General features: G+C 41.7%; 2 protein-coding genes, 1 long non-coding RNA gene and 2 other non-coding genes across 7 annotated transcripts; 1 reads left to right on the top strand and 4 right to left on the bottom strand.

Annotated features, from left to right (window-relative positions):
• Positions 1 to 15,750: 15,750 nt before the first annotated feature.
• On the bottom strand, positions 15,751 to 24,674 carry RASL11A (RAS like family 11 member A). The gene is made up of 4 exons (XM_019736610.2): positions 17,931 to 24,674; positions 17,490 to 17,546; positions 17,306 to 17,385; positions 15,751 to 16,443 (listed from the first exon to the last, which is right to left on the bottom strand). Exons 1-4 carry the CDS (start codon positions 18,037 to 18,039, stop codon positions 15,976 to 15,978), a joined length of 714 nt encoding a protein of 237 aa, XP_019592169.1. The 5' UTR covers positions 18,040 to 24,674; the 3' UTR covers positions 15,751 to 15,975.
• A 143-nt stretch (positions 24,675 to 24,817) lies between these two features.
• Positions 24,818 to 29,382, bottom strand: RPL21 (ribosomal protein L21). 2 transcript variants are annotated; one of them, XM_019736582.2, is made up of 6 exons: positions 29,113 to 29,382; positions 26,772 to 26,850; positions 26,429 to 26,490; positions 25,781 to 25,893; positions 25,200 to 25,350; positions 24,818 to 25,009 (listed from the first exon to the last, which is right to left on the bottom strand). In XM_019736582.2, the coding sequence occupies exons 2-6, from the start codon at positions 26,836 to 26,838 to the stop codon at positions 24,920 to 24,922; spliced, it is 483 nt and encodes a 160-aa protein (XP_019592141.1). In that variant the 5' UTR covers positions 26,839 to 26,850; positions 29,113 to 29,382; the 3' UTR covers positions 24,818 to 24,919. The 2 variants fall into 2 exon arrangements, with proteins under 2 accessions (XP_019592141.1, XP_019592140.1); XM_019736581.2 differs by having other exon boundaries at positions 28,836 to 29,121.
• LOC141571425 (small nucleolar RNA SNORA27) lies at positions 25,610 to 25,736 on the bottom strand. The gene has a single exon (XR_012496168.1). It is a non-coding gene; the product is annotated as a small nucleolar RNA SNORA27 (small nucleolar RNA).
• On the bottom strand, positions 26,007 to 26,077 carry LOC141571416 (small nucleolar RNA SNORD102). Its single transcript, XR_012496159.1, has one exon. It is a non-coding gene; the product is annotated as a small nucleolar RNA SNORD102 (small nucleolar RNA).
• A 24-nt stretch (positions 29,383 to 29,406) lies between the features above and the next one.
• Positions 29,407 to 65,964, top strand: LOC109449801 (uncharacterized). Of its 2 annotated transcripts, none has more exons than XR_012495596.1 (5): positions 29,407 to 29,483; positions 30,382 to 30,408; positions 45,763 to 45,860; positions 49,479 to 49,634; positions 51,222 to 65,964. It is a non-coding gene; the product is annotated as an uncharacterized LOC109449801 (long non-coding RNA). The 2 variants fall into 2 exon arrangements; XR_002137756.2 differs by having other exon boundaries at positions 29,440 to 29,645.
• Positions 65,965 to 71,603: the final 5,639 nt, after the last annotated feature.

Below are 71,603 nucleotides of genomic sequence, written 5' to 3'. Positions count from 1 at the left end.
TAAACACTTGGACATTTTGGAACTGCTTTCCCACCAGAGTAAAAAGAGGAACCCCATTCTGTAACTATATAAAAAATACGCTGACAGGGTTTACAATAAGATCCTTGGTTTGAATTCAAAGTCAAAATTTAGCCTCAGCAGATGTGTTTTTCTCACTAAACTCGCTAAACTATTTGACAAATGAATCCACATTATAGGGGTGTTGGGGTGGAGGGGTGGAGATTCAAATCAAGCATGGTCCGAATGTAATACATATGAAATAACTGGAAACTAGTGCAAGTGGTTACGTTGGGGTAGAGTGAGGGGAGGAGGAAGGAACTGCAAACAGGGTGGATGGAGACAGAAGGAAGTAAAGATTTTCACTTTATGTCTTTTTATGTTTTAAAAATTTTTATGATTCATATGAAAATATACATATCCCCAAAAATAAAACTTGAAAACTGTGCTACCTCAGGTACAGTAGCTCTTGCCTTCCATGCAGAAACTTCTGTGAAGGGTCCCAGTGAGCGAGGGAGAGTGACAGCCGGAAGCTGGTTGTGATGACCTGGGAGGAGGTGTCCCTGAGGTGGAAATGGCAGAACCCAGTACCTGCTGTGATGTGAGGGTCCACTAAACTACACCCTGCTTTCTTGGATGGCACTCATGACTGTTAGAATGTTCATGTGTTTATACCTAGATTGTGCATCGATTTTCACATGTGTTAATCTCTAATTCTGCAGCTGGACTGTGAACCAGGGCTGTCCCAGAACAAGAATAGAAATTTAGTGACAGTTATCAAGGTTGGAAAAGAATATATGGTTTCAAACTACTAATCCTACTCCAGGTTGAAAATAATAAGAAACTTGCAACATATAAAGCAGTATGTAAAGAGTGATTCAAGAATCACAAAAACCAGAATTTGGGATACTTTTGTGTTACTGGAATTTGAACACAGTTGTATTATTCAGGTGAATTCGTTCATAAGTTGACAGTTTTGCTTTTCAAAAATAAATTAACTGGAGAAAATACCTCTGGAAAGAGATACAAGGAACAAGTAAAAGGTTGTTGACTTCTGGAGAATGGGTCAGGTGGCTAGAAAGTCAGACCTAGGAGAGAGATGTAAGTTTCAGTTTGTATCAAAAGAGAACTAGGAAGAGGAATTATGTGTACTTGCAAAAAACAACAACCAAACAAACAAAGAATAAATGTTGCCAAAGAATGGCTGAAGTATCACTGACAGGTGATACTGCGACCATACCCTACGACTTGGCTATCGAGCCTTCCTTGACTTCCAGGACAGTGCACTCCTCGGCTCTCCCCCTACCTCTCTGATGTTCCTACTTGGCCCTGTCATGGGCCTCTCTTCTTTGCCCGCCCATTAACTCCCACAGCTCTTTCATCAACCCTGACTCCATCCTTGGTTGTCCTCCCTTTTGTGCTCCCACTGCACACCTCATTTTGGACAAATGCATTCACTGCCAAGTCTCTCCCCAAGCTTCAAAAAGTGTACCCAAGTGCCCCAATATCTCAGCTCATATGCCTGGCAGGCTACTCATTCACTATGTGCCAACCTCAGAATGCTTCTAAAAGCCAAGGGAAGACTTTTGGGGCCACAGGGAGGAAGCTCTCTCCATGAGGGGCTGTGCTGGGCCAGGCTTAAATGACTGGGTAGACACTAGCTCATGCATTAAATTAAGGCAGAATCGATGTGTCGTGTTCATCACTGTTCTCCCACAGCTTACATAGTGCCTAACACCTATCTATTTGTTGAGTAGAAGAAAGAGAAGGAGGAAGGGAGAGAAAGAGAGAGGATGGGAGGGAGCACAACATAGAAAGAACACAGAAAGAAACAACCTTGACTCGAAACTCAGCTATTTACTAAATGTATGACCTTGGGCAAATGACACAGCTTCCCTGCCTCTAAGCCTCAATGTCCTCATCTGTAAAAGGAAGCACCCACTCAAGGTTGTGAGGACTGAATGAGATAAGATATGTAAAATTCTCAGCATAGGGCCTTGACCCATCATGAGTGGCCCATAAATGTTATTGTTATTATTCCTGATGAGGGTCATATAGCTGGTAAAGACCAAGGGTTTGAAACACGCCTGTTTAATTCTACGTCCAAGCTCCCTCTCTCTGCTGTTGCTTCCACCGATGGACATTGGTTTCAAGGAAGCACTCAGGCATACCGCAGATTCCCACTTGCCTCCTAAGACCCCCGTCCCCAGCCACACAGAGCCTTGTACCTTCTGGTGAGTGCAAGTCTCTTCTGAAAACAACTGGTGCTCTACTAACAACTGTTTCTGTGAGCTTGAAAAAACCTCTCCAGCTGATTAACAGCCTCTGACACACAAAAAGAAGGAGCCGGCAGAACCATTAAGATGTACTCAGCCTGTTCTAAACCTCAAGGAAATCAGCCTGAATCACTGCCTATATCAGCTGAGCCTTTCAGCAGCGTTGGAAGATCCTGTTCTCAACAGCAGACCAGACTGCTCAGGGAGCAAAGAGGAAACCGGAAGCTCGGGCCACCAGCTGTCGCAAACCAAGCACCCATTGTGTTGGGAACACTATGCCACACCAGATGGTGGGACACAAGAACAGCCGATCCTTGTGGGAGGGATGATAGCCAGGGAATTCCAGTGCCTGATTCTGGTCACAGAGCACTCCCTCCTTCCCCAAGGCCCTGAAATTCTCTCTTCCCCTCCAACAAATAGAGCAGAGTGGCAAGTAGTAACCATGCTGGCCTGCATATGTCCCTGACCACAGGCACAAGAGGTGGTATGGCTTGGCAGCTAAGAGAATAGAATCTGGAGCCAGACAGTATAGGCGTGAATTCTGTCTGCCTCTTACCAGTCATGTGACCTTGGGCAAGTTATTGAACTTCTCTGCACCTTGGTCTTCTCATCTGTAAAAAGGGGGTGATAATAAGAGGACTTACCTTATACGGATGTGAAGTGTTAATTCATATAAAGCATTACTGCAAACAGTATCTAGTTCTATAGAACATATATGCATACTCCATGTAAATATAGCAAACATGTGATAGTGCTATAGTTGCTATCAAATTATGTCACCGGATAAGCCAATTTAATGCTGGTGACAGAGCAGGTGATGGCACAAAGTTCTTAATGTTTGCACAAGGCAGGATGATGGGGTGGAGAGAGCATAGGTGTGTAATTAAGAGAAGGCTCTGGTATCTGTTCTACCACATCCTATGTGTTTCAGACACAAACAGTCCTTTGGGCTGAACACATGCAGTCTTCTCATAAGGAAAGAATGTAGCCACCACATCCCCTTTGCATACCTTCATTCATTCTTTCAGCAGATATTTACTCAATACTTGTTCTAGGTCAAGTACTGTTAGACACTTGGATTATGTCAGAGAATAGACAGACCAAGATTCTACAGGACAGACAATAAGCAATGAACATATCAGTAAGTGAATTTTATAGCATGATAGAAGGTGAAAATGCTGTGGAAAACAAAATGTAAAGCAGAAGTGGGGATAGCAGGAATGCCCCGGGGGAAAAGTTTACACTGGTAAATACAGTGGTCTGGCTGGGCCTCACTGAGAAGGTGAGGTTCAAGAGTTAATAAAGGAGATTGCCAAGAAGAGCATTCAGGACAAGGGAACAGCTAAGGCCAAGGCTCTGAGCTACGAGTGTGTCTGGCATATGCCAGGAACAGCAAGGAGGACATGGACATGCATGGATGGAGAGGAGAGTAGCAAGAGACAAAGTCGGAGCCAGGCCTTCTTCACAAGATGACACCACAAGGCTGTGTTACAGCCTGGTGAGCTGGGGCTCACCTGAGCTTGGGCTTGGACTCTGCTTAATGGCTCTAGGGTTCTACACCTATGAGCTGCTGAAAGAGGGAGTGGCATGTGCTCACATGCCCCTCCTCCAGGCCTCATTCTATGGGACAGGACACCAGGTCTTTTCCTTTTGTCCTCAGCCCTGACTTACACTCACTGGACGGGAAAAGCTAACTTGGCTTCCTCAGACTATGAACTGAGAGCTATAATGTCTGTGCCCAGGGAGGCAGGAAAAGCAGTGGTGAGCACTGTGGTTGGCTCCTGCCCCCCAACATTCATTCCACCCCAGACGCTTGGTCAAATCAATGAGCACCGGCACCCCTTGACATTTAATATGGATGAAGGGATGGATATGTGTCCTCAGTTGGCCCAATCACACTGAGGAAACATACATTCCATGGTATGGGAAAGATTTTCACTCTTTCTTGATTGACATGAAGCCCCAATAACCTTGGGCCGCCATCTTGTAACCAAGAAGAGAACCAGCCTTAGAATGCAGTTGACATGAAGGACAGAGTGAAGGAATGGAAGGACCCTCTGGGCTTGCTATTATGTGAGATTATAAGTGCTTCTATTGTCAAAGGCAGCTGAAATCCAGTTTTTAGCCAACTGTGTGCTATTTGATACAAGGGGAGGATCATAAATTCTAGAGCTGGAAGACATTTTGGAGACCATCTAATCCAACATCCTCATCTGCAGGTGAGGAAACAGAGATCAGCCAGGTGGGGTGATTTGTCCACAGAAATGCAGTGACTGAGGGGCCATGCATAGCCTCCCCATGCTCTGCTGGAGCTATGACATGGATCAGTGAAGACGCAGTTCTCTGTCTAGCTAGACTGGAGACAGGACTGACACCCAGCTAAAGCCCGTGTCTATTAGCCACACCCAGGAAGGAGGGGGAGTGTCTCACACAACTCAAACACCTGAGGTAATACAAAAAAGTTAGTGATGAACATCCCATTTACTGGTATTGCTTTTCAGTTGACCAGCTAGAATTTACCAGGCGCTTTCCAGAGCCTCACCCTCTAGGAGTTGCTAAGGGTATTACAAAGAAGTGTAGACATAGTTCCTGATCTTCACAGGTGTGCGACTTGGGTTTGTACGACTCTTCACAGCTAACAGGGTGTTTTCACACTCAGGAGGTCTTCCAGATTATGCTCCTGAGGCATGGGAAGATAGAATGCCTGCTGCCGGTCTTACTGAGGAGATGGCACGCATGAGACTCTCCACAATAAACTTAATAGAAGTAGCATTAGTCTCCTTGGGCCACCATAACAAAGTACCACAGACTGAGGGGCTTAAACAACAGACATTTTCTGACAGTTCTAGAGGCCAGAAGTCTGAGATCAAGATTTTGTCAGGGTTAGTTTCTTCTGCGGCCTCTCTCCTTGGCTTGTAGATGGCTGTTTTCCCCATTTTCACACGGTCTTCCCTCTGTGTGTGTTTGTGTCCAACTTTCCTCTTCTTATAAGATTGGATTAGGACCCAGCCATATGATCTCATCTAACTTAATTACCTCCTTAGGACCCTATCTCCAAATAGTCACATTCTGAGGTGCTGGGGGTTAAGACTTCAACATATGAATCTGAGGAGGACACGATCCAACCTATAACAGAGAGTACATCATTTCTGGTGAACACATAGACACCACTGTAAGTGGCCAATATAATTACCCACAGCTATAGAAACTTAGCACAATGGTGGGCATGAGCCAGCGCAGCTTCCCTCAGCCCTCCAAAGCAGCATGGTGGCTCGTATTGGGGACTGGGGGATGGAGATAGGAGGGAGGCATGGCTGCTGGTGACTTGGACCACGTAAGGTAGGTCTTACTGGATCTGAGAAGCTTGGTTTTGCCCTCTGCCATAGTCATGTTACACTTGGACTCTCAAAGCTCTTCAGGAAGAACTTATGCAAACAACCTCTACACTTACTGCTTCCATTTAAAGGAATATTTACAAACATCAGACTTCTGGTTCCTGAACAAACTCAGCATCAGCAAGGCCACAGCCTTGTCCACATAAAACAGAAAACTCAAGGACAAGTGGCCTTACGTAGCATATCTTGGTCTCCAGTTTCCTAGCACAGACAGAATCACAGCAAGTGAAACTCAATTTAGTCCAACCTCTATCAACCATCAGCTGTCCTGTGGACCGGATGTCCACCAAGACCACTTAGGCTCAAATATTCTAATGACTCTAATCAATGTCACGAAGAACAAGAGAAGCAACAAATGTCTCGTTGTTGCCTTCTTTCATTCACTCACGCAACAAATATTGATCGAGCACCTACTATGAGCGGGGCACTCAGGGTGGAGGGGTGCGGACGTGAGAGGAGGCTGCATGGAGAAAGCAGCATTTGCGTTTCCCTTGCAGACGGGCTGAGATCTTGATGGGCAGAAAGAATTCCAGGTAGAAGGAACCCATGGATAATGGCCAGAAAACAGGAAAAACTAAGCATATTTAGGGTTGAAGTCAACCTTCAGAGATCAAGGAGAAGGGGCAGCAACACCAGAGGAAGGCAGATCATTCTTCCTTCTGGGGAAGGGTGGCAAGAGGAAGGAAACAGTGATGACGAACGTGTTCTGACTATAAACGGCACGTGTATTCTTCCACTTGGAATGTACTGTAGCTCTGGGTTCTGACCATTCCAGTGGGCGTTCAGCTTTGCATGTCAGTTGGGGAAAAATGACTTGACTGCCTATTTTTGAGCATCTAAATCTGTCACCAGTTGAATGATGTTGGTATACCACTCACAGGGTGAGTGTTATTGCTCATGCAGATACTTCCTGTCAAAGCAGGATGGCGGGGGAGCCAAGAGAAGCCTATGCTGGGGCCCCTGATTGGCCTCTGAGACCAGTTAGTGCCTATAGCAAGACCCCCCGCCAAGTGCCCCTGGAATAGAATCACAAGTGAACATGTTGGCTTCCTAAAGTATGCTGGGGGTGGGGACAATAGAGCAAAGCCTGTGCCGTCCTGAACTGTCCCTTCTATGGGGAGTTTGAGGAGACCGACGGGGTCCAGACAGCCAATCCTAACTATTCCAAGCTGAGTCATTTGAGTAAGCAAGGGCCTTCCCGTCCAAAGGTGTCAATCAAGAATTCCTTCTTGCTTGCTTATGGAATTCTGAGTTTTCAGTTCACCCAAGAAACGGTAAAGGAAAACTTGTTCTATGTGTAGTTTTCCTTTCGGAGTATGAGAAGAGGAATAGTCTGCTTTGTCCCAAAGGAATGCGTGAGGCACTACCTCATTAGAAAGATCTAGAAATGTTGTTCAGGTAGGTTGTACTCTTCTCGCCCTGAGTTATCTTCTGACTTGAGGGCATCTTCATATTTCCTTAATTCAACTTCCTCCTCCACCCAGCCCTCTGTTGGGGTTCCCTGCAAAGAACACTTCTTTTCTCCCCGTTCTTCCACACTGAAAGGGTCACCTTCCATACTTGTGTCTGCTTCATTCTAAACCCCAGGCCCCCTCTTTCCTGTGGGCTCTGCATTTGAGCCGTTCCTCCTGTACCCTCCACCTCCCGTCCATTCCCCCTGACGCTGCCCTGTCCCGGGGACTGTGGAGATGGCCGCAGGCTCCTGGAGTCCAGCTCGCTCTTGTGCTTCCTCAGCTCCCTCAGAGGGCTCCCGCCACCTGCAGAATGGAGCCATTCCCTTCTGGTCTTAGCAGGCCATCGGGCTCTTCACAATCCACTTGCTCACAGACTCGCCCCACCTCCCCTTGGACCCCTCTTGCTTGTACCCCACACACCAGCCAAACCAAAGGACCTGCTCCTTGAAGAAGGCTGTCACGTCAGCACTTGAAACTCTGTGCTCAGTCGCCTCCCTCGGGCTAGACGCTCCCACCTCCCTCCTCTGCTGAGAAGCTCCTCACTTGAGTTCCCTCCTTTTCTCTGATGCTTTCCTTAATCCCGCCTGACAGAAAGGCCAGAATCCCCTCACCGACCACCCACCCTGCTCCCAGAGCACATGCTCGTTGCTGTCACGTGGCTCCTGTCCAAGTTTGCCTAGTACTCTGTGATGTGGGTCTTTGCTTCTTGACTAAAGTGTGAGTTCCTTAGGGGCAACTGTTTACTTAAGCAGCCAGCAGAGCAGCTGGTTTGTAGTTTATGACAGCCTCTTGTCAAAACAGTAGTTGAGAGCAGGGGATCTGTAGCCAAGGCCTGGCCTGGGTCTCAGCTGTGCCTCTCCCCAACTTCGTGACCTGGGGCATGTTTCTCAGCTGCTGTGTGCCTCAGTCTGCACATCTGTACATTGGGGATAATAATACTACATACCTCACAGGATCATTGCCAGATAAAATGAGTTAACCCACAAAAATCTCTTTAGAACGGTGTCCAGCACATGCTTGCACTGGATGGATGTACTGTTACTCATAGGACCCACCTGGAATTGCTGTCTCAGGGTCTCTGGGAGTGGGCCCAGGAGTTTGCATTGTAAAGTACCCCCCAGATGATTCTACTGCACACTAGGTTTCGTGGACCACTCATGTAACCTAAATCTCTTGTTTTATAAATGAGGAACTTGAGGCCAAGTTGAAAAAGGAATCTCATAATCCACTATCTAGTCCACCTTTAATCATTCATGGACTTGAACAAGCTCAAGCAGGGCCAAACGAGTTTGATTTTCAGATGCCTTCCCCACTCAAGGGTCTTTTACCGCATGGGCAGTCCAGAGGGGACCAGAGCCCATGGAACTGGCACAGACAGGAAGCCCAGTTTGGGCCACTACACCCATTTCCTTTTACGCCAGCAGTGAGAGGACCAAAGCCCATAAATTGCCACTGCTTTCATTTCTCCCCATTCCAAGCTCCTCAAGTTCACAAATAAGGATGGCCTTGACCATCGGATGGTTCTTCAGTCTAACCACGTCCCTCTAAAGCAGAGGACCTTGCTGTGATTTGTGCTGGTCAAACATTCTTCTGGGTTTCTGCATGAGACAAACATTTGAATTCATAAATTGAGCAAATAAAGCAGATTGCTCTCCCTCATGCGGGTGGGACTCGTCCAGTCAGTTGAAGGACTGAATAGAACAGAAAGGCTGACCCTCCTCGTGTGAGGGAGCTCCTCCAGCCTGACTGCCTTGAGCTGGCACATTGGTCTCCTGCTGGCTTTGGAGTCCAGCAGCAACATCGGCTCTTCCTGGTCTCCAGCATACCAGCTTTTGGACTGGAACTGCACGTCGGCTCTTCTAGGTCCAACATGCCAACTGCAGATCGTGGGACTTCTCAGCCTCTGTAATCACATGAGCCAATTCTTTACAATAAATCTCTTCATATAGAAATATATCCTGTTGGTTTTATTTCTCTGGAGAACCATGATTGCTACACTGCAACACAATAGTGCATATTCAGTAATCATAGCTAGTTGTTAGTTTTATTATTATGCTACAAACAGTGTGACTAGCACACAGACCCCCGCCGATCACCCCTCAAACATTCCTGCAGCATCCTCATATTTTCCCCATCTGGGGAAATTCATTGGCCTTTCCTTTTCAACCCTGAACCTGTTCCCTGTCTCTTGCCCCTCCTAGTATACATGGACACACACACACATACACACACACATTGCCATCCTGGACCAGACTGAGTTGGGTGGGGATACACTTTTAGTTGCCACCCAAGATGCTTCTGGCATCTTTCCACTCGATAGTAAATCATTCACTCCCTCAGCCCTCCCCTCCCACCCCTGATATTCAGCCACTCTGCATCTCCCCCAACAAGGTGCTAAGCTCCTGCCTCCAGAAGAAAAGAATAGGCCTGAACCCCTGGGGCCTGAGTGCAGGCTGCTTCTCAGGACACTGGTCAGAGAAGAGGCTGAGGAGAGACAGCCAGTGGGAGGGTGTCCCTGGGGCACTCAGACTTTGATAATGCCCTTCACCCCCGTCTCCTGTCCACGGCCCCCAAACCCATCATAGCTTTCAAAGTGGTGACTCTGGGAAAGATGCCACCCTAGAGAAGGCTGTGGCTCTGCCAGGTGGTGCTGGGGAAGCTCCGGGAGGCCACCCCACCCCATACCCAGTCTCATCAGGAACAGCAGCAGGCCAAATGCAGAGGCTCCCAAATGCCCCCTTGTGTGGCGTTTCTGTTTCTCCCTGCAAGTCTGACTCCCCCAGGTCAACAGGAAGCAAGTCCAGACTGTGATCTTGCTCAAAATCTCCAAACATGAGACATCCTGCCTCAGTACTACGACTCAGGGAGTTCCTTCAAGGACGGATTTCTCCGCCATGGCTCAAATACGAGGTGTGATCAAAAAATACAGTGCATGTTTAAATAGACAAATTTATTACAGTAAAAGACACTTTGTCATTAATCCTCCTCAAAATACTCCCCCTTGCTTCGAACACACTTATCCCATTGTCCTTGCCACTTTCTGAAGCAGTTCTGGAAGTCCTCTATTGTGAGTATCTTTACTTCATCCTCCATAATGAACGTTTGGTGTCACACATCACTTCAGGTATACGGTAATTTCTGTCAAATAAAAACATTACGGTGTGTCCTCATCCACCTTATTCACCAGATATGGCACCGTGTGACTTCTGGTTCTTCCCCAGAGTCAAAATCATTCAGGACATCGAGGCAGCCACGACAGCGCAACTAAAGACACTCACGAAAGAGGACTTTCAGAACTGCTTCAGAAAGTGGCAAGAATGAGGGGATAAGAGTGTTTGAAGCGAGGGGGAGTATTTTGAGAGGGATTAATGGCAATGTGTCTTTTACTGTAATAATTTTTTTTAATTTAAACATTCACTGTATTTTTTTTATCACATCTTGTACATAGCAACAGTCTTCATTTTTCATAAGTTCCCCTAAAAGATGCTGGTGCAATACGCCTGGCCATGGGAACAGCCCTGAGCTGATGGGAATTCTTGTCCCTGAAGCCAGGCCTCCTGGTTCCCTGGATTATGTACGTTTCGGCCATTGGGTGACCTCTCTGAGCCTTGGTTTCCTAATCTGAAAGATGAGAGTGGTAATAGTTCAACCTCAAAGGACTATTGAGAAAAAGTGTCCGGTACATAGTGAAGGATCAGTAATGTTTGGTATCAATATTACTGAGGAAATAACTGCTCCCCTGCAAACTTTCTTTTTCCCAGATGTGAAATAGCAAAAGTCACATCTTTCAAAGCAACTACTATACCTTTTAGAGTATACAAGCAAGCTCAAAAAGCACTCTTTTTCCAAAAACCGCTTTATAGTTTACCAGTGTACCTTTAACAAAATAATAAGACAACTACAACACACTGAGCACCTCCTAGGTGTCAGGCTCTGCCAACAGTTCTGCCCAGTGGGTAGTATCACCTCCATTTTACGACAAGGAGACTTACAGTGCACCGTGCCCAAAGTCACACACCCATCCCTGGCAGTGTGGGGTTTGAACCTGATTTCACTCGGGAACCCATGCGATGTTGCCTCCTTAAAGCTCGTTAGTAACCATTCATGACTGAGAGCTCCAGAAACTTCTTTATTTTTCCAGAGTTAAAAGTCCAGGTCAGTCTTTCCAGGCAAAACCTGTTTATATAAGCAAGCCTTGCAGTTCACAAGGTTCTAACTTACATAGAGAATGACAGTAAGAAATGGCAGGAAATATTTCCCAAATGTAACTCATTAATCCTCAGCTGAACATAATGATGCTCAAAGGAAGTAATGCTTTACAACTTACAAAGCAAGAAACGTCATTTTCTTAGTAAGGGTGTGTCATGCAGGGCGACATGTGGGGTCTCTGCTCCCGCTCCCCACCTAAGAACACAGGACATGGTGAGGCCAAAAAGGAACACCCACGGAGCCATAGGTAGGGGAGTCATACCACTATATTCTCGCTGGCGGCTGGGTTGGAGACACAGGAAGCAGGAGCCACACTATCCGCAACCTGCCATAAATAACTATAAACCACTCTTGCTAGTTCAGCCACCATCTTCTTGCTAGCCCCCATTTGCTGCTGGCATAACCACGGCAATTAGTGGCCAATGGCTCACTGGTTACAGCTGACGGCCAACTAGCCACAGCGTATGGCCATCCAGTCACAGCTGATGGCCATTTACTACCTGAGCCAGCACCTTTCCACGTGAGGCCGAGAGCCTGGAAACTGCACTCGTGGCTCTGCCCCCACAGGGTGCTTTCACATTCTTGGGGTAGTTGCCTCCGCTCCCCACTCTTCTCTGATTTGCAGCCTCAACTAATTTTGTCAGCACCCTCAGATTAGGATCAGCGTCTTAGTTCACCTCTCACACCACAGAGCTGTGCCCTCAAGGCAGGGCCCCCAGAACTCCTAGACAAGGAATGCTATCTTGGTCACAACAACATAAAACACAAGGCTTTGCGTGAAGCAGGTTTTCTGTAAACGTGATTTGAAATCATGCAAATCACTATTATAGTGGTCTTTACAAAGAAGTGAGGGAATTTGAAAGCTACGATATCTGTTGTTTAAGCAGCCCTGCTCTGGAGAATGGCCATCTCCAACCGTTTGGCAGAGGGAACCCAGCATATGAGTATACAGCACTGGGCTCCTGTGCTCTACAAAAGTGACACCAGGGACTCCTGAATTTCTCTAGGGGTTCAGCTTAGCAAATAGTTTTGAGGATCCTGTTTTGTACCAGACGTTCTAACAGGTGCTGTGGAATTAAGAAGAATGAGACCCACCATGCCATAATGGAGCTGATTTCCCCCTGGACAGAGAAAATGCATGAGGGCTGACTATGTTTTTTTCTAGGATGGGAAAATTTCTACTCTGTACGCTGAGACCGGTTCTGTCATTGCAAAGGAATCATCTCTTACATCGATTAATTTGCCCTAGAGCCCTAGCAAGTTTAACAATGTTTGGAAAATAATCATCTGGGTTTTTTTCCCCTTTATCACATCTTTCTTATTGAGTGTCAAAGCCAGTTAAGACTAATTTTCACAAAGTCTCTCAAAATATTCCACCTTTTGGAGACAGACGAAGCGGTAAGAATAAATTATTAACCATACGAAATATCTTTGCAGTATAAATTTAAATTGGTAATTTTGCATTTTGCATACTGAGAAGTTGAAATTACAATACATACAAAGGAAAAAATGCTATTTGAGCCCCAAAGTCATGACTTAGGTATCCTCTTGTCTTTCCTATTTGCTCTTTGGTTCACTGCCGCCTTCCATGGCTATTTATTTTAATCTATTTCTTCAACAGATATTAATCAACTTTAGAACTTCTGTTGAGCCCTTGCCCTCAACATAAGCAAACAGATTTATTTTCTTCTGTCAGAATTGATTTCTTTTTCTCTTATTCACGTCTGCTTTTCATGAGTCGAGGGTGAAGACAGAATATTTGTAGGATGTACAATTTAGCCCTTGGATCCCGTCCACTTCCCCAGGACCACACTGATCTGCTCGTGAATGAGATCATTCTGCAGTTTTAGAGCTGAATGCGACCGAGCCTTGACCAGAAGAGGAGTGACCAATGGAGACCTGGGGATTTCAAAGATGGGGGAGTGGACATGAAGAGGGAGCAGGGATGCTGTAGCTCTACTTTCCTCACGAGCAAGGCGGACACAGCACTCTACTGATGACACTCAGAGGTAAGGCAAAACTACCAGGTGAAAAGGTGTAGACACTGGCCTCTTCACACCCACCCAAGTTTTCACTGTTCTGCCCAGTGTTTCAGGAATTCTGCCCCCACTGGCAACAGAATGACCCCATGTCTCCGACGGCCCTGCCCTCCTCATTCCCCAGGGGAAGGAAGATGGGCTCCGGGCACAGATTCCCCTATAAGGGCCTCCAAATGCTCAGATCCTCTTCGCCATACACACATCCAACAACTAACTTCCCGCCCTAATCGCCTCCTGATATTTCCCTGCCTTCCACTTCCGTCTCCACGGCTACTATCCCAGGAGCCTTCCAGATGTTTCCCAAGCACCTGACTCCCATGAGATCCCACTGCCATCAGCAGGAAGCCCCGGGAAGAGACAACAGGCTTGAGGTCCCTCTGAGACCAAGAAGCTGGGCCAGTTCTGGGGATCAAAGGATAGAGGAAGCTATGAGGCCCTGGAGGGCAGTTATCTGTGCAGCTGACGGGAAAACTACCGTGTGGAGCAGCCGGCCTGGGCCCCTAGATGCTGTCACTCCCTTTGGAAGTGCGCTGTGACTCATCTGACCCCTCTGGCCCACAGTGTAGTGCTCTCCTTTGGGAGAGCTTGAGGGTACTTCCTGTCCTCACTTGGAAATCCATCACAGGCAGCCTTGGGACATCTCTTGCATTGCTCTTTAGCAGTCACATTACCATTTAGCCTGTGTCCATGGGATATTTGATCTCTGCTCCTTTAAGGCAGAGGAGCCCTGGCGCTGGGTGGCAACCTGGGCGTGCTGGGACACGACCCAACCAAGAGGACCGGTTGTTCTTCTTGTGTCCACACCTGCAATGTTAAGATGAGTGGCAGGAAGCATGGATGGACAATGACAGAAAGAACTCTTGTTCTGAATGTATGCAAACGAGCAAGGAGAATCAGGCACTTTTTAAAAAAATCATGGAATCTAAAATAATATTTTTCCTTAGATATTTGGCCACTCCTTTAGACACAAATTTTCCAGTTTTCTTAACCTTTCATGCCATTTTGCATAGGTAGATGCCCCTCAACCACAGGGAAGAATGGTATGTCCCTCACAGGTCTGGACAGAGGTATCCTTGGAAGAAAGGGTAATGGTGTGTAATGGCCAGAAGCTGCATGTGTCACTTTCATCACTGCCAAGAATCTTTACTCAGAATATCTTCTGTCCTTGTTCTGCAGAAGTGACAATTTGTGTCATTGTAATCTCCCATCATTGTCCCTTGATACTAATAAATAATGCATTCACTCATTTATTCATCAAATATTTACTGAAAACCTACCGCTCCATGTGTAAGCACTGGGCTAGAAGCTTGGAACACGAAGCCATAAAATGCAGTTACTGCCCTCAAGCAGTGCTCCTTCCAAAGGAGGTGACGAATAGCTACATGACATGGTTGGGTTATAACACAAATGCTACAGGAATGGAGGAAAACTCAGAGAAGGCACCCAGAAGCTGAATGCAGCATGTGGCTTGGGTCTTGGGAGATTAGTTAGCCATCCTTTAGGTGGAGAAGAGAGAAACATATTCAAGGCAGAGGGAATAGTTCGTGCCAAGGCAGGGAGGCGTGAAAGAGCTTCGTATATACTGAGAAAGGCAGACTGTCTGTCAGGTGTGTGTGGGGGGGTTTTGGCAGAAGGTGATGATGAGGCTGGAGAGGTGGTAAAGATTAATTTGATGCCATGTCTCATTTATGTCTTATCCAGTAAATAAGGGGAAACCAGCTGCAATTTTTCAACCATGGAAATAAAATGGTTAGGGTTGGTTTTAGCAGTTGTTCTGGTATGAAGAGAGGTGTCATTCCAGAAGCCAAGACACCAGTCTGGCCTAGACTCTTGCTTGCCCGTCTAGGCAAGAGCTGCAAAGGACTAAAGTAAAGCAGAGTGATGCTTTAGAGAAAAATCAGAAAGAAAATTGACAGATCAGATACCCTACTGAATGTGACGCTCAGGGAGGCAGAGAAAAGGAGAATTTTCAGGCAACTCCTGCATGGTAAAGTGCGCTTACTGACATAAGGAATACAGGAAAAGGGTGTTTTGTTTCTTTTAATAAGGGTGGAGAGGATAAACTTCCATTCGCACCAATAAATAATTTTTTTATGTTCGTAATTGTTTAGCTCAGTGCGCAATGAACTCCTTCCCTAGAAAATCACATGATTTCAATTTCATGCCTGTGGCAAAGAGCTCTAATTAAAGACATCCTGCAGTTATTCAGATCTCTTTCCTCCCCCACATACTTTCTTTTCTCCCACCACAGATTCCCTCTACTTAAACCCCTCCCTCTGACACCAATCAGAGTTCAGACTGAGGGCAAACGTGGAGCTGTTCTGGGCTCTGGTGCAAGTATGATTTCTATAAAAAGACATTTAAGAAACAAGGCACAATGTTGCCTTTTTGCCTTTAATGGAAAAGTGGCTAACAGTTACAGTACAAAAAAAAATATTTTATTACAAAAACCAACTTCTAGGCGATCACTGAATTAACACACACACTTACAAACCAATAGTCTGTATAAAAATAAACTCTGAATGTATGATTAAAAAGGGAGACCCCCAGTCTTCTCAGCTGCACAAATGCATGATAGAAAGGAGCCAGTCTGTCGGAGATGGATTTACCCCAATGCAGAGGGGGCTTTGGCTTTGGGAGACAGAGCCTGCTTGAAACGCCTCTTCAGGTCTTGCATGTTGGGAGAACGCGGCCGAGGAATGATGGAGGCCCTTCTCCTCTCCCCACTGAGGCTGTGCAGCTTGCTCACTTCTTTGCAGAGATGCTGAAACACATCACAGACGTCCTGGTAGTTTTCACTGGTGGAAATTTCAAGGAATAGGCTGCCCAGCTCGTTGGCTAGGTGAATGCCGTCATCCGTTGGCACCTGCCGGGCATGCAGAAGGTCCCCCTTGTTGCCCACGATGATGACAGGGACCTTCGCATCAGGGTGGACCTTCCGGATATGCTGGTAAAGGGGGCGGATGGACAGGTAGCTGTCGTAGTCTGTGATGGAGTAGACCAGCAGAAAGCCCTCTGCCCACTGCACACATTTGGACAGGCAGTCGACCACCTGGGTGAGGTTATCTTGGACCTGAGAAAGCAAAGGGAGCCTGGATCAAGGAAGCCTTAGTGGAAGGACCCAAAATAACATCAGAGTAGCCCTTGAAAACCCTTTGAACAAGAAATCACTAAATATAGTTCTTAGATTCTGCCCAGCTTCTGCAGAAGGAGGCTTTTGATACAGAGAGATCAATGCTCAGGCTCGTTCCCTACCTGGATGATTCTATTAGTTGTCACCAGGGCATTACTTTGAACCCCCTTGCTTAGCCGGCAGTTGGTGATAAACAGTGGCTGACGGAAGAATGACTTCAGTGAGAACTTTAAATCAGAATGTCGCAATTTTTAGGGAACTAACTCAGAATAAACAAAACTTTGAAAATAAGCCAAGATAAATATCTGTTCCCAAAACCCATAAAAATATTTTTAGCATGTCCTTCTTGAGAATGTTACAGAAACAAATTCTTTCTTTCTGTTCTTCCACAAGACCTTTTCCTCCCTAGAAGGGAGAGCAATTAGTAACTTGTTAGTCAAGTTACATTCCTGACCAGTGGCCAAGAGATGGTCTGACTGCAATTGCTGACTGACTTGAGGGAAGAGCTTATAACAGAAGCGCTTTTGCAGTCCTTGCCGGAAGAGAAGACCCTCCATCCCACCCCACCAGTCTTGTTAAGGGTTCCATGGCCGAGCTCTGAAATAAGTGGGGAGACCCATCCAGTAGTGATGCCCTAACAGCTAGAAACGAAGCAAAGAGCACAGGAGGAAGCTGCCCAGCCTCCGCGCCCCTTTGGAGGGTTTCTAGCACCCCACTGACTGGCCGGGACAGCCCACTCCTCCATCTAAATGCACAGCAAGCGTGTTTAGACATGTCCCCGCCGGGTCTCGCCAGTCCTTACCTGGATTCCCCCGGGAGTGTCCTGGATCTGCAAGGAGAGCTGGTCTCCCTCGACAGAGACAAGCCGTGAATACAACTTGCCTGGAGAATGAAGGAGAGTGTGCGTTTAAATTCTTACAGTCTCAACGGAAAAAAGGAAATCGGAGCATGCAGCCACAAACGCGGGGACACGGAATTATTCTAACCTGTATTCGGTTCATAATCGCCAATGAATCTCTTGGTCAGGAAGCGCACGATCATTGCTGAAAAGGAAATAGGAAAATCAGCTGAAGGACTCGGACAAGACCGTCAAACACCGACCCTCTCGGGAACAAGGATGGAGGGATGGGCCGCGGCTCCGCAAAACCCAGCGGGCGGCCGTCGCAGCCTCCCGCGCCTTTGGTGGCCGGGAACTGCAGGCACTCGACCTGCCGCAGCGGCCGCCGTTCTCCAACAGGTGCCAACCTCGGCGACAGCCCACAAGTGGATGCTCTGGGAAGCGGCCGGGAAACCGGGCGGGTGGTGTCCTGCGGGTTCCTCCCTGTGCCCTGCCCTCCCAAACCCGCGAGCTCGGCTCTTCCCAGCTTCCAGTGGCCCCGGCCTGGCCCGCGGTGGGCGGCCCCCCGCGCGGTCCCTTAGGCACTCACCACTCTTGCCCACGCGGCTGGCGCCCAGCACGGCCAGTTTGATGTCCCTGGGCAGGAGGTAGTCGGAGGAGGACTCGGGGATGGGCGCGAGCAGAAAGTGCCCGGACATGCTGGGCGGCCGCTGCGGAGAGCGCAAGCCTACCCACCCGGGCCTCGGCCGAGCGGGAGCCGCTGCAGAGCTGGGAGCGCGGCGGACCGCGAGCTGTCACCGCCGGCGGCTTTTAAAGAGCTGGGCGCGCGGGGTGGGCCGCGGCAGCTGCCTCTGGCTCCTCCTCTTCCCCGCCCTCCCGCCAGCGGCGAGCGGGGGCGGGGGCAGGAAAGCGGGGACAGTCACCGCGGGCGGGGGCACCACCTCGCCACCTGACGCGCTCTGCGTGGCTCCAGGTTCCCGAGCCCTGGAGATGCGGCCACCGTCCCGAGAGCGCAGGGGAGGGAGGTCTCCCGCTGAGCTGTGCCTGCAGAGCCCTGGCGACCCTCTCCACCCGCAGAGGCGACCCTGGGTTACTAGACTAGTGGGTGAACCTGAGATCAGAGTTAGGAGCTGGGGAACAAAAGGAAGGAAAAAGTGAAATGAGTTGGATGGTTCTGCAACAATGGGAGGAAGAATTCCTGTCGAATGTTTCCCTTTATATTTTCAAAGAGGGCTGAGGGGTGACATTAATAGAGGAAAAGGGAGGGAGGGAGGGCCCACGAGCCCAGAGTTCGTACCAGCATAAGGTAACCGCAGTCTCTGAGACCTGCCTCAGCTATGTGGAGGCCCCCAGGCAGGAGCTGTTTGCAGCACAGCTGGCACTGGTTGACTCATTAGTGGCCACTCAATAAGCCTTCCATGGGCTGGGAGCTGTGGCTCTGGACTAAATCTCCATCATTGGTACTGACCTGTGTACCTGAGTCCTGCATGTGCTTCACTAGTCAAGTACTGACTTCCAGGCGACAAGTGGAGTTTAGGTCTGGGTTTCAAGGCCCGCCATGGCAAGGCAGACTGGGATGCTATCCTGGCAGGTTAGAAGACTTCCTGCATTCCAGCCTCTTGTCCAATCGCCTGTTAGCCAGCCCCACCCTTATCTACCCCTTCCTCTGTCCTGGTTGAATCAGTTAGCTTTGCTGCATGACAAACTGCACAGAACCAATTGGCTTAAAACAGTGATGCCTCACATTTGCTATCAAGTCTGAGGGACAGTGGGGGTTTTCCTAGTCTAGGCCAGGCTCAGTGGTCTTTGTCATGCACCTGCAGAGCTGGCAGGTGGCTGTGAGGGGGAGGGACAGTGACTGAGTCATAGGTGTCCATTCATCCAGCAGGCTGGCCAACGCTTGTTCTTTGGGGGCTGAGAAGGGTTCCAAGAGAGTGACTGGAAGTGGAAAAGGCCTCTTGAGACTTAGGCTAAGAGGTGGAACCTATTAGCTCTGTTGGCAGTGGGGCCAAAGCAAATCACACCACAAGCCCAAATTCAAGGGGTGGGGAAGTACACTGCCTCCTTGGTGGAGGGAGCTGCAGACAATGGTGAGGGCTGGGATGCAGAAAGGGGCAGAGGATGCGTCCGCTGTTAAATTGACCACGAGGGTTGATGCGCCTCCACCCACCCAGTACCCCAGCGAGCTCAGTCATCCTCGACTCCACGCTCTCACTGCCAAGTGCCGTCATTTCTACTGCCTGCGTTTCTCCGTGTCTCCTCCTCTCCACCCCTACTGTTCACTTCTCAATGGAAGGATCCTGAATAATCCTGAAGGAATAGATGGTGACTAGTTGACTTGTTCCTTCCTTGGAAGCTTCATCTGACCACTGCTGCCATCCACACCTTCTCCCAGTTACTCACTCAGGGCACTGCTGGCAGCACTCACCTGTCACTACTTTCTGATGGAACGTTTGCTTCACATGTCTCCGGGAGGGCAGCATGTGTCTTCAGTACCCAGCACATAGTGGTACCTGGCACTTAGCAAGATCCTGAACAAATGTTCCCTTTCTGAATGAACAAATGAATGGGGTCTTCACTGTGTGAACTGGAAGACAGAAATCACGTGTGTAACCTTTAGCCCAATACTCTGGTTTAGAGAGCAACCTGCTCTCAGGAGCAAGTGTCCCAGGACATGTCCTGAGCTGAACCGCCATATATCAGTTACACTGACTTTTAGCTGTTCACAAGGCAGCCCCCTCAGTTAACCTGAAAGATGTGAAGCAGGGCACCAAGGCCTTCCCTGACCGGGGAGACGGCACCATAAAGACAGTTAATATTTACAAAATATCCTTGAAACTATTAGGTTCCAGGGTCCCTGAGCAGTTCAGTGACGGGGTCTGGGTTGTCGTCTCACATTCTCCTGGCCTCTCCTTGGACACAAAATGGTTCCTGCTTCACCAAATACCAGGTCTTCATCCAAGCAGGCGGGGAGGGAGGGACTCGCTTCCTTTGTCCCTTTTTATTATGAAATAAAATTCTCAGCAGAACTCCGTCCAACTTTCTCTTACATCTCAATGGCCAGAACTGAGAAGCTGGAGAGTTTACCCAAGCATCTAGCAAACTGGGATTAGCAAATCTAGCCTGAACAGACACATTGTTACCACGTTAAAAATCAGGGGCTAGGGGGCCGGCCCGGTGGCTCAGGCGGTTAGAGCTCCGTGCTCCTAACTCCAAAGGCTGCCGGTTCGATTCCCACATGGGCCAGTGGGCTCTCAACCACAAGGTTGCCGGTTCAACACCCCGAGTCCTGCTTGAACATGGCACCTTGAGCTGGGCTGCTGCTGAAGCTCCCGGATGGCTCAGTTGGTTGGAGTTGACGGTTTGACTCCTGCAAGGGATGGTGGGCTGCGCCCCCTGCAACTAGCAACTGGCAACTGGACCTGGAGCTGAGCTGCGCCCTCCACAACTAAGACTGAAAGGACAACAACTTGAAGCTGAACGGCACCCTCCACAACTAAGATTGAAAGGACAACAACTTGACTTGGAAAAAAAAGGCCTGGAAATACACACTGTTCCCCAATAAAGTCCTGTTCCCCTTCCCCAATAAAATCTTAAAAAAAATAAAAATCAGGGGCTAGAAAAAGGATCTCTTGAGCAGCTGTCAATAGGATGTGCCACAAATACCCTTCTTCCCTGGCGTTTAAATGCCTAAATTTTCAAGGGAACAGAGACCTTTCTTGGCAGAATCTTGCATTTATACTGAGCCTTTGCTGAGAGCTCAAAATTTTATTCCATTCTCCTTGGAAAGCTTTTTGCATTTGCAAATACACAAGATAATCCATGACCTTGCAATGCAGGCAATATACTACCAAACAGTGGAATTATAGCCTTGCATAAATTGTTGCTGCTTGTCTTCTATTTGGATCTTTGTGTCGTTATGTAAAACTGGTGCCATCAACCTATCAAGCACACTCAAGTCCTTTTAGAAAGACAATGGAAATGCGTAGGCACAGGTATGGGTATCTGGGGGTGTTTAGAGTGTGAAGGACAGAATTTGATAATATGCAAACATCATGAGGCTTGGGAAGTTATTAACCCTTTACCAGCCAGGTAAGCGTGATTTCTAGCCCTGCGGCAAAACTTTGCCAAGGGTCCTTTAGTTCAACATCCTTCCCATCATCATATCCCCCAGTATCAGTTATCTTTCCTATGTGTCCTAAATCCTTGATATTGCTCTTAGTGGAGACTCAGAGACGGCTTTTCAGTACTTTCTTTGGAATAAGAATTACACTTCTGTCCTCTAAGGTCCCCCCTGTACTTCAGCAGTCACAATGACTTCAAATCTTCTCTCTGTAAGGCTCTGTCACAAAGAATAGCGTTCTAGTTACCAAACATTTGCTAAGAGGACAGCCAAGTGTGAGACCCTCCCACCTGCCTTCACAGACGTCCCATATCAGTTACTTGGCGCTGTCCGCTGGTGTGGAAGGCAGGATGGCGAGCACTGGTCAGGTCAACGGGACGACAACGCGAACTGTTGACTTATTTCCCACGAGCAATTCATCAAAACCTCTCAGCTCGAGTAAAAAAATGCAACCATATCTTCACTTCAGCTAAGCCAGCACCTCATTTTCTAGACAGTAGTGCCCCCATTGAATTTCTTCCAATCCAAACTTCCATAAATTCTAATCTTGCCAGGAAAGTGTGAGAGAACATTTTCTGTCACTTCCATTTGTAGCTTTGTGAGATGGCCTGTCAATCACTCTCCAGGCACTTTCATTGTTTTAATCACAACACAGAACCGTGAGCGGGCAGCTTAGCCACTCCGTGGTACTCTTTCCCTCAGCAGTAACAGCTGCAGGCACTGCCTCAGTTACTACTCATAACCAAGCAACTAGTCTAACAGATGTTGTGACGGTGTTTGCATGAATACGTTTTTTTTCCCTTTAAGTGGGGCTGGGATGAAGTATGCGATAAACTCTTATTCCAATAAACCAAATTCAATTTTCATTTCTCTTTTACTCAATAAATTAGACTTACCTTGTTTGTACTTTAGCAATTGTTTACATTTTGGCATTTCTCACGCTAGCAGAGAAAACACTAACCCACACTAGTGAGAATTTAGATTTTTTTTGCAACATTCAGAGGACAACTTCAGAGTGTGACAGTTTTATTCAACCCTTGGGATTGGGTTCAACTAAAAACAGACCTTTTAAAACATACCTGGCTAGATCAAGAGAATTAACAGTTCAAGAAGTCATGACCTCATTTATGATCATGGCTCTTATTAACAGGGTGAAAAGTTCTAGTTAGAATACTTTTCTTCATTCTCATCAAGTTTAAGAAAATTGTATAGCAAGGAATTTATAAATTCACAATCTGTGACTGTCGTTACTTAAAAAGACCTACATTTCAAGGCAGGCACACAATATGCACTTGCATTACTCAAGAGCTCAGGGAACTTCCGCTCATAGAACCTTGCTAATCTGTATTTGCAGGACATCCAGATGGAGTTGCCCAACAGGGAGCTGGAAATAGAGATCTAGAGCTTCAGAGAAACTAGGCTCTGAAATCTGAATCTCGTGTCTTTGTAATTTCTAAGACAAATTGGTGGTTCTCAAACTTTAACCTGCATCTTAATCACCCAGAGCTTGTTAAAAGTGCTGGGCCCCATCCCAAGTTTGATTCAGTGGTTCTGGGTAGGTCTTCGTGTTTAGTGTTCCCAGATGTTGATGCCTCCAACAGGGAAACTGCATTTTGTGAACCACTGATTTAGATCACCCAGAAAGAACTCAGTGGCAGATGTGGAACATTAAGGTGGAACCAGAATGAGGGGAGCCAGGTAGAACTGAGTCAAGTATGATGGCACAAGCCTCTGGAAGAGAAAAAAATTGCTGGTTCTGTCAACTATTTGGGGAGATAAAGTAAAATTAAAGTCTAAATTTAATTAGCAAGTATTCGGAGACTGGGAAATTAAACTATGAAAGGCAGGCAGGCACTGGAAAAGTTGCTCATTTAATTTGCTGGTTTTAGTAAGGCTGAACTGAAGTCAAAGTAGCAGCAAGTAGGAAGGCCAAGGACACAAGACCCAGAACAATCAGTGCAGTAAGAGCCCTCCCTGCCAAACACTCGCCCCTTGGCTGTCCTTTTATATTCATGCCTTGTTTTATTACAGGGCTTGGGATCTTACTGCTCCTCCTGGACGGGAGGGAACCTTAATGGTTTGCTTCTCTTAACCTCCTTTCCCTCGCAAAGGGAGAAAGTGCCTACTAAAGAGATGGGAATAGGAAGAAATGGCTACGAAATACATTCAGGAAATAGAATTTTAAAATATGTAAATTGAGGGACACGAGTTTAAAATGACTCCAACTGGGCCCATGGTGGTGTCATCAACTAAGACTGATAAACACAGAACAGGAATGCCAACTGATATAACTGGCAAGATTTTCCTTGTTTTCTGTGGTAGTGGTAAATTCTGTTGACCAATATAATTACATTCAAACACAACTCTCTACCATTAGATGTGAACCTAATGGGCAGTTAACCACCATTTGAGTTATGTTAGGCATTTACCGTTTCTCAACCAGGTTTGCTGGATTCCAAAGCAGACCTATTACCATCACACTTCACTGGAGAACTGAAGGCCATCAACACTGGGTTTTTACCCATTCACAGCACTGACTGAAGTTGTGAAAAATGAACAGGTTCTTGTCCTTGAATCTATTAGTGCGCAAGAGAATATGAGAAGTCAAGGTTTCCATTTTAAACAGAGACTGTATTGGTACAGCCATCAGAGAAAGCTGCAAGCAGCAGGGATGGTTATGTGGAACTGGAGGTTTGCCACATCCCAGTAGATATCCGGGACACAGAATAACCTAAATATGATCCAACTATACAAAGTAGCCTTAAAATCTTCCCAATAATGAGGCAATACAACACTAGTGATTGAGGCCTGATTATGGAGCCAGATCACCTGGGTTTGAATCTTTGCCTGACACTTTGCACCTTTAACCTTGGGCAAGTTAACTGTGCCTTAGCTTCCTCTTACGTAAGTTGGGCAAAATAGTACTTACAAGATTTTTGAGTAAATTATGTAAAGTGCTTAGAATGCCACACAATATACTAACTGCTATATAAATTTTTAACCTTGGTTAAAATAAAAAAAGGTATTCTAGTTCCAAATTACACACAAACACTATAATTTTCTGAGTCCTGTTCCATGAAAGGTGGAAGCAACTGACAACTAGTATGTAACTCACAAAGAACAGGTTGCTTTGAACAATCTATTTTTAAGTAACAGGCTTCAAAGGCGTTCCTGATCCTTAAAATAAGCTATTTATCATGCAATTATGAGTAATCAACTTTCCCTGAGCTCATTGTAATGCAACACATGCAGTTTCCTAACAAATGGAGTATATTCTGTCACACAATAAACCACTTCACATCTTTCAGCAAGAAGAAACGCTACATTAGAATAGAAAGACATCAGCCAATGAATTAGGACACAAAAGTTTTCTTTAAATATTTCTTTGGGGGAGGGGACGCCATACTCCTCAATGAAGAGAAATATTTTTACAGAGGTCTTTTATTTTTTTACACTTATGCCATGAATTCATAGGGAATGGGTTCCAGCAGCTCAGGCTCCTTTCCATTGGTTCTCACAAAGTGTGCTTCTCTGGGTGGGGCAGGCTATTAAAAAGACAAGGTAATAATTATGTAAAGTACTGTAACTCAATTTCAAAGTGCTGTCAGAACCAAATGAAATTAACGTTTGTATTCAACTCCTTCACATCACTAACTTTCATTTAAAAGAAACTTATCACTGAGCAAGTTTTAAAATTCCCGAGACCAACCAGGAAACCCTTTGTCAAGCACTTACCTGGCGTTTCAGTTGAACCCAGGTACCTTTCTCTTTGGCTTCCTTCTTTTTCTGATCATTTTCCTTCACCCGTTTCAGGAAGCTGTCTCGGCTCTTAGAGTGCTTAATATGCTCAATACGAACATTAATTCTCTTGGCAAGAATCTTGCCCCTAGCGAAAGCAGAAATTCTTATAAATGCTTTGTACAAAATATAACCAAAATTCAAAACTCTTCTGGTATTTTCGTTTATTAAATAAACCATGAACATTTTATCCAGATAGGTTAAGGTGTCAGACACTGAAATACTAGAAAATTTAACGAAAACCAGATCACTAATAAAATTTACAACGAATTAAACTTTTTATACTCTAAAACCTAGAACTAATTAATACCAAACCCCGTAAGACTTTCTCCAGTAAGGGTATTTCAATTTGTTTCCTCTGACAGGATACAAGACAAACACCCAGTTTGCTTGAGTTTTAAAAGGATATTTCCTTTGCCCCACTTGAATGACCAATAAAGACATAAGTCCAATTGGCAAAGTGAAAAGGGGGTATGAGGGAATGCTAAGTAGCCACAAAGAACAATGACATTACTTACTTGACTTGTTTGTTTACAACAATGCCAACCGCATGCTGAGTAACATTGTAGACCCTTCCCGTTTTGCCATGGTAACATTTGTGGGGCATTCCTTTTTGAACAGTGCCCATTCCCTGTTTAAAGGAGATAAATGTTATGCCAGCAATTTCCCTTCCTTTTAAACCCTGACTTTTATTCAAGTATCCAAGACACTCTAAGATTTTTCTCTTTTAAATGGCAACTCAAAAGCTTTCAGAGCCGGTGAAATGCATTTTTCACATTGCTTTATGCAATCAAAAAGACAATCATCATTAAGCTTTAGAGTGCCAGGACACATTTAAATATTGGTCACAGGAGAATATAGCTTTTGCTGTTTTTAAATTAGTTATCTCTATCAATTGTTAAATTTTGCACTAAAGTATTCCTTTTCATCTCAACAAACTCTCATGATTATTTTCCCCAATTTTTCCACTGGCTGTTAAAACTGGTTTTGAAAGTAAAATTAAATTAGCTGTTCAATACTCTTGTATGAGCTTAGTCAGGGAACGGATTTTTCCCATTTAGGTGGATAAAAATGAGCCAACAGGTGACATATACACTAGTATTTTAGCTCCAATATTAGATTAAGTCTAACTTTTCCAACTTGTTACTTCCCGTTTTATAATTTACCTTGATGTCTACAATATCACCTTTCTTGTAGATTCGCATGTATGTGGCCAAAGGAACAACTCCTAAAAAAGCAAAAACCAAAACAAGTAGTATCAAGATTAAGAAGAATCAAAATACACAACCTTACTAGTTTTCAACACACACCATCTTTGACAGTTATGTACATTTTAAAATCTTGCTAGTTGACGATTTAAGTACTATATAAAATTCATGCTTATTACAAAATAGATAGGTGCTAGTTAATTTATATCATTAAGAATACATTATATGAAATGCAATACAAATGTTATTCATAAAACACAAATATATGCCACGATTTCTCTCAGAGAGTAAATCTACTCACCATGTTTTCTAAAAGGCCTAGAGAACATATAGCGGGTGCCTCGCCTCTTTCCCTTTGTGTTGGTCATTTTGACGAATTACTGAAACCAGAAAGTGTAACAATCAAGCACAACCACAAAATTGATTATTTACCTCTTTAACCAAAAATACTGTAATTTCAAATGGTTGCATTCTAGCAGCAATGTCAGAATAAGGAAATAATCCAAAAAGCTGGCTCACCAACCAATATTTCTTATGAAGGGTAAAAACCATCATTTTAGCAAAATCTTTGCCAAAACTGCCTAAGTTCTATAACATTAAAACTCCTCAGTAGCAGAAGTGGATTTTAGAACGCCAAAACAGTACTTCCCCTATTAGAATATAAAAACACAACAGGACCTCTACCACACTATCTGTGGAACCTAGGCTAGAATGCCACAGGCACTGGAATTTATTGTTGGCATTGGAACTTATTGTTGGAAAGCATAACAAAACTCAGCACTGCATTTTTACATGGTGCGTTAAACAAACTCCTTTTCTTACAAAGTTAATGACAGTATATCTTATACAGAATCTATTAACTGTCAAAATCTCCAACTCTTCACATTTCTAATTGTTTACACAATTCTTTGTTAGGTAATGTATAATGTAGAGGGGGAAAAAACCAAGTTTTATAACCACTGACCTAATTTTGACATAGGTTCTGCCACTTACTTGCTGGGAGCCCTACATTTATTCCTGATCACCTGTAAAATGGGATTAATACTTTTATAATGAACTGAGGTCATGTCTACAAAGCACTCAGCAATTCCTAGCTCGTGCTCACACAAAGTGCCTACTAGTAAGTGGTAACTTATCATTGCCTAAGAATTCACCTACAGGCATTTAGAATGGAACGTTTCACTTGGTTTCCCAAAAGGTCAAAGTAATAGTTCCAATTGCTTCGGACAGAACTACCATTGCTGGCAATTACTCCTACCACACGGCAAAATATACTCAAGTCAGGCTTAACCTGTTGACAGTGTTGTAACATAAATTAGTTTCAATTTATTAACACTCCTTAACCTTAAAGGAAACTGACTCCAAAGTACCTTCTCCATATAACGTGTATGGCGAGGAGACAAGAATGTTCCACCTAATCCAATAAAGCCAAACCATTCTCATAAGGAATGCATCCTTTCCTTTTAAAAGGCAGCTAAGGTCTATTAAGTGCCAGGAACATTTCAATCTTCACATTCTCTATTAAGTTCAAATACACTGTGCAAAGTTCATGAACAAGGAGATACTCTGCAGGTCCAAGTCACTTCATGTCAGAAAGTGGCAGAATCAGTAATGGGAGTCATTTCTGACCCCAGCGCCTCAGCTCCTGTACCAGACCCATTTTCCCGAGTAAGAAATTCATTTCACATCCCGTAAAAGTCAAACGAGTTTTTAAGATACTTAAGTATCAATGCAAAGCGATGATACTTTAGATTCGATTATTTCCAAACATAGGACCCATTACGGGATACAACCTGCAGTTTGCTTAACTCGGGTAGCTACTATCTACAAACTAGACACCCCCCCCAAAAAAAAAGAAAGAAACTACGATTAAGTGGTTATTCAATAACTTTCCCCCTGAACTTCTAAATCAGACACAAAGCTATTCGGGAATCCATTCATTCAACACAAGCTATGCTAGCACTAACAAAACGGCATTTGCATGTGGCAAACTTAGTATTTTCGTTTCTCCAATTGAGATCGGGGCCAAAATTAAAAACTGGAAATCATTTCATGCACCAACGACGAGAGGTCTGGGCTCATTATCCATGTCAACATAGTGGCCACCTATCCCGTTTTCCGACCCCGAGTCCAGGCTTTCACACACACAACTAGGCCTCACCGAAGATTAAAACCGACACCTCGTTTTAAACCGTTCCCACTGCCCTGAAGTCCCAACTCGACAGTATTTCAGGTGTAGGGTTTAGGTTACGGGTAAAAATGTCACATTGAAAGGAATTCGAAAGGCATCAGACGAGTCTGTCCTTCCGAGAGGACCCAAGATAGCGGGGCAGAGACACAGTTAAGAATTCCTGTCCAGACTGACCAGTCACCACACCCCGATGATTCGGCCTCGTTTTACTCGAGCCTGGCCCCTGCAGAGCCGTGGCATAAGAATCTGGTTCACAGCCGCAGCCCAGGCCCGGCCCGGCCCGGAGCACGCCACTCCTAGCCTGAATGGCCGTAACTCCACCACCTAAGCCACTGGGTCCCAGACAGTTTACACAGTCTTGCTAGGGCCCCAGCGCATGGTCTTAGCGGCCAAAGGGTTAGAACTCAAGGCCGTGCAATGAGACCTGCGGAGAGCCACGCGCGTGGCCTACCTGGAAGATGGCGGTCCCGGCCGAAAAGGAGGAGGCGGAGCCGCGGCGCGCGCCTTACAAGGGCCTGCGGGCTGCCCGCGGCGGTGCCTGAAAGAAACGCCAACCGAAAGCGCCTCTTCTGGGGTTAGGGAATGTACCTGAGAACAAGGAGAGCCTGTCAGAATATTTTCCTTTCTTACGAAAAATAGGCGATGGACCAATATAACCTGATACTTGGATCTTGCCAGACAGCCCGGAAAAGGGCTTTCAAAAGCGACACCATATCGCTTACGTCCTGAGCGTGCGGACGTCCGCCCTGCGTTAGAGGTTACGCCGGAAGCGAGCGTGTGGCTGCGTCTCTGGGCACCAAGGAGTGGTTTGTCCTATAGCGTGTGAGTGTTTTACGGTGCTCGTAGCTGCTGGTTGGTTGGTTGTATAAATGACTACATGGCCACAAAATTCAAACTATAGTAAAGGCAAGAATATTATCAAATTTGTATGTCTTTCAAAAGCGCCCCCACCCCAAATGCGGCAGAACATACTACGCAGCTGCGGTAGGTGCCTAAATGTTGCAACCCCTTAGGAAAGCTTTTGGGCAAAATCTAGTGAAACTGAAACTGTTCAAATATTAAATCCCAGCGTTCCGTCCAAAGTACATATTTTATAGAGACTGATATATAGACAATGATGGCACTGTGAGTAGAAGCAAACAATTGGAAACATCCATCAATAGGAGAGTAAACACGTTATGGGATATCTAGGATGGAATATTACATGCCAGTAAGTTAAGACTGAACCTAGAAAGAGGACGAGGCAAAAGAGAATGGTGTAGAATATATGCACTTACGACAATTTATGTGCATACAATTTAAAAACATGTATTGTTCAGGTATGTATGCATATGTAGTGCAAGTAGTCAAGAAATACAAGGAGATAAAAATCAAATTTAGAAAAGTGCTGATGTCTGATAGGAAACTATAAAAGAGGTATAAGAAAGGCTTTAACTGTTGATAATTTTAAACCTGGATATTGAATATAGAGGTCATTGTGTTATACTATTTAATATGTATTAATAGAATTTTTTAAGAGTAGCTTTAGATTTATTTTTAAAAATTTGAGAAAGTAGTACAGAGGTATCATACTTGACACCTAATCTCCTTTTATTAACCTCTTAAAACTAGTATGATATATTTGTAAAAATTAATGAGCCAGTATTTTATATTATTGCTAACTAAAGTTCGATGTTCATTCATATTTCCTTAACTTTATAATATCCTTTTTCTGTTCCAGGATCCCATCCAGGATACCACATTTCAGGTATTTATCATGTCTCCTTATGCTGTGGCAGTTTCTCAAACTTTCCATGCTTTTGATGACATTGACAGTTTTGAGGAGTACTGGTCAGGTATTTTGTAGAATGCCATAATAAGGAATTTGTACGATGGTTTTCTCATAACTGTATGTATTGTTTTTTAAGTTTATTTTTTGATTACAGTTGACATGCAATAATATATTAGTTTCAGGTGTACAACATAATGGTTAGACATTTATATGCCTTAAGAAATGAGCACCACAAGTCTAGTGTCCATCTGACACCATATGTAGTTATTACAATATTATTGACTATATTCCTTAAATACTGTACTTTACATCCCCGTGACTATTTTTATAACTGGCAATTTGCACATCTTAATCCCTTCACCTTTTCCATCCATCTCTCTTAAACCCCCCTACCATCTGGCAACCATCAGTTTATTCTCCGTATCTATGAGTTTATTTCTGTTCTATGTCTTCATTTGTTGTTTTTAGTTTCCCCATATAAGTGATGTCGTATATTTGTCTTTGTCTGTCTGACTTATTTCATTTAGCATAATACCCTCTAGGTCTATCCATGTTGCAAATAGCAATATTTCATTCTTTTTTATAACTGAATAATATTCCATTGTATATATGTACTGCCTCTTTATCCATTTGTCTGTTGATAGACCCTTAGGTTGCTTCCATATCTTAGTTATTGTAAATAACACTGCAATGAACATAGGGGTGCGTATATCTTTTTGAGTTAGTGTTTTGGATTTCTTTGGTAAATACCTAGGAGTGGAATTGCTGGGTCATATGGTAGTTCCATTTTTAATTTTTTGAGGAACCTCTATAGTATTTAACATAGTGGCTGCACCAATTTGTTATCTTACCAACAATGCACAAAGGTTCCCTTTTCTCCACATCCTCACCAACACTTCACTTGTTTGTTGATTTATTGGTGATAGCCTTTCTGACTGGTGTGAGGTAGTTTCTCATTGTGGTTTTAATTTGCATTTCCCTGATGTTGAGCATCTTGTCATATGTCTGTTGGCCATCTATATGTCCTTCTCGGAGAAATGCTCATTCAGGTCCTCTGCTCATTTTTAAATTGGATTGTTTGTTTTTTTGATATTGAGTTGTATGAGTTCTTTATATATTTTGGATATTAATCCCTTTTCAGATATATCTTGCAGATAACCTCTCCCATTCAATAGGTTGCTTTGTTTTGTTGATGGTTTCCTTTGTGGTGCAAAAGTTTTTTGGTTTAATGTAGTCCCATTTCTTTATTTTGCTTTTGTTGTCTTTGTCCTGGGAGACTATCCAAAAAAACATTGCTAAGACCATGTCAAAGAGTTTATTGCCCTTTTTTTTCTAGGAGTTTTATAGTTTCAGATCTTACATTTAAGTCTCTAATCCATTTTCAGTTTATTTTTGTATATGGTGTACGAAAGTAATTTAGTTTCATTTATTTGCATGCATCTATCCAGTTTCCCAATACCATTTATTGGAGAGACTGTCTTTAACCCATTGTATATTCTTGACTCCTTCGTCATAGATTAATTGACCAGATAAGCATGGATTTATTTCTGGGATCTATTCTATTTATTGATCTACGAGGTCTGGCAATTAAGTTCGCAAACTTGCCACCATGCACTTATATTGGCAGCAGTGTCCAAACAGATCAGTAAGGTTTCATAATATTGGTATATCAGTGTCTCACAGCTGTGTTCGTGTCGATGTGTGGTGGTGTCTTGCTGAGTGGTGTTCATTGTTGTTGTTGAGTGTTTTTGTGTGCCATCGCGAGAGTGTCTGAGCTTCAATTAGAGCAACGAACAAACATTCAGTTTCTTGTTAAACTTGGCAAGAGTGGAAGTGAAATCAGGGACATGTTAGTCCAAGTTTATGGGGATAATGCCATGAAGAAAACAGCAGTGTGCAAATGGATTCAACGTTTTTCTGAGGGGAGAGAATGCGTCACTGATGAAGAGAAGTCAGGGTGGCCAGTAACCAGCAGAACTGATAAACATAGCAAAATTCGTCAAATTGTCCATCAAAATTGTTGACTGACTGTGAGAAGCATAACAGACCAAGTGAACATCAATAGAGAAACAGTTAGGAAAATCTTACCTGAAAATCTTGGCATGAGAAAGGTGTGTGTAAAAATGGTCCCGAAGGAGCTCACCAATGAACAAAAGCAAAGGAGAGTCAAAGTTTGCCAAGACCTTTTGGAGAGGCAAGATAGTGTTTTGGGCTGTGTTATCACTGGTGATGATGAAACATGGGTGTACCAGTATGACCCTGAAACACAGTGTCCAAGCGCGCAATGGAAGTCAGCCAGTTCTCCACGACCAAAAATGTTCTGTCAGTCCAAATCAAGAGTCAGAACGATGTTGCTCACCTTTTTTGATATCAGAGGGATTATTCATGATGCATTTGTACCAACAGGACAAACAGTTGACCAAGTTTACTATTTGGAAGTGCTGAAGAGGCTGCATGAAAAAGTTAGATGAAAACGACCTGAACTTTTTGCTAACAATTCATAGCTGTTGCATCACGACAATGCACCAGCTCACACGGCACTGTCTGTGAGGGAGTTTTTAGCCAGTAAACAAATAACTGTATTGGAACACCCTCCCTACTCACCTGATCTGGCCCCCAGTGACTTCTTTCTTTACCCAAAGATAAAGAGAATATTGAAAGGAAGACATTTTGATGACATTCAGGACATCAAGCGTAATACGATGACCGCTCTGATGGCCATTCCAGAAAAAGAGTTCCAAAATTGCTTTGAAGGGTGGACTAGGCACTGGCGTCAGTGCATAGCGTCCCAAAGGGCGTACTTTAAAGGTGACCATAGTGATATTCAGCAATGAGGTATGTAGTACTTTTTCTAGGATGAATTCGCAAACTTAATTGCCAGACCCCATATGTGTCTGTTTTTTAGTACCATGCTGTTTTGATTACTATAGGTTTGTAGTATAGTTTAATATCAGGTAGCATGATAACCTCCGTCTTTGCTCTTTGTCAGTATTGCTTCAACTATTTGGGGTATTTTGTGGTTCCATATACATTTTAGGATTATTCTAGTTCTGTGAAAAATGCCATTGGTATTGTGATAGAGATTGCATTGAATCTGTAGATTGTTTTGGATAGTATGGTCATTTTAACAGTATTACACCTTCTAGTCAATGAGCATGGTATATCCTTCCATTTATTTGTGTCGTCTTCAATTTCTTTCTTCAGTGTCTTACAGTTTTCTGAGTACAGATCTTTTACTTCTTTGGTTGAATTTATTCCTAGTTATTTTTTTCTTTTTGACTCAATTTAAATACGATTGTTTTCTTAATTTCTCTTTCTGGTAGTTTGTTTAGTGGTGTATAAAAATGCAACAAACTTCTGAATATTAATTTTGTATTCTGCTCCTTTACTGAATTCATTATTAGCGCTAATAGTTTTTTTGGTGGAATCTTTAAGGTTTTCTATATATAGTATCATATCACCTGCAAATAATGACAGTTTGACTTCTTCTTTTCCAGATTGGATGCCTTTTATTTCTTTTTCTTACCTGATTGAGATCGCTAGGACTTCCAGTACTATGTTGAATAAAAATCGTGAAAGTGGACATCCTTGTCTTGTTCCTTAAAGAAAGAGCTGAAAGCTTTTACCATTGTGTATGATGTTAGCTGTGGGTTTGTCAGATATGGCTTTTATTATGTTCAGGTATGTTGCCTTCATCCCCACTTTGCTGAGAGGTTTCTGGTATAAATGAATGTGGGGTTTTTGTCAAATGCTTCTTCTGCATCTATTGATATGATTATATGATTTTTATTTTGTTTGTGTGGTGTGTCATTTTAATTGATTTGTGGATATTGAACCAACCTTGCATCCAGTAATAAATTCGACTTGATCATGGTGAATGATCTTTTTAATGTATTGCAGAATTCAGTTTGCTAATATTTTGTTGAGGATTTTTACAACTATGTTCATCAGGGATATTGGGCTATAATTTTCTTTTTTTTCGTGGTATCCTTGTCTGGTTTTCTTATCAGGATAAATGCTGGCTTCGTGACATGAGTTAGGGAACCTTCCCTCCTCTTCGTTTTCTTGGAACAGTTTGTGACGGATAGGTATTAATTCTTCTTTGATTGTTTGGTAGAATTCACCTGTGAAGCCATCTGGTCCAGGATTTTTGTTTGTTGGGTTTTTTGATTACTGATTCTATTTCGTTGGCAGTTATCGGTCTGTTCAGATTTTCTGTTTCTTTCTGATTCATTCTTAGAAGATAGCATGTTTCTAGAAATTTATCCATTTGTTCCAGGTTGTCCAATTTGTGGGCATATAATTGTTCATAGCATTTTCTTACAGTCCTTTGTATCTGTGGTATCTGTTGTCACTTCTCTCATTTTTTGTTTTATTTATTTGTGTCTTCTCTCTCCTTTTGTCTTCTTGATGAGTCTGGCTAAAGATTGATCTTTTCAAAGAACCAGGTCTTTGTTTCATTGATCTTTTGTTTCTTTAGTCTCTGTTTCATTTATTTGCACTCTGATCTTTATTATTTCCTTCTTTCTACTCATTTTGGGCTTTCTTCTTTTTCTAGTTCCTTTAGGTGTAAAGTTAGATTGTTTATGTATGATTTTTCTTTTTTCTCGAGGTAAGCCTGTATTGCTTTGAATTTCCCTCTTAGAACTGCTTTGGCTGTGTCCAACACATTGGGGTCATTGTGTTTTCATTTTCACTTGTCTTAAGGTATCTCTTGATTTCCTCTTTGATCTCATTGCTAACCTGTTCACTATTTAGTAACATGTTATTTAGCTTCCATGTCTTTGTGTGTTATTCAATTTTCTTCTTGTAATTGATTTATAGTTTCATACCATTGTGATCAGCGAGCATGGTGATAGGATTTCAGTCTTCTTAAATTTTTTGAGACTTGTGTTGTAGTATAACATGTGGTCTATTCTGGAAAATGTTCCATATGCATTTGGAAAGAATGTATATTCTGCTGCTTTTATTTTTTTATTAGTTTCAGGTGTACAAAACAATGTAATAGTTAGACATTTATACCCCTCACAAAGTGATAACCCCGCTCCCCCAATCTCTATCCCTCTGACATTGCACACAACTGTTAACATTTCCACTGTCTCTATTCTTTACGCTGTACTCTGCTTCCTGTAACTATATACACATATATGTATATACACATATATATGTACATATATGTATAAAATTACAGTTGCCGTTCATTATTATTCAGGTTCAGGTTCGGGTGTACACTGCAGTGGTCAGGCATATTCTGCTGCTTTTAAGTGAAATGCCCTAAAAATATCAACTTCATATGTCCTAGTGTGTCGTTTAAGGTTACTGTTTCCTTGTTGATTTTCTATTTGGATGATCTATCCATTGATGTCAATGGGGTAGAAAGTCCTCTACTATTACTGTATTACTGTCTATCTCTCCTGTTATATCCATCAGTATTTGCTGTATATATTTAGGTGCTTCAACGTTGGGTGTATAAATGTTTACAAGAGTTACACCCTCTTGTTGGATTGACCCCTTTATCATTGTGAAAAATCCTCCTTTGTCTCTTATTACAGCCCTTGTTTTAAAGCCTGTTTTATCTGATATAAGTATTACTATCCCAGGTTTTTTGTTTGTTTGTTTTTTGTTTTCATTTCCATTTGCATGAAATAATCTTTTTGCATACCTTTCAGTCTGTGTGTCTTTCGATCTGAAGTGGATTCCTTGTAGGCAGCATATGTACAGGTCTTGGTTTTTATCCATTGAGCCACCCTGTGTCTTTTGGTTGGAGCATTTAGTCCATTTACATTTAAAGTAATTATTGATAGGTATGTACTTATTGCCATTTTATTAATTGCTTTGTGAGTGTTTTTGTAGTTCTCTGTTCCTTATTCTCTTGCTCTCTTCTCTTGTTTATTAATAACCTCCCATGGTGTTGTGTTTGAATTCCTTTCTGTCTGTGTCTTGTATATCTCTTATAGATGTTCGGCTTGTGGTTACCTTGTGGTTCATATATACCAAGCTACGTTAATAGTAGTCTATTTTAAATTGATGGTCACTCAAGTTTGAACACATTGTAAAATCACTACAATTTTTATTCCATGTTTATGGTTTTGTCAGTATGTTTTACTTCTTTTGTGTATGTCTCCTGTATTTTATTGTAATTACACATGATCTTCCTACTGTTTGTCATTTAACCTTTGTACTGGCTTTATAATTGGATGATCCAGTGCTTTTACTAAGTGTTTGCTTTTGTGAGTGAGATTTTTTTTCTTTCCTATATTTTCTTATTTTTTATTTTTTCTACTTAAAGAAGTTCCATGATCATTTCTTGTAATACTGGTTTAAAGGAGATAAACTCCTTTAGGTTTTTCTTGTCTGGAAAACTGTATCTCTCCTTTGATTCTAAATGGTAGCCTTGCTGGGTAGAGTGATCTTGATTGCAGTTTTTTGCCTTTCATCCTTTTGGATATTTGCCATTTTTTTCTGGCCTGCAAAGTTTCTGTTGAAAAATTATCTGAGGATTTTTCCTCATACTTATGGGAGCTCCCTTGTATGTGAGTAACTACTTTTCTCTTGGTATTTTTTTTTTTAAAGATTTTTATTGGGAAAGGGGAACAGGACTTTATTGGGGAACAATGTGTACTTCCAGGACTTTTTTCCAAGTCAAGTTGTTGTCCTTTCAATCATAGTTGTGGAGGGTGCCGTTCAGCTTCAAGTTGTTGTCCTTTCAGTCTTACTTGCGGAGGGCGCAGCTCAGCCCCAGGTCCAGTTGCCATTGCTAGTTGCAGGGGGCGCAGCCCACCATCCCTTGCGGGACTCAAGGAATCGAACTGACAACCTTGTGGTTGAGCGCCCGCGCTCCAACCAACTGAGCCATCCCGGGAGGCAGCTCAGCTCAAGGTGCCCTGTTCAATCTTAGTTGCAGGGGGCACTGCCCACCATCCCTTGCAGGACTCGAGGAGTTGAACCGGCAACCTTGTGGTTGAGAACCCACTGGCCCATATGGGAATCGAACTGGCAGCCTTCAGAGTTAGGATCACGGAGCTCCAACGGCCAGAGCCACTGGGCCGGCCCCTCTCTTGCTATTTTTAAGGTTTTCTCTTTGTCTTGAACTTTTGGCATTTAATTATGATGTGTCTTGATGTTGGCCTCTTTGGGTTCATCTTGTTTGGATCTTTCTGTGCTTCCTGGACTTGTATGTCTATTTCCTTTGCCAGGTTAGGGAAGTTTTCCACATTTATTTATTTATTTATTCATTCATTCATTTATTCATTCATTCGATCATTCATTCATTTCAGGTGTACTAAACAATATACTGATTAGACATTTACACCCCTCACAAAGTGATAACCCTACCAAGTCTACTACCCATCTGACATCATACATAGCTATTCCAATACCATTAACTATATTCCCTGTGCTGCACTTTACATCCCGTGACTACATCCTATATATGTCTATGTATATGTATATATATGTATGTATACACACACACACATATATATATTTAGTTGACATTAAATATTATTTTATATTAGTTTCAGGTGTATAGCACAGTGGTCAGGCACTTATACATAATCAGTCTATGAAGTGATCCCCTACCCCAAGTCCAGTACCCATTTGACACCCTACATAGTCTTTACAACATTATTGACTATATTCCCCACACTGTATTTCACATCCCCATGACTATTTTGTGACTACCAATTTGTACTTCCTAATCCCTTCACCTTTCTCACCCATCCCTCAGCCCACCTCCCCCCCAATCATTATTTCTTCAAAGAGGTTTTCATTATTTTTCTCTCTCTCTTCTTCTGGGAACCCTATGATGCGAATGCTTATACGCTTGAAGTTGTCCCAGATTTTCCTTAAACTATCTTCATTTTTAAAGAATTATTTTTTTGCTGTTCTGATTGGGTGTTTTCTACTACCTAGTCTTCCAGATTGCTGGTTTGGTCCTCTGCTTCATATAATCTGCTGTTGATTTCCTCTAGTGTAGTCTTCGTTTCAGTTGTTGTATTCTTCAGTTCTGATTGGATGTTTTTAAGTGTTCTCTATCTCCTTCTTTATGTTTCCTATCTCTTTGTTGAAGTTCTCACTGAGTTCATCTATTCTTCTCCTATGTTCACTGAGTATTTTCATAACCAGTGTTTTGAACTCTGTATCTGATAGATTGCTTGTTTACATTTTGTTGAGTTCTTGTTCTGCAGTTTTGTCCTGTTCTTTTCCTTTGGGACATGTTTCTTTGTCTCCTCATTTTTGCTGACTTCCTTTGTTTGTTTTCATATGGTAGGTAGTTCTGCTGTGTCTTCCAGTCTTGAAAGAGTGGCCTTATGTGGTAGGAGTCCTATGGGTCCCAGTGGCACAGTCTCCTTGGTCATTTGAGCCAGGTGCTCCAGGAATGTCCCCTATTGTGTGGGCCCCCTTGTGATTGGGCCTTTATTGCTGCTGGAACTTCAGTTGGTGGTGTTGACCATCATGCTGACTGGCTGTTAGGACTGGCCATGACTACAGTGGATGAGCTGTTGTGTGGAACTGGGGCCAGCTGAGGCCACCCTTCAGATTTGTTGGTTGTGGAGCTGGTTGGGTGGGGCTGTGGTGTGGTCTGAAGCTGGCCACTAAGAGTGTTGGGTCTAGAGTCTCTTGAAGGGGTTCCAGTATAGGCCAAAGTGAGCTCCCATGTTTGCCAGGTTTGTGGCTGGTTGGTAGGAATTACCAAATTTTCTGCAGTTGGTTGCTGCTTTTGCTGGGCTTGGAGGCACTTCAGAGAGGCTGCACTATGAACTGAGGCTGGCTGCCACTTGTGTGAGGCTTAGGACCCTTTGGTGGGCACTATGATGCAAGTGAGGCACGCTGCCACTTGTGCTGGGCTTGCGGTCATTTTGCTGGACAGTGAGGCACGCTGCCACTTGTGCTGGGCTTGCGGTCATTTTGCTGGAGCTTCATTACAAGCCAAGATTGTAGCCACTTATTCCAGGCTTGGGGCCACCTGAGGGGAGTTAACAGTGCAAATTGAGATTGGTCACTGCTTGTGCAGGGCTTAGGGCCGCTTGGCAAGAGCTCCAATCCACACTGAGGCCAGGTACTCCTTGTTTGTAGTTTATGGACCTTTGAGAGAGTCTGTAGCGACAGCCAAGGGAAGCTGCCACTTGTGTAGTATTTGGTGACCTTTGAGAAAGTCTGCAGTGCATTCCTAGGGCAGCCACTACTAATGTGAGGTTTGCAGTCCTTTGAGTGAGTCTGCAGCATGAGCTGAGGCAGGCCACTTGTGTAGAGCAGCCACTGGAAGTTCTTCCTGGGCGATCAAATTGGGTGGGACAGGGTTTCAGGGAATCACTAGGGTGGGGCGAATGGTGTTAGCTAGGTTAATTGAGAGTACAGATTTGGTGCCTGCTGTTCCTGGCCAGCTGGGTGGGAAGAATGCTTAACAAAGGAACAGTGGCGCCTGCCAGCACGTCCGTCCCCATGGAGAGTTGTCCTAACCCCTGCCCCTCCAACCCTTGCCCTGAAGTTAGTCATTTTAATTCTTCCCCATATATCCCTACACTTTTCAAGCTGCTGCTCCTGTGCTGGAGCCTAGAGTTAATGAGTTTGTGAACAAGCAAGTCCATGCACGGGCCCTTTAAGAGCAGAGCTTCATTCTCTTGCAGCCTTTTGTCTTTCTCAGATGCAATCCCTGCTGGTTTTCATAGCCAGATGTTATGGGGACTCCTCTTCCTGGCACTGGTGCCACTGGCTGGGGAGGCCAGTGTGGGGCTGGGACCCCTCACAACTCAGGGGGTACTTCCATTGATGAGATATCCTTCCTGATTCTTAATCACCATACCATGGCAGTGGGACAGCCCGTTTCTCATCTCCATGCCTCCTACCAGTCTCCATGTAGCTTTTTCTTTATATCCTTCGTTACAGGAGTTCTGTTCAGCTTCTCAAGGTGGTTGTTTTATAATTTAGTTGTAATTTTGATATGATTGTGGGAGAACACGAACACAGTTTACTTACTCTGAAATCTTGACTGGAAGTCTCCCTGTATGTATTATTTGTATAATGGATTTTCTAAAAATCAGCTACGCAACAAAATCCTTAACTTGTTTGAATTTAAATAATGTTATCTTATTAGTTTTGAAATTTGCATTTCTTTGACTTACTCCCCTGATGCATCTGGGACTTATAGTTTCCAGAAACTGGGTAGGATCCAAAATTTTGAATTTTCACATGCTCTGACTATAGTCTCTAGCCCTTAAGTTTACTTGCTCAAGAACTTGAGGAAGAATAAGGATTCAGTCTTCACCAATTCCTTTAATACGTTGACTTTTCCACCTTCACTGTACCCATCAGCCCCCTTTAACTTCTGTGTTCTTCTTTATCCAGCTTAATTTTCAGTAGTTCATCATTACAATCACACCCTTTCAACTACCTGGAGTCATTCTTCCTTTCATGTCACTATTTGGATAAATTCAATCTCTGCCTGCTCTGTGTGTCCTCACAGCTGAGCATTGTGGAAGATCTTCCAAACAGGCCAACTGGTGTGACTGTAAACTAGTCATCTGTGGGCTTTATGTTTTGCATATACAGTGTTTTTTAAGTTAAAATATGTTACATAAAAATCAAGATTTCTGCTTCTTTTGAAAAATCGGAAGATTTGGCAACATAGGGCTGACAGTCTTGGTGGTAGCAATCCAGTGGCTACCTCCTTCAGATTGGGCATGGATCCTTTTTTTTTTTTTTTAATTTTTATTGGGGAATATTGGGGAATAGTGTGTTTTTCCAGGACCCATCAGTCAATTTAGTTGTGGAGGGCGCAGTTCGGCTCCAAGTCCAGTTGTCATTTTCAATCTTAGTTGCAGGGGGCACAGCCCACCTTCCCATGCAGGAATCAAACTGGCAACCTTGTTGTTAAGAGCTTATGTTCTAACCAACTGAGCCATCTGGCCTCCCCACTGGCAGCTCAGCAGCAGCTCGTTGTCTTCAGCCTAGTTGTGGAGGGCGCAGCTCACTGGCCCATGTGGGAATTGAACCGGCAACCCTGTTGTTAAGAGCTCGCACTCTAACCAGCCGAGCCATCCGGCTGCCTTGGGCATGCATTCTTGAGTGTCATGTCCATTCAGCCTGCTTGTCATTTACCTGCCTTGCCCCATAGGCATTTGAGTTTTAGTCTCTGCCAAAAGTTTGTGATCAACAGTTCTCAAATGTACTCAGTAGTGCTAGCATCCCCACTGCAATTCCAGAGTTAGTTTGCTTACTTATTCTTTATAAAAGTTATTTCGCAATTTTTTTCTTCAATTATCAAATCTCCAATCCCTTCTGTCCGCCTTTCTTTCAGCTGATGACTGCCTAATTTTTATAAGTGTGCAAACATGTTCTGTTCTTTCCATCTAAAGCCTACCACCTTCTCCTTCTCAGCCCTAATTGACGTCATTTCCCTTTTATCTACTGCACCCTATTTTCTTCCATCGAGCTTTTAAAAAAAAAAATGAAATTACTGTTTTTGTACATCAAAAGCCATCAGATTTTAGCAGTGTGGTTTTACTGAATATGAGGTTGGACAATTAAGTTCGCAAACTCATCCTAGAAAAAGTGCTACATACCTCATTGCTGAATATCACTACGGTCACCTTCGAAGTCCTCCCCTTGGGAAGCTATGCACCGATGCCAGCACCTAGTCCACCCTTCAAAGCAGTTTTGGAATTTTTTTTCTGGAATGGCCATCAGAGCTGTCGTCGTATTACTTGTGTCCTGAATGTCATCAAAATGTCTTCCTTTCAGTATTCTCTTTGGGTAGAGAAAGAAGTCATTGGGGGCCAGATCAGGTGAGTAGGGAGGGTGTTCCAATATAGTTATTTGTTTACTGGCTAAAAACTCCCTCACAGACAGTGCCATGTGAGCTGGTGCATTGTCGTGATGCAAGAGCCATGAATTGTTGGCGAAAAGTTCAGGTCATTTTCGTCTAACTTTTTCAGGCAGCCTCTTCAACACTTCCAAATAGTAAACTTGGTTAACTGTTTGTCCAGTTGGTACAAATTCATAATGAATAATTCCTCTGATATCAAAAAACATTGTTGCAAGAAGTTCACGAACTTATTTGTTAGACCCTGTACATCTCTTCCTTATCCCCAATTCTGTTAGTTTAATCTGATTTCTGCCCTAATCATGCCACTAAAACTGCTCTTGTCAGTTATCAACTACTTTAGTGTTGCCCAAACCAAAAGATATTCCCTGTTCTTGTCTTTCTTAGTCTCTTGGAAGCTTTGGACTGTTGGGAAAACCAGCAAAATAGCCTGTGGAGTGTTCCTTGAAAAAGGAGCCTTGCTCCTTGAAACATGATCCTTTCTGAACACTCCACAGGCTATTTTGCTGGTTTTCCCTTCTCTTCCTGGCCGCTAACTAATGCACTTCCTCAGGACTTGGAATTCCAGTCATGTGCTGCCTAGGGAAGGGGGCACATTTTGACAGATGTGTCGTTAAATGATTTCATCATTGTGTGAGTATCACAGAGTGCACTTACTCAGATCTAGATGGTAGAGCCCACCACCGTAACTGTATGTACCGTGCTTTTATACCATGGGCAGCGCAGTTAGGTCTGTTTACACCAGCGTCACCACAGGCACATGAGTAATGCATTATGCTACGACGTTATGACAGCTATGACATCACGAGGAAGCAGGAAATTTCAGCTCCATTATACTCTGTGGGACTACCGTCATATATGCAGTCCATCTTGGCCCAAAACGTCTTATGTGGTGCATGACTGTGCTTCCCCTGCTCTTCTCTTTCTGTGCTCTCTTCCTAGGTAATTCCATTTAAACCCATAATTTTAAATTTCATCTCTATCCTGCTTACTACCAGATTTATTTAATTCAGGCCTTTCCTTAAAACTCCTATTCAACCTGACATCTATTCTTGGCTACCATCTAGCATCTCAAAGTTAACATATCCAACATAAAACATTTGGTTTCGGGGCTGGCCCAGTGGCTCAGGTGGTTGGAGCGTCGTGCTCCTAACGCTGAGGTCGCCGGTTCGATTCCCACATGGGCCAGTGAGCTGTGCCCTCTACAGCTAAGACTGTGACCAGTGGGGCTGCCGTGGGCTGCTGAGTGCTGCAGTGGGCTGCAGTATACTGTGAGGGGCCGAGACTGATGACTGGCGACCAACTGCCTCAGCCGGGGGGAGCGTAAGGCTCCTAATACCAGCATGGGCCAGGGAGCTGTGTCCTACACATCTAGACTGAGAAACAACGGCTTGAACCAGAGTGGGGCTGGAGGGAGCCGGAAGAAGGGGGAAAAATGTAAATAAATAAAATGTTTGATTTCTACCCGTAAGCCTGGTTTTGCTCCAGTATTTCCCATGTCATTAAATGGCATAAGCCAAAGCCCTTGGTTTCATCTTTACATTTTCCCTTACTCCCTCCGTATCCAATCCTTCGGCAAATTTTGTCCACATTCCGCTTGCAAAATATATCTCCAGATGGCCTACCTCAGTTCAGCTCTACCATTACCACTGTAATCTGTCATCTGGACTGGTAATGGGCCCATTAAGGTCAATTTTTTCTCTTTTACCTCTGCTTTATCCACTTTTTACAGAGTAGTCAGAGTGCTCTTTTAAAAATGTAAACCTGATTATATCAGGTCCTAGCTCAGAGCCCTGGGAAGGCTTCCTATCGCGGTTCAATGAAACCTAGCTCCTTACCTTTGTTTACAAGGTCCTGCATAAACCAGTTTTTTTTGTGTTTTTTTCAGGTTCACTCAGTTCCTTGTAGCTCCCTCTGGAGTCTTTAGTTCCATTACCAAGCTCTTTATAGCCTTGGGGGCTTTATGCATGCTGTTCCCTTTGCCTTCCAAATGGGTCACCCTTTCTCGTCCTGCTTCCTAAATAAGTATAATATTGCTGTTCACATCCAAATAACTAGGATTTAATAAGATGTTTCAATTATAGAGCAAACCAAATGACTGTGATCAAAGTATTTACAATTACTTGTATTTTAGTTAACTTTTAAAAAATCCGTCATAGGAAAAATTGAGTTCTGAGTCAATTTTTCTGTTTTTTAGCATATTCTGTTATTTACCTCACTCATCAGTTGATCCAGGCTAAGTGTAACCAAAATGATATACTGTTATCCTAAGAAAAGCATAACTAAGAAAATAAAAATAGTAGTACACTTATATAAATTCCAAAATTAAATGTGTTCTTGCTGTGGCCCGCCATTTTAAACTTTGTACGTCATTCTTGACTTAATGTAAATTAAACCCCAGTTTGGGTGTGTGTGTGAGTGTGTGTATCACTGTAACAGCCCCTCCCCTAACTTCTCTTCCCTTCTATAAAACAGCTTTTTCCTCTTTGTTTCACCTTCTTGTACGTGGCTCACCATGGCTACAGTACAGGATTGCATTCCCTTCTTGTTCCCAGATAAATACTTTTTGCTGAAGGAATACCTGCCAGCTTTCTGTTTGCAGTCGATAATGTCTAACTTCATAAAAAATTCCCAAATAGTTTTCCACAGTAAACCTCTATTTTATTTATTTAGCGTTTTCCCCTGAAGACAATAAGGCATTTATTTTTACTACAGGCTTTTAAAATAGGTTCGCATCACTAGTTCCGTCATACAGATCTGAAAACCAAAGTGGTTTCCTGAGTCTCTGATGGTCAATTTGTTTCCACTTTGCGATCATTAATGTAAAGAGAAGAAGAAAAACTTTGAAACGTAGAGAGAAATGTGAAGTAAATGTAGAAAGTAGTAAAACTAAAAATTCATTTAATATTTATTACTAGCATCTAGATTAAATCAGGTACTGCACTGAGTGGTGAGACTATAAAAATGAATGAAACATGATTCTTGCTCTCAAGGTCTCCACAGAGTTTGGTGGAAGAGAAAGGTGAGTACAATGTTCTAAGGTCACTGAGTATGAACAGCATGAGAGTTCCCTGGGTGATGGCACTGCAAGTAGATTAGAGCAAGGGAGTGGGAGAGAGAAGAACCAACGCACAGAGAAGGGTCACAGAGGAGTTGAACTCAATGAAAAAGTAACACTTTGACCAGAGCACAAGTAGGAAGGGTGTTGTACGCAGAAAGTATTTTAGCTTATGTAAAGGCATAGTGATGTGTAACAGCTTTAAAAACTCAGAGAAATGAGCGTCATCCAGTAGCTTTAGAGAATAAGGTCAACAAATGAACAGGAATGTGACTTACCAAAGTGAAGCAAATTTATAATTTTGCACCAGGCTTGAGTAAAATACGAAATGAAGCCCGTAATGGTTGTGCATTAAGCTAAAGTCACATCTTTATTTTACCATTTGTGTGTTTTTCTCCCATGAAGGGATTTTAACAAAGAATATCTGTTGTTTTATTTTGGCTTTTAGATACTGGCCATTTCACTCCAGCAGGACAAATTTTCCAAGCCAGGAGGAAACATGAATCTGTCTTCTGCATGTGAGGCTCTAGCTGGGAACTCCATTTGGTTTGTACTTTGTCTTTGCAGATTGGCAGGAGAACAATTTTAAATAAAAACTGATTAGGAGTTTCTAGTGTAGAAAGTATATAATGAGAATTCTTGTCTCCAGGAAATGTCGCTGTAATGCTCTCTAAAGTGAGGGTAGAAATATATGAATAATTGAAAAACATATGGTGAAGAATAATTACCATAAAATAATATTTTTTCATCAAAATTTTCATTTGAGATCTTGAGAAGTAGAAAAAAATAAACAAGAAAAGATCTGTTTCTTAATGAGCAAGGCAAAGATTGCACTCTTTCAGAATTTGATTCTCTACCTGAAAACAATGAGGCATAATAAACAGACTGGTGACCATGTGATTGGACATTCAAATTGAATCTCAACCCCCTAACCCTTCACTGTCTGCATCCAGATTTTTCTTTTCCCGAGTTCTGCCTTTTGCGCTAGCTACTAAAATATCTTCAATTGCCATAGACTTGAAGGTCAGTGTAACATGTGGAAGAACCTGGTCAAGTATCAGAAGTGTTCAGACGGGCATAGTATTTTATTTTTAATTATTTTTTTTTTTTTTAAGATTTTATTGGGGAAGGGGAACAGGACCTCATTGGGGAATAATGTGTACTTCCAGGGCTTTTTCCAGGTCAAGTTGTTGTCCTTTCAATCTTAGCTGTGGAGGGCGCCGCTCAGCTCCAAGTCCAGTTGATGTAGTCAGTTGCAGGGGGCGCAGCCCACCATCCCCTGCGGGAGTCGAGCTGACAACCTTGTGGTTGAGAGGACGTGCTCCAACCAACTGAGCCATCCGGGAGCTGAGCCAGACGGGGATAGTATTGAAGTGAGAGTTGGGGAAGCCATTGTAGTGATTTGTGGAGGCCTAATTATGTTGAGACAGTAAAGCACAATTTGGAAATGTGGAAACAGGTGCAATGTAGAGTTCTGTGGTCTGTAAGGAAGCATCTAAGTAGACTATTGGACTTGTAATAAATTCAAGGATACCAGTTGGTCAGTTGAGGTCAGTAGTTTTCCTAGGTAACGCCATCACTTGGAGCTGTCCGCATCTCTTCCTGGCAAACTTTTTGTATTTGCAAGAAGAAAGAAAGAGGTTTACCTTCTGATTCCACACACTTCGTTATGATTTAAATGAGGGCTGACAAATTTCATGTCTGTTGTTAGCATTGATGGATTGATGGATTGATTATGGCTACCTGCACCTGGATTAAGTAGTTTCTCAGGCCAATTCCAGGCTGATTGAAAATTAAATAAAGAGTATTATTGCCCTATGGGCACTCACTGGGGGGAAAAGACCCCTACATGCCATATTTTTGTCACCTCTGAATCATAACTGGTTGTAAGAAAAGTGATTTCACTGACAGAGGTAAAGCTACAGAAACAGGGTAGGAGACAGCGTGGGGGTTATGGCTTATCATGGGGGTGGGTACTCCCAAAGAGGGGTCCCCAAATCAAAGTTAGTGGTACTGTACTGGTGGTCCACAGCATGCCATCTCTCCTGCTTTCCTTCACAGCTTCTCTCTCAGAGTCTGGGTGCTCTCAAAGTCTGCTTTGAGAACCTGTGGGTATCTTGAGACCTTTGCAAGGGATGTGTGGCGTCAAAACTATTTTTATAGTAATGCCAAGACACTATTTGCCTTTTTCCCTGTGTGGGCATTTCTCTGATGGTACAAAAGCAGTAATGGGAAAAACAACCTCGTGCCTTGTGGTCACACAACAGCCTAGCCATTTGTCCCCCCCTCACCTTTCCTTAAGGAAAGAAGAGTCTGTGGGACTGTGTTTCTCTGGGACTGAGTTTGTTATACCTTGTGTCTCTCTGTTTGGTCTTCAAAAGAAGGATTTGCAGTCAAAGACGAGTAAGATTCCCCACGGGGGGGCGGGGGGACAACTCAAGCCATACGGAGCCCCATTGAGACCCCCGATGAGCTGTCTTGGAAGATTTGGGAAGGAGCCTTGCCTCCCCTTCCCCCATGCTTGAGAAAAGCTGCTGGGACTCTTGCTGCTCTCCCTCACCTAATTGTGAGAGAGGTCTTTAGAGCGATAAGATCAAGCTCTTTCTGCTCAGCTCATGGCATTGCTTTACCAAGAGAGACTTCCCCCCCACCCCCAGGGAGTCATCATGGGACTATATGCTTCGGCCGTTTTGGGACAAATAATTTCAGTTTGAAGTCATTTTCTGACGTAGTAGATGAGTTTCACAGACCATGTCTTAAACAATGTAACTTCCTAGTGTGTAATCAATAAATACCGTGAGTCAGCCCGATTCGGGGCTCCAGTCTTTCGAGGCTGCGAGACCCTTGGCCTTCGGAGATTTAACCGCATTGAGTCTCTGCTTCTTTCTTATAGCTTAACCCAAAGCCGCCTCTTCTCACCTCCCCACAGCCTGTGTTGCGCTGGATGCAGTGCCTCACCATGAGTCAAGGCGGTGGCAACAGATAGAACTGGTCATTATTGTGTTTACCACCATGTACTCACAGTTTTAAAAAAGCCAGGTCACTTACACATATTCTAGATGAGGGCAGTAGAAGTCATTAATTTTACTGAATCTCCATTCTTGAGTGTACATCTTTTAAATTGATTGTGTGTGACAAATGGACACTTGTGCTACATAATCAGTATGATGGTTGTTTGGAGAAAAAGCATCTATTCTGTTGTTTGAGGTGAAAGCTGAACTTTTTCCCATTGAACACTATTACTTGAAAGAACAACAGACATCAAATTGTGGTTATTCAGTGTTGAGTATTTGACAGAGATTTTTCTGAAAAGTAAATTAAACCAGACTACTGTTACTTCAAGGAAAACAACTGATAATGTTTGTTGCCAATGAAAATTTGAGCTTTTAAGTAAAAATTAGAATTTTGGAAAACTTGTATCCACCACTATGAGCTTGACAGCTTCTAACAGCTTAGATATTTTTTTGATGAGATCATTGGTGATACAAACCAGTGTTTTATATTGTATAATTAAATGTGTCAACGTTTGGATTATCTGTGTAAGTGAGTGAATCATATTTTCAAATGACCAACACATAATGTTACAAAATAAGGAATAGGAAAAGATCATTTGAAGTGTAAGCTAGACCAATAAGTTTTAATGTAACAGTATGAAAACTTCACTGGTAGCCTTTCAGATTTCACACTGCAACAGTTTTTTAAGATCTGCCACTTGTTGAGTGTTGTTGTAGTATCAAATAAGAATAGCTATAATTGCCTGAAAAAAGTTATTAAAATACTTTTATAACTCATTTGCATGTGTCTGGGTTTTCTTTATGTCTGGGTTTTACTTCAACCAAATAGCATTTGGCAATGGATTCAGTGCAGAAGCAGATACGAGTTTTCTGGCTGTCTTCAATTGAGCTAGACCTTAAGGACATTGCAAAAATGTGAAACAATGCCACACTTCTCACTATGTTGTGTGTTTTTTTGGGTGGGGGGCAGGAAATATAGTTATTTGTTATAAAAAGATGTTATTTATGTTAACATAGTGGGGGTTTTATTATTTTTATATAAATTAATGAATGTTTCTAAAATGTCTTCATTTAAATTTCTAATGTACAAATATGGATAGATAAAACCCACATAAACAAAAGTTCTGAGCAGTCTCCAATAATTTTTCAGAGGTAAAGGGGTCTGAGACCAAAAAGTTTAAGAGCACTGTCCTCGTCCCCTACTTCTGCTGAGTGTGCTTTGACTCCCAGAGGAGAGCCGGGACGTCACTGCAAGTTCCTGAAGTAATCTCCATTTGTAGCAAACTTGGACTACTCTGCAGTTTGGGTGAGTCCCATGTCAAAATATGCATGTTTCCATAGTGATCTTGCTTCTGCAAAGTTATTCAGGAACGTGGACACGTGGGGTTATTTCCATTTTGCTTTGTGAATCCTGGACAAGTCTCAGCACAACTCTGCTGAATTGCTTTGAACTAAAGGTTTTCAGTTTTTAATTTATCCTGTAATTAGGCTGATTTTGCTTCAGTGTTATTCTCTCATGTCCTTAGATTTCCGGTGAAGCTCCTTATGAGTCAGGTCAAATTTTGTGGGACAATCAGATAGGGAACTAGCTCTTGGTTATGCTTGTTAAAAATGTATCTTGGAGATGCTTTAAAAATAAACCCACTAAAGTTTTCTCAGAATAGTCTTTCTGGTTGTCAAATGAAATAGGTGAGCAATTAGGCTTATGTGCTATGAGTAGATTCAAAATTTTCTGCTGACTGGCACAGTGTCCTGTCTGCCTCTGAGTCTCATTCAGGACTTGGCTGTACTCTGATGAAATAAGAAGAATCTGTGGTTGAAATATTCTAACTACAGTACTTGCTGACAAAAGACTAAAACCTTTTTAGCCATTAGAAAAATTACTCTGGCTACCATTTCATATATGCCAGGAATTGTTAAAATAGACTTTTTTTTGGGAAAACTGACAATAACTTTAACCATTATAATGAACCACAATGACATCAATATATTCCTGCAAAATAATTGATACAAAATGCTTTTAAAAGTTTCAGCACTGGGATTTGTAGCTGAAGCATAAAATGTTATGTGAAGAACCTTTGTCAGACTACTGCTAATTTGCACTAAGCTTTCAAATTGTATAGATGCAATTCCACTGCCAACTGTTTTCTTCAAACTAGTTTTTAAACATCTGTGATGCTTAAAACTTGGTTTCTGTAGTATTTGAAAGCTGATTTGTGTGCATGAAATTGGTAAAGTCAAGTTTAAAACATTTACTAGAATTCTTAATTTTAGTTGATCTAAGAGAAGATACTTGAAACTGAGGAGTAAACTGGATAGGGAGCTTCTAGGGCTAGTGGTCTGATTACTTTTGCACAGTGAATTTCAGAAAATTATAATGTAAGCTTCATAAAGGTAATGACTTTGTCACTACAGATGTACTACTTTATATCTAGTGCTTAACATATAGTAAATGCTCAGAAAATAATTGGAAACAGAGATGGGAAAGATGGAAATGGAAGGGAGCAATAAGCTGGCCCAATTGGATCAGTGTTAATATGAGTACTTTTAGTAGAATTTTTCAAAAATGGTTGTTCACAGTTGCAGAATCTTTGGTAACAGAATGAGTTTATATTTAGGGTCCACTTGAGATTGATAGTGAATCCAAGTTAATCTGCTGCCCCGCTGACTGGTTTCCTCAAACAGTGCTCAGAGCATTCATTCATTCATAGAACATACGTTTATTGAACACCTATTGTGTAACAGGCACTGATCTAGTGCTGGAGGTACAGGGGAATAAATAAAACAGACAGAAATCCCTGTGCTCTTGAAGTTTACATTCTAGTGGGAAATGACAGATAATAAATAATATACTATGTGCATTATTATGTTACAATTTATACATTATTGACAGATGGAGACCAGTGCTATGGAGAAGAAAAATGAAGCAGGAAAGGGAATGAGAAGACATTACAATTTAAAATAGAGTGACCAGAGAAGACCTCACTGAGAAGGATATTTGAACAAAGATCTGAAGGAAGTCATGCACATACCTAAGAGAAGAGCATTTCAAGCAAAGAGAACAGCAAGTGCCAAGACCCTGTGGATAAACAGTGCCTGACGTGTTTAAGCAGCATTGGGGGTGGGGTGTTGGCAATGGCTGGATAGAAGAGGAAAGGAGGAGATAGTGTGGGATGCAGTAAGAGGTAATGGGGGACTCATTTATTGGACCTTTAGGCGTTGTATGGACTTTGGTTTGTATTCTGAGCTAGGTGGGATGGCATTAGAGGATTTTAAAGAGTGACGTAATCTGACTTATTTTTTGTAAAAGATTACTCTGAGGTTAGTTTTACAATTAAAGAAGCTAATTGAAGGGAGAAATAGAAAATTAAAAAATAATGGTTGGAGACTTCCATACCCCATCTCTATAGTGGATAGAACAACCAGACAGAAAGTTAGCAAGAATAGAGAACACTTAAACAGTGCTATCAACCAGCTAGACTAACTGACATCCATAGAACATTCAAACAACAGTAACAGAATAGAAAGCTTCTTAAGTGCTTATGGAATATTCTCCCGGATGGAACATATCCAGGCCATAAAACAAGTCTCAAAAATTTTAAAATAATTGAATTCATTCAGAGTATGTTGTCAGACCACAATGGAAACATAAGGAAAATTTTGGAAATCACAACCTTGTGGAAATTACAGGGAACACTGTAAGTTACCAGTGGACCAAAGAAGAAATCATAATTGAAATTAGAAAATACTTTGAGATGAATGAAAATAAAACATACCAAAATTCATGGGATGCAGTGAAGCAGAGCTTACAGGGAAATTTATTGTGTAAATTTTTTTATTGAGGTGTAATTGACATTATATTAGTTTCAGGTGTACAACATGATTCAATATTTGTATATGTGAAATGATAGACCACAATAAGTCTCTTTAATGTCTGTCACCATACATAGTTATGAAATATTTTTCTTGTGATGACAACTTTTAAGATCTACTCTGTTAGCAACTTTCAAATATGCAGTGCAATATAATTAACTGTAGTCACCATGATGTACATTACATCTCCATGATTTGTTTTATAACTGGAATTTTGTACCTTTTCACCCTTTTTACCCACTTTGCTCACCCACCACCCCCTGTAAATCTTATATTAGAAAAAATATCTCAAATAAGTAACAAGTTTAGAATGCAAAAAAGAAACAAAACCCAAAGCAAGCAAGAAGGACATAGTAAAGAATAGAGAGGAAACAAATGAAATAGAAAACAAAAACAACAGAGGAAATAAATGAAAACAAGTTGGTGTTTTGAAAAGCAACAAAATTAACAAATTTTAGCTACACTGACCAGAAAAAAAAAGTGAAAACTCAAATTATTAAAACCAGGAATGAAAGAGGGGCATCACTACTGACTACAGAAATTACAAGGATTATAAAGGAACACCATAAACAACTGTATGTCAACAAATTAGACAACTTACATTAAACGGACAAATTGCTAGAAAGACTCCTGAAACTGACTCAAAAAATAGAAAATGTGAATAGACTCATTACAAGTAAAGTGATTGAATCAATCATTTAAAATTTTCCCACAAAGTCTAGGCCCAGATGATTTCACTGAAGAATTCTACTTAACATTTAATAAAAAATTAATTACAAATCCTTCACAAACTTTCCCAGAAGGCAGAAGAAGAGAGAAAACTTTCCAACTGATTCTATGAGGTAGTATTACCTGATACCGAGACCAAAGATGTTATAGGAAAACTACAAACCAATATCCTCCATTCATATAGATGCAAACAAACAAACAAACAAACAAAAAAGTCTTTAAAATACTAGCAAACTCAATCCAACAACATATACAAAGGATTATACATCTTGACCAAATGAAATTTATCACAAGAATTCAAGGCTAGTTTGACATCTGAAGATAAATTACTGTAATATATTAATAAAACAAAGGGCAAAAACCACATGATTACAATAGACACAGAAAAGCATTTGAAAAACCCAGCACCTATTGGTGAAAACTGTCAACAAACTAGAACTGGAAAGGAACTTCCTCTACGTGATAAAGAGCAACTGTGAAAATCCTACAGCTAACATCATACTATTAATAAATAGCAAAAGACTAAAAGATTTTCCCTTAAAATCAGAAACAAGACAAGATGTCCACTCTCCCCACTTCTATTCAATGTTGTACTGGAGGTTCTAGCCTGAGTGTTTAGGCAAGGAAACAAAGGCATCCAGCTTGGAAAGAAGGAAGCAAAACTCTCTGTATTTCCAGTGACACACAATCTTGTATATAGGAAATCCTGAAGAACCCACTATAAACTAAAAGAAAGAATATACTAGTTCAACCAACTACAGGTTGAACAAAATATACAAAAACCAATTGTATTTCTATGCACTATAATTAGTAGTCCAAAAATAACATTAAGAAAGCCATTCTGTTCACAATAGCATAAAAGAGAATGACATGCTTTGGAATAAATGTAGCACAAGTGTAAGATTTCTATACTTAAATTATAAATTATTGAAATTAAAGAAGACCTAAATTAATGGAACAACATCCTATTTTCATAGATTAAAAGACAGTATTCTGGGGCCGGCCCGGTGGCTCAGGCGGTTAGAGCTCCATGCTCCTAACTCCGAAGGCTGCCGGTTCGATTCCCACATGGGCCAGTGGGCTCTCAACCACAAGGTTGCCAGTTCGGTTCCTCAAGTCCCGCAAGGGATGGTGGGCTGTGCCCCCTGCAACTAGCAACGGCAGCGGCAACTGGACCTGGAGCTGAGCTGCGCCCTCCACAGCTAAGACTGAAAGGACAACAACTTGAAGCTGAACGGCACCCTCCACAACTGAGATTGAAAGGACAACAACTTGACTTGGAAAAAAGGCCTGGAAGTACACACTGTTCCCCAATAAAGTCCTGTTCCCCTTCCCCAATAAAAAAATCTTTAAAAGAAAAAAAAAAAGACAGTATTTTTAGATAGCAAAAACAAACAAACCCAAACCAAAAACCGCCCAAACCACATGGTCTGGATATTCAATGCAAAACCTATTAAAATCTCTGGTTTTTTTGGGGGGAGAGGCGAGGGCAGAAACTGACAAGCTAAAATTTTTATGGAAATGCAAATGACCCAGAATAGTCCCAACAATCTTGAAAAAGAAGGGTCAAGTTTAAAGACCTGCACTTCCTGATTTCAGAATTTAATACAAAGCTACAGTAACCATGACAGAGTAGTACTGTCATAAAGATAGACTATAGATCAAAGGAATAGAATTAAGAAATCCACAAAACCTTACATTTATAGTCAGTTGATTTTTGGCAAAGGCACCAAGAAAACCCAATGGAGAAAAAGGAGTCTTCAAAAATGGTTCTGGAACTCTGGGTGGTGAACACACAATGTGATATATAGATGATGTATTACAGAATTGTACACTTGAAACCTGTGTCACTTCACTAACCATTGTTGCCCCAATAAACTTTTTAAAAAAGCAGTTCTGGGACAGTTGGACATGCACACATGTAAAATAATAATAATAATAATTTAGACCCCCAACCTCACACCACACCCTAAAATTTACTCAAAATGTAACAGCTAAAACTGTCAACTTTAGGACAAAACATGGACTTTGTGACTTTGGGTTAGGCAATGATTTTTTAGAAATATCAGAAAGCACAGTGGTAAAATATAATAAATTAAGACTTTTCGGAATTAAAACTTTTGCATTTCAAAAAACACTTTCCAGAAAGTGAAAAAGCCCGCAGAATGGGAGAAATATTCATGAATTATATATTCAATAAGGGACTTATCTCTAACATAAAGAACCCTAACAACTCAAAAAGACCTAGTTTATTTCAAATGGGCAAAGGGTTTGAACAGACATTTGTAAAAAGTAGATACACAGGGGCCGGCCCGGTGGCTCAGGCGGTTAGAGCTCCATGCTCCTAACTCTGAAGGCTGCCGGTTCGATTCCCACATGGGCCAGTGGGCTCTCAACCACAAGGTTGTCAGTTCAGTTCCTCGAGTCCCACAAGGGATGGTGGGCAGCGCCCCCTGCAACTAAGATTGAACACAGCACCTTGAGCTGAGCTGCCTCCCAGATGGCTCAGTTGGAGCGCATCCTCTCAACCACAAGGTTGCCGGTTCAACTCCCGCAAGGGATGGTGGGCTGTACGCCCTGCAACTAGCAACAGCAACTGGACCTGGAGCTGAGCTATGCCCTCCACAACTAAGACTGAAAGAACAACAACTTGAAGCTGAACAGCACCCTCCACAACTGAGATTGAAAGTCAACAACTTGACTTGGAAAAAAGGCCTGGAAGTACACACTGTTCCCCAATAAAGTCCTTTGAAAAAAAAAAAAGTAGGTACACAAATGGTCAATAGCTGAAAAGATGCTTAATAGCAGTAACTAAGAAAATGCAAATCAAAAGCACAGTGGGATACTGCTTTACACCCACTGTACTGGCTGTAATAAAAAAGACATGAACAACATGAACAAGTGGTGGCGAGGATGTGGAGAAAATGAAACCCTCATACACTGCTGATGAGAATGTAAAATAGTGCAGCCACTTTGGAAAATAGTTTGGCAGTTCCTCCGAAGATTCAATATAGAATAACCATACGATCCAGCCATTCTACGTGTAGGTATCTCCCAAAGAGAAATGAAAACATGTTCACATAAAGATTTTTATATTGAATATTCAGAATAGCCGTACTCACAATTGTCAAAAAGTGGAAACAACTCAAATGCCCATCAACTGGTGAATGGATAAACAAAATGTAGTATATCCATATAATAGAATACTATTTGACAGGGAAAAGGAATGAAATACTGATACATGTCACAACATGAATGAACCTCAGAAACATTATGCTCAATGAAAGAAACTAGGCACAAAAGAACACATTGAATATTGTGCTAGTAGGATAATGGATTTCAGCATTGCCTTTTCCCCACCCCTCAAATATTTTAATTAATTCTCATGAAAAGCTTAGAAGAGGCATAGAATTTTTAGCACTGTCTGTCTTATCCCCATTCCTTTGTTTCTTTGTTTTCTTTTCCCCCCCTTATCCACATTTCAAAGGAAAATAATTTTCTGTTCTAGAATTTTGAGTGGGTGGCATTTTATTTTAGTGATCAAAAAATTCTGTCTTTAGCTCCCATCTAAAGAACTTAAGGACTTTCATTTAGCATAGTGTTTTTCGAGGTCTACCCATGTTGCAATATCAGTAAGAATTTCAATTCTTTTTATGGCTAAATATTCCATTGTATGGATATACTTTTTGTTTATCTGTTCATCAGTTGATGGACATTTGGGTTGTTTGCACCTTTTGGCTATTTTGAATAATGCTACAATGAAAATTGACATACAAGTATCTGTTCAAGTTTCTGTTTTCAGATCTTTTGGGAATTCCACCTAAGAGTGGAATTGCTGGGGCATCTGTTAATTCTTTGTTTAACTTCTTGAGGAACCACCAAACTGTTCTCCACAGCAGCTGCATCGTTTTACATTCTCAGAAGCAATGTACAAGTGTTCCAATTTTCTATGTCCTTGCCAACAATTGTTATTTTTCATTTTGGCTTCCATTTTCCCAAAGACTAATGATGTTGATGTGTTTATTGGCCTTTTTTCTGTCTTATTTGGAGAAATAGCTACTCAAGTCCTTTGCTCACTTTTAATTTGTGTTATCATTTGTTGTTGCATGGTAAGGGTTCTTTATATACTCTGGATACTAGATCCTTATCACATACATGATTTGCAAACATTTTCTTCTATTCCATTGGGTTGTCTTTTCACTTCCTTAATGGTGTCCGTAGAGGCTCAAGAGTTTTCATTTGGATGAAGTCCAATTTATCTGTTTATTCTTTCATTGCTTGTGCTTTTTGTTTCATATCTAAGAAACCATTGCCAAATCCAAGGTAATGAATGTTTATCTCATGTTTTCTAAGAATTTTATAGTTTTAACTACATTTAGGACATTTAGGACTTTCATATACGAGATGTGATCAAACAATACAGTGAGTGTTAAAATTATTATAGTAAAAGACACATTGCCATTAATCCCCCTCAAAATACTCCCCCTCACTTCAAACACACTTATCCCATCGTTCTTGCCACTTTCTGAAGCAGTTCTGAAGTCTTCTTTTGTGAGTTGCACTGTCGTGGCTGCCTCAATGTCCTGAATAATTTTGACTTTGGGGAAGAGCCAGAAGTCGCACAGTGCCAGATCTGGTGAATAAGTTGGATGAGGACACACCGTAATGTTTTTATTTGACAGAAATTGCTGTACCAGAAGCAATGTGTGACACAGAGCATTGTCATGATGGAAGATGATTTACAGCACACTTTAAAACACACCTTCTCTCAACCATAGCTCACACCTGACTGACTGCACCAAACAAGTTGAAATTTGTCACACACTGTTACTAAGGTTCCATGCACTGCCGCCCGTATTGAAGATCCCTGCCTTTCTGTTGGATGGCACTCGGCAGCACCATTCACCATATTTTTTTTTATCACACCTCATATTTAGGGATGGTTTTTGTATATGCACATGTGTGAGGTAAGTGTCCAGGTTGATTCTTTTACATACGGATATCCAATTGTCCCAGCACTATTTGTTGAAAATATTTTTTTCCCTACTAACTGATCTTGGCATTCATTTAAACGTTCAGTTGACTGTAGATTTATGGGTTTATCTTTGGATCCTCAATTCTATTCCATTGATGTATATATCTAGCCTTACACAAGTACCACACTGTTTTGATCACTGTGGCTTTGTAGTAAGTTTTAAAATAGGAAGATGTGAGTTCTCCAATTTTTATCCCTTTTCAAGATTTCTTTGGTTATTTAGAGTTCCTTGAAATTCCACATAAATTTTAGGATCAGCTTGTCCCCTTCTGGGAAAATAAAAAGACAGTTGGAATTTGATAAAGATTGCACCGAATCTATCACTTTGGGGATAATTGCCATATTAATATTAAGGCTTCCAATCCATGAACACAAGACTTCTTTCTGTGTATTTAGGTCATCTTTTATTTCAACAATGTTTTTGTAGTTTTGTAGTGTGCAAGTCTTGAACCTCTTTGGTTAAATTTGTTCCTAAGGATTTTATTCTTTTTTATGGTTTTTAATAAATGGTATTGTTTCCTTACTTTCCTTTTAGGATTGTTCATTGTTAATGTATAGAAATACATCTGATGTTTGTATGTTGACATTGTATCCCATAAGTTTGTTGCAGCTATTTAATAGCTTTAAACTTTTCTTGTGGATTCTTTAGGAGATACTATATATAAAGTCATATCCTCTTTGAGTAGATTTACTTGCTCTTTTCCTATTTGGATGCTTTTTATTTACTTTTTTCTTGCCTAATTGCTCTAGTTAGGACCTTCAGTACAATGTTGACTAGAAGGTAGTGAAAATGGGCTTTTTTTTTTTCTTTCTCCTCATTACATGGGAAAAGCTTTAAGGCCATTAAGTGTAGTGTTTGCTGTGGGTTTTCTAACATACCCTTTACCATATTGAGGAAGTTGTCTTCTATTCTTAGTTTGTTGAGTGCTTTTATCATGAAAGGGTGTTGAATTGTGTTAAAGGCTTTTTCTTCATCATCTGAGATAATCATGTGTCCCCTCCCTTCATTATATTAATGTTCTGTATTTTTATTGATTTTCGAATGTTGAATCACCCTTGTTTGCTAGTATTTTTTTGAGGATTTTTGTATCTATATTCATAAGTGGTACTGGTGTGAAGTTTCCTTTTCTTGTGATGTCTTTGTTTGGCTTTGATATTACGGTAATGCTAACTTCATAGAAGGGTTTAGGAAGTGTTCCCTTCTGTACTGTGTTTTGGATGACTTTGAGAAGGATTGGTGTCAATTTTTCTTTAAATATTTGATGAAATTCACCAGTGAAACCATCTGTCCCTGTTTTTTTGTTGGCAATTTTTTGAACAGTGATTGAATCTCTCCACTTGCTATAGATTTGTTAAGATTTTCTATTTCTTCTTGAGTCAGTTTTGGTACTTTGGGTGTTTTGAGGAATTTCTGCATTTCATCTAGGTTCTCTATTTTGTTGGAGTTTAATTGTTCGTAGTGTTTTTTTAAATAATACTTTTTATTTCTGTAATGTCAGTAGTAATGTCCCCACTTTGTTTTCTGGTTTTAGTAATCTGAGTGTGCTCCTTTTTATTCTTGGTCAAAAGGTTTGTCAATTTTGTCAATCTATGCAAAGAACCAACTTTTGGTTTCCTTGATTTTTCCTCTTATTTTTCTATTCTCTATTTTGGTTATCTCCACTTTAATCATTTTTTTTTTTCTTCTGATTTGGATTTAGTTTGCTCTTATTTGTCTAGTTTCTTAAGGTATAAAATTAGGTTATAGGTCTTTTTTCTTTTTTAATGTAGTCATTTACAACTATAAGTTTCCCTCTGAGCACTGGTTAGCTGCATCCCATAGATTTTGGTATGTTGTATTTTTACTTTCATTTGCCTCAAATTAGAAAAAATTTTTCTTGTGATTTCTTCATTGACAACAATTGTTGTTTAAGAGTGTTTTGTTTAATTTTCATGCATTTTAAAAAGTTTCAGATTTTCTTTTGTTATTGATTTCTAGTTTCCTTCCATTATGACCAGATAAGATATTTTGTTTAATCTCAGTCTTTTAAAATGTATTAAGACTTGTTTTGTGGCTTAACATATAGTCTGTTCTGGAGAATGTTCCGTGTGTGCTTAAGAAGAATGTATATTCTGCTATTTTGGATGGAGTGTTCTACATATATCAGTTCTAGTTGGTTTAGTGTTGTTCAAGTCCTCTATTTCCTTGGTGATCTTTTGTCTAGTTGGTCTATCCATTATTGAAAATAGTGTATTGAAATCTCCAACTATTATTGCAGTGTTGTCTATTTCTCCATTTAATTTTGTCTGTTTTTGCCTCAGATATTTTGGAACTCTTCTGTTAGATGTTTTAATTAGGTGCTTTATATATTTTGGAACTATTTTATTAGGTTTTCTATTTGGAGCTACTCGTATATTTTGAACTTCTTTTATTTGGAGCTCTTTTATTAGATGTAATTGCTATAACTTCTTGATGGTTTGACACTTTTATCAATGTATAATGTCTTTCTTTGTGTCTTATAACAATTTTTTTCTTAAAGTCTATTTTATCTGATATTAGTATAGACACCCAGCTTTATTTTATTTATTATTTGTAATAAAATCTTTATTCATTTTTTCATTTTCAACCTATTTATGTCTTTGGATCTAAAATGAACCTCCTGTAGATGGCATATAGTTAGATGTTTTTTAATGTGTTATGGCAGTCTCTGCCTTCTCATTGGAGAGTTTAATGCATTTTCACTTAATGTAATTATTATTTTTTTAAGATTTTATTGGGGAAGGGGAACAGGACTTTATTGGGGAACAATGTGTACTTCCAGGACTTTTTTTTTTTCCCAAGTCAAGTTGTTGTCCTTTCAGTCTTAGTTGTGGAGGGCGCAGCTCAGCTCCAGGTCCAGTTGCTGTTGCTAGTTGCAGGGGGCGCAGCCCACCATCCCTTGCAGGAGTCGAACCAGCAACCTTGTGGTTGAGAGGACGCGCTCCAACCAACTGAGCCACCCGGGAGGCAGCTCAGCTTAAGGTGCCATGTTCAATCTTAGTTCCAGGGGGCAGAGCTCACCATCCCTTGCGGGACTCGAGGGACTGAACTGGCAACCTTGTGGTTGAGAGCACACTGGCCTATGTGGGAATCAAATCGGCAGCCTTCGGAGTTAGGAGCATGGAGCTCTAAGTGCCTGAGCCACCGGGTTGGCCCCCACTTAATGTAATTATTGATAAAGAAGGACTTACTCTAGCCATTTAGCTATTTGCTTTGTATGTATCTTACATCCTTTTTGTTCCTCCCTCATTCATGCCTTCTTTTGTATTTAACTTTTTTCCATTGTGCTGTTTTGATTCTCTTCTCATTGATTGCTCTGGGGATTACAATTAATATTGTTATTTTTAACAATCTATAAATAGTTTGAATTTATACCAAGTTAGTTTTAGTAGTATACAAAACTTTGCTCCTATGTAATTCCATATATGTTATGTCCCCCCTTTTATGTTATTGTCACAAATTACATATTTTTACACTGTGTGTTGACATAGATATATAATTTGTTTATACATTTGTCTTTTCAATCATATTGGAAAAAAACAAGGAGTTAAAAACCAAAAATACAATAATACTGACTTTTGTATTTACCTACGTTATTACCTTTACTGGTGTTCTTTACTTCTTTGCGCAAAGAAAGACTCAGAGACAGAAGATTTTGAAAGGGAAGGTAGTTGCAAGAGAACAAGGAAGTCAGACTTCATAAGGACTCACTCCCCAAATAGAGAACCTGACCAATGTTTAATCAAATAAACCACAAAGTTATCATGATTCCCAAATTTATGTTACTTTGTTAATGGTGACAATAGACATATTCTCAGATATCAAAATAGCAAAATCAAGAATAAAATTGTTTTCAGAAATCCTGGCTTATAGGATATTTGAATATCTTGGAGACCCAAACCAGTTAGGATGCCCCTGTTATTTTTCGTTTATCTCAAAGTGCAAAGTACTTTCCTTTTTTTCCTGGCTGCTGTCTGTGAAGTGCTCTGTCATTTTGGCAATAGAGCAGTTTTGTAATCACAAGTCTCAGATCAGTAGAAACTCTTACTGCTGTTGGGACGATAAATATATAGAAATACTTCGGAGACAACTTGGAAATATCTTACTAGTTGAACATTCACACACCTTATAACACAGCAATTCCACTGGAATATACCCTTACAACAACTTTTGCACATGCACATAGGGAGATAGCTATAAGGACATTCATAGAAAGACTGAAACTTCATATTCCTACTGTCTTTTCTGAAAACATTGGATAAATGTGTCAGCTGATGTTTGTTGGCGCCAATTCAACACCAACAGGAATCCCCAATTTGGGGTGCAGTGAAAAAGGAAAATTTATTCAGTGCAGACAGCTCAGTTGTGATACAGCACAGTTGTGGAACCACTCAATAGCATTATTGCTCAATTATGAAATAATACAGCTGAGAAACAGCATGGCTGCAAGGTGGCCCTGGGGCGAGGCCCCTCTCTGGATAGAGAGCTCCACTCCACTCCTCTCTGCTCTGCTTGCCTGCTTTTCTCCACTCTGCTCTGGTGAGACATCTTTGGTGTTTCAGCTCCAACCAGGGAAATGCAGTCTTCCATCTTCATCTTCGGTGGAAAGGGAAAGTATGCTCTCTGAGTGAATGGGGAGCTGACTAGTATAGAGAGAAGTCTCTGCCCCTGGTTCCTGATTGGTCCTTCCTCATGCAAATGAGGATTCCAAATCCCCACAGTTTGATTGTTCCAAAAATCACTGTCCTGATTGGTCAGAATGGAGCTGCTCTGATTGGTCAGTGAAGATGCTAATGAGCATATAGCCACACAGCTCCAATTGGATGCGGAAAGTCTCAGTCCTATTGGTTGAAATAGGATTCCAGGAACTCCTTTACATGGGTTGGCTCAGACAGTAGGAACACAGTGCAGGCTTCTCCCCGAAGTATGGCTTATGTGAGAGGCCCCTATTTAGAAATAGCTGCGGAGGCTCCCATTTGAGCCCTGTTAGCCACCAAGAGACTTCTTGGTAGTTATTTTCTTACTAGGGGTCGACAGATGCAAAGGGCCTACATCTCTGGCCCACTGCTGAAGTTATCTATAATTTTAGTTAAGTGCATAATTCTTCAGGAAACGAACAAAGAAGATTTCCATAAAACTTTTTTTTCTGAATAATTTTAACATATCCTCTCACTGGCAAGTCACTGCTAATAAAATATAAACTGAAAATAGATATTTTTTCTTCTTTGTCTAGACTACTTAATTTTGTTCTCCTTTGCTATTGTCTAGTTCAAAAGTAGCAGCTTGGTGTGACATTTGTGGGAAGGATGCTCTTCAGTCTAATCTCATACGTAGGAACCCAGTGAAAATGCAGCAGGAAGCATGTAGATATTTCTAGAAGATGCTAAAAACTCTCTGAAAAATGAAAAATTCACAGACATAATTTCTCTAAAATAGAACTCTCAATCAGAGTTTGGAAATTGAATAAATGAATGAATGATTGAATGAATAGTTGATTCAAAATGCATCATTAATGAATTGGAAATAATCAACTATGTCATTTTGTCCTAAATATATTCCTCTAAGGAATCATTATTATTATATGGAAGACTTTTTAAAAATGATAACCAAGCCCCAGTTAAATTAAATCAGAATCTCTAGGAGAGGGACTTAGCCATTAGTATTTCTTAAAAGCCCCCAGGTGATTCTAAACTGTAACAATTTGGTGAACCACAGAACTATGCCTTGTACTCAAATTGGGGTCCAAGAACAACATCACCTGGGATCTTGTTAGAATTCAGAATCTCACCCCACCAGACCTACTGAATCAGAGACTGAAGTTTAACAAAGACCCCAGATGATGATGTGTAACATAATTGAAGTTTGGGAAGCTCTGGGCAGTCATAATTTTCATCCTGCACACCATACCATTTTGCTACATCTTGGATGAGGATATTAGGGACAGGTCTTTCTCTTTAAGGTTCTTGTTCCTACTGTAACCTGGAAGCAGCTCAATCACAATCATAAAGATTGTAAATCCAATCATAAAGAAACAGTTGAATGCACAGGTACGTGAAAAGGTGCTCAACATCACTAATCAACAGGGAAATGCAAATCAAAACCACTATGAGATACCACCTCATACCAGTTAGCATGGCCATTATAAAAAAGACAAGAAATAGCAAGTTGGGAAGGACATGAAGAAAAGGGAATCCTTGTGCACTGTTGGTGGGAATGTACATTGGCACAATCGCTGTGGAAAACAGTATGGAGGTTCCTCAAAAAATTAAAATAGAGTTACTATATAATCCAGCAATTCCACTTCTGGGTATTTAGCCAAAGGAAACAAAAATGCTAAAATAATACCTGCACCCCCCCGTTGATTGCAGCTTTATTTACAACAGCCAAGACATGGAAATAACCTAAGTGTCCATCGATGGATAAAGAAATACACACCAGAGTATTATTCAGCCACAAAAAGAAGGAAATGCCACTTATGACAGTGTGGATGGACTTTTAGGGCATTATGTTAAACAAAATAAGTCAGAAAATGACAAATACCATATGATATGACTCAGATGTGGAATCTGAAAACAGAAAAGCTCATTGATAGAACAGATTTCTGGTTGCCAGAGGTGAGGGATGGGGGTGGGAGAAAATGAATGAAGGGGGTCAAAAGGTACAAACTTTCAGTTATAAAAGCAAATTATGGAAACATAATGTGCAGTATGTTGACTATGGTAATAATACTGTGTTGTATATTTGAAACTTGATAAGAGAGTAAGTCTTAAAGGTTCGCATCAGAAGAAAAAAAAAGTGTAACTGTGGTGATGGATGTTAACTAGACTTATTTTGATGATCATTTTGCAATATATACATATATCAAATCATGTACACCCGAAATTAATACAATGTTATATGTCAATTATATCTCAATTTAAAAAAATAAATGATAGACATTCCACCTCCCAATGGGCAAAGTCCATATCTCCAATGACCCTGATCAAAAGTGTGAAGTAACAATCATCGTGCTGTCCACTCAGATAACCTCACCCCATCCTGAGAAGACTTCTTTGAACCCCACATCAAACTCTCATGCTTCATACATTTACAGTGCTTGCTAAAGATCTTTTACAAATTTTATTATACAAACTGAAACATATAAAACATACTAGTATAATGAACCATTATGTACAAATGACCCAGTATCAGTAGTTACCAAATCATAGCTAATCTTGTTTTATCCATGCCAAAACCCACTTCCTTGTCTTCTAAATTATTCTGAAGCAAATCTTAGTCATCAGCTTATTTCATCTATAAATATTTCAATATGCATCTCTAAAAGAAATAACCCAAATGCTATTATGACACTTTGAATAATTAACAATCTCTTAATATCATCAGTATCCAGTTACTGATCACATTTTCCCCAATTGTCTCATAATTTTTAAATAGTTTGGATGAAGATTCACGTAGGACCACTTATGATAGTTTTGATATGTCATTTAGATTTCTTTTTTCATTAAACTTATTGGGGTGAGACGTTGGTTAATAAAATTATATAGGTTTCAAGTGTACAATTCTGTAATACATCATCTATATATTGCATTGTGTGTTTACCACCCAAAGTCAAATCTCCTCCCGTCACCTCTGACCCCCTTTAACCTCATCTACCACCCCCCTATACTGCCCCCCATACCCTCTGGTAACCACTAAGCTGTTGTCTGTGTCTAAGTTTTTGCTTATTTGTTTGTCTTGTTGATTTTTTGCTTTCAGTTTTATATCCCACATTAGATCTCTTTTAATCTATCAATTTCTTCAAAATCCTTTTCTCCTCTTGCAATTTATTTGTGAACTGAACCTGTTTGTCCTGTAGAGTGTTCCACAGTTTGGATTTTGCTGATTGTAACTTCATGGTCTTGTTTAATATGATCCTCTGTCCTATTTCCTGTAGCTTGTTAGATTGATAAAGATTTAATAAACAAACTTATTAAATGTTAATAGCCCATTGTATTGCACTTCTTTGGTAGACCAGTTAGAGTGGTGCTAGTGTCAACCTGTTGCAGTTACCCAGTTCTGGTTAGAACTAGGATAAACCGTGCGGTTGCATTAATTGCTGTGGGGCAGGGCAGTGCAGAAGGAAACTCTTGGAGTGGAATGGGAGCTGCTCTTTGCTTCACCTCCTCACAACCTCTATTCTCGATGCCCCCTTCCTCTCTTAGAGTGGCACAGTGCATTTCTCTTCTCTGGACTCCCTCTTCTTTAGTCACATCTGCTGGACACATTTTTGGCACCTGGGAGAATCAAAGAACCTCCTAATCTGTGTGGGTGCAAAAAGGAGATATACCTAACTTTCCACTCATTCTTTAAGAACCAGTTGAAATCTTTCATCTGGGAGCAGTATTTCAGGTTCCCCCACTCCAACCCCCATCTGGAAGGCATAGTCGATCATTCTCTCTTTGGTGGCAACAGTGTACCTCACGTATGCCCCTACAGTGGTACCTCGATTTTCTAATGTAATCCGTTCCGGAAGACCGCTCGAGTTCTGAAATGTTTCAAAACCGAGGCACGGTTTCCCCATAGAAAGTAATGCAAAATGGATTAATCCATTCCAGACCTTTAAAATCAACCCCTAAAACTGCAAATTTAGCATGAATTTTACTATCTAATGATACCATAGATCCATAAAATTTTACGGCGTTCGTAAACCAAAATGTTTGTCAATGCAGATGTTCGATAACCGAGGTACCATTGTATTATGCTTTTTCATTACATATAATTTCAAGTGTCTTTCTACCTAATCCTTGCCTCTGTAAGACACATGAGTTCCTTGAGGTCAAGAACTATGTGTTCTTTATTTTAGTAACTTTGGTGCTGTGCGCAGAGCCTGGTGGTGTCAGTCAAGTTCGTGGCAGGAAACAGAGGGACCCTCAAACCGGGTACTTGAGGACAGTTTAACAAAGAGACTATTACAAAGGTCCAGGCAGGGTTTAGTGAAAACGACAAAGAATGGTGCAGCATCCCGGAATTAATAACAACAGGACTTGATGAAGGGGCAAAGGGAGGGAATGGTTACCAAAACTCAGGAAGAGGGTTGTGTGGAGCTTGTAATGAAAGGACACAGCCAATCCATAGGGAGCCAGCAAGGAGGGAATCAGGAGAATAACTAGCCCAACGTCACTTTTCTCCCACCCTTTGATCTCCTTTTCCTGTCTCCCATTGGCCAAACCTAACCAGAACCTAGAGGTCACAAGAGCCCATTGCTGCAAGCCATACAGGTCAGCCCCCCAAGTCTGCACAGAGCTGGGGGCGACAAATAGAAGAGACTAGTACAGGAGCCTCAGCATCCACTCTCATCCTGTCCCAGCACAGGCTGTCTCATAAGTTCTACCAACTGTTCCATCATTGCGCAGTGATTCAATTCAGTCACAGTCTGACCTGAAATGGAAAATGTTAGCCATTGCCAGTGGCCTCCATACAAGGTACGGAGGAGGGTAGGAGAAAGCGGGAAGGAGGGGGAACAGTTAAAGCAATCAACATGAGACATAACTGCTATAAACCTGGACCTGCAGCAAGTCACAAAGCCCAAACTGATAACCATTGTGTCCTTCTGCCACCACCCATCCCACAGTCGTCTTACCTTCTGCCCGGCCGAGTGGGGTTTGGTACGGTGGCCCAAACGTTCGTTCGCTTAGGCTCTGGATCCGTGGTGAACCTCTTTTGGATTGCCACCGTTTTCCATTGACTACTAGAACAAGAGGTGCCTCAGTGAATGCTGGGGTTCCTCCTTTGTGCAACAGCGTCTCAGCTTCCCCTTAGTAAATGGGACCAGCCAGCACGATTTCTTTCTCTGACTTACGGTTAAGCAGCATGAGAAGCCCCCGAATGGAACTGCGGCGTTCCCTGACAGAAACAGTCCTCCTAGGCCATTAAGTCCAAGGTCAAACAGGAAGCAAGACTGCTTTCAGTGGTTATTTGGTGTCGTAGTGAGAGGGTCACTCCTACCTCCACCCCTTGTTCCCAGTCTGATGCAGTCTGACTATGGGGGAGGTGCTGGCTGCTGGTTTGAGGAATTTACTGCATCCTGTAGGAAAGGAGCCCACCTTGCCAGATATGCCTCCCAGCTGTCGCTGTATCTGTGTCTTCCACCGGCCATTCCCCAGTTCTATTACGCCACCTCCTTTGGGAGGAGTTGTTGAGTTGTAGCAGCACAGGGACAGATAGGACATTCTGTAAGTCTGAATGGAGCTGGCTGACGTGCTGCGGGCAAGGAAGGCAGATCCACTCTTGGAGCAGATACCGATCTGAGGCTAATTCTGGCCCCTCCCTGATGGCAAGGGTCCAGTGTCATCTACCCGCAACCAAGTCTCTGGCTGGTCCCCTTGGGGAACTGTGCCGTTTCAGGGTCTTAGTGTTGATCAGCTGCCAGCTTTGGCAGGAGCCAGACCAGCTGCAATCCTTTGAGTCTCTCCCCCGACAAAGTAAAAGCTATGTCTGGGGTGATCTCCTGGTGACGGTGTGGGGGCTGCACATTAGGTGGGGCAGGTGCTGAGAGGCTTAGGGTCTCTCAAGAAGCCACAGGCCAAGAATCCATTCTCAGAGGAGATTCTTATTTATTCTGGCAATTCTGAGAATCCTGCCTGTGGGGAGGACACACCCATTTACAGAGACTTCTCACCTTCTATTATGCGGGGTGAGGGTGAGAGTGGGGTGAGGAAGACTTTTGGGTGAATAGGCCTACCCACTTGCAAAGGAAACTCAGCTAAGTCACCTGTAAAAATCAATATATCCCATCATTCATAGGCTACGTCCATCAAAACTGTAAGACATTTAAAAGTAAGAAATGCTGTGAAAGACCAGTTTGAACAAATAGAACGCATCACTTCAGAGAGTGGGAGACAGATAGTGCAAGAAATAGAACTTTAAAAAAACCTTTCTAATCTATTCTCCAAAGACGTATTATTTATCTATTGCGGGGGCGGGGGAGGAATAGAACCAGATGGCCATGAAAAAAGAGCACTGAGAAAATAAAAAATTCTCAAAAGTTAAAAACCTGAGTGCTAAAATGAAAACTCAAAATAGAAGAACTGAATGAAGTAAAAGATCAAATAGTGATCCAGAAGATACGGACAAAGAGATTCCAAACTATGGAGCACTAGTGAGGGGCAGTTAAGAAACACAGAGGATATGATATCTATCTCTTAGGAATTCCGGGAGGAGAGAATAGTGAAAGAAGAGAAAGTATTTAAAGAAATACCAGAAGATACAGCAGTCCCTCATTATCCATGCTTTCGCCTTCTGGGGTTTCAGTCACCTGCAGTCAACCACAGCCCCAAAATATTACATGGGAAATTCCAGAAATAATTCCTAAATTATAAATTGCACGCTTATAAATTGTTCTGAGTGGCGTGGTGAAATCTTGCACTGCCATTCTGTCCTGCACAGGATGTGAGCCATCCCTTCGTCCAGAGCTTGCACGCTGTAGGTGCTCCCTGCATGTCAATCGCTAGTGGCCCTCTGGGTTATCGAATCGGTTATCAAAGAGAGACCACATTCCCTTAACTTTTGTCCCAGTATATTGTTATAGTATATCTATTTTGTTAGTTATTGGTAATCTCTTACTGTGCCTAATTTATGAATTAAACTCTATCATAGGTATGTATCTATAGGAAAAAGCATAGTATAGTGAGGGTGCCAAAAAAAATGTATACACATTTTTAAAAAAGAAAGCTATTAGAATTGTAATACTCAGTATATACCGAAAACAAAAGATAAATACAAGTCATGTTTCACTTCTGCAACCATGTTTTCCCAAAAATAAGACCAGGTCATATATTAATTTTTGCTCCAAAAGACGCATTAGGGCTTATGTTCAGGGGATGTCATCCTAAAAAATCATGCTAGGGCTTATTTTCCGGTTAGGTCTTATTTTTGGGGAAACACGGAATTACAAGAGATGCTCAAAGTGGTTACCATCAGCGTCCAGACACTTCTGATTGCAGCGAACTACTGCTTGAGCAACGTTGACCAAAGTGCCCACTTGTGTACATTTTGTTGGCACCCTCGCTATATAAGGTTTGGTACTATCCCATTTCAGGCATCCACTGGGAGTCTTGGAACACATCCCTTGAGGATAAGGGGGGACTAATTTCCCTGAACTGAAGAAAAACTCAAATGTGCAGATTGATAAAAACGTCTTACCCATATTGTATTCTGGTGAGGGTGGATGGAGGGTGATATACGAGTATATACATATATCTCAATCAACACTTAGACGCATTCTGGTGAAAGTTCAGAATGCCAAATTTAGTAAAAGGAAAAACCCTAAAATCTTGTAGCAAGAAAAGAAGTTTCTCATGTGAAAATAAGGAATAAATTGGCATCACATCTATGTAGAGCAACTAACTGGCAGCTAAAAGACAGTGGAGCTATGACTTAGAACGTACCACAAAAAATTCTTTCAACCTAGAATCCTATATCCAATCAAATGAATAAAGTGAAGGTAAAATAAAAATGTTAAGCACTCATGAAGTTTATCTCTCCATACACCCATTCTGAAAAGAAAAAAAAAAGCAAAAAACAATAAACTAAGGATGTATTCTTCCTACACAGAGAAGGAATCCAAGAAAGAGGGATACAGGAATCCAAGAACCCCAAAAACCGAGTGGACTCGCCAGGAGAACACTGAACAGAAGCCACAGGGAGTCATTTGTGTAACAGTCCCAGAAAGCTCTCAGTTCAAATTAAAATAGGAAGTAAAAGGGCTCCAAGAATATCTTTAAAAAGAAAATTGATTTCATTACACACATTGAGTATTTAAGAACCTGGACGTACTTAATGGTAAAGTGAAGACATTTCAATAGCTGCATATAAATACACACACACACACACACACACACACACACACACACACACACACAAATTAGAAACTTTGGGGAAAACAAATGCTGTATTAGGAAGTCACGATCCAAATAGGAAGCTAGTTAAAACATGACGCGATTCTCAGCTAGATACAGAATTTAGAAAAATATTCCGTTTGATCATGACACAGGTTTACTGACATAAGATACTTTTTTCTATGGGTTCAGTCACGTTGTTTTTGCAGTGAACCTATATACACAGCACAAAAGACTTCATTATAGCTCTAGAACAGAATGAAAGTGTAAGAACAATGGCAGATTTGAACAGAAACAGGGAAAGGAGCAGAGAAGCAGAAAGACCTGCTGATAGTTTAATGTCCTTACCAGGACAGCTCAAAAGGAAAAGTTGTTACCCCTGGGAGTGGGATTTGGAGAATGAAAAGGGAAAACAGAGGAAGGAAACCTTATACCCCCACCTCTGGCTTCAGCAGTGAGTGGGGTTTTGGTCTTTAGTCTCAAGTAAAGAAAGCACTTTAGAGAAGCCAGATTCTCAGCTGCCACTGCCACCTTGAGACCCATGGCCACAGGTCCCATATTCCGCCTCCCTTAGCTCTTACTGTTTTCTCTCTCTGTGTTTCTGGTCCTTGTAAGTAATTATCTTGTTTCTGAGCCATGCTATATCTTTTTTTGCTTTCTCCTTGCATATTTTGTTTGGCATTGCTTCGTGTTTGCAGCGGATGAAATGCATCTTACTGTACCATCTTGACAGGACAGCCATAG

The sequence above is a fragment of the Rhinolophus sinicus genome, linkage group LG04 (genome assembly GCF_036562045.2).
Source record: "Rhinolophus sinicus isolate RSC01 linkage group LG04, ASM3656204v1, whole genome shotgun sequence".
Taxonomy (NCBI): Eukaryota; Metazoa; Chordata; class Mammalia; order Chiroptera; family Rhinolophidae; genus Rhinolophus; species Rhinolophus sinicus.
Note: the sequence above shows the minus strand (reverse complement) of the source record. Positions and strands in the feature narration are given on the sequence as shown.

Coding starts and splice junctions, on each gene's coding strand:
- RASL11A (XM_019736610.2), bottom strand. CDS start 18,039: ATGTCCGGGCACTTTCTGCTCGCGCCCATCCCCGAGTCCTCCTCCGAC. Junction 17,386..17,489: donor CGATTATGAACCGAATACAG/GTTAGAATAATT, acceptor TTCATTCTCCAG/GCAAGTTGTATTCACGGCTT. Junction 16,444..17,305: donor ACACTCCCGGGGGAATCCAG/GTAAGGACTGGC, acceptor TTGCTTTCTCAG/GTCCAAGATAACCTCACCCA.
- RPL21 (XM_019736582.2), bottom strand. CDS start 26,838: ATGACCAACACAAAGGGAAAGAGGCGAGGCACCCGCTATATGTTCTCT. Junction 25,894..26,428: donor GTGATATTGTAGACATCAAG/GTAAATTATAAA, acceptor TCCTTTAAACAG/GGAATGGGCACTGTTCAAAA. Junction 25,010..25,199: donor GGGTTCAACTGAAACGCCAG/GTAAGTGCTTGA, acceptor TCTTTTTAATAG/CCTGCCCCACCCAGAGAAGC.